This window comes from Hyperoodon ampullatus (assembly GCF_949752795.1).
Source record: "Hyperoodon ampullatus genome assembly, chromosome: 11".
Lineage (NCBI taxonomy): Eukaryota > Metazoa > Chordata > Mammalia > Artiodactyla > Ziphiidae > Hyperoodon > Hyperoodon ampullatus.
The window spans coordinates 58252420-58321570 of NC_136924.1; the positions used below are offsets into that span (position 1 = coordinate 58252420).

A 69151-nucleotide genomic window follows, 5' to 3' on the forward strand; every position below is an offset into this window, starting at 1 on the left:
CCCCTTCTCTCCCTAGGTCTTCCGGGGGCCGGCCATGCTGGTGACTGCCTACCTTGCCTTTGCGGTCCTCCTGGCCTCCTGCCTGGGGTTGGAGCTGTCAAGATGCCGGGCTAAGCCCTCTGGAAGAGCCTGCAGCAATCCCTCCTTCCTTCGGTTTCAACTGGATTTCTATCAGGTCTACTTCCTGGCCCTGGCAGCTGACTGGCTCCAGGCCCCCTACCTCTATAAACTCTATCAACATTACCACTTCCTGGAGGGACAAATTGCCATCCTCTATGTCTGCGGCCTTGCCTCCACAGTCCTCTTTGGACTGGTGGCCTCCTCCCTTGTGGATTGGCTGGGTCGCAAGAAGTCTTGTGTCCTCTTCTCCCTCACTTACTCTCTCTGCTGCTTAACCAAACTCTCTCGGGACTACTTTGTGCTGCTGGTGGGCCGAGCACTTGGTGGGCTGTCCACAGCCCTGCTCTTCTCGGCCTTTGAGGCCTGGTACATCCACGAGCATGTGGAACGGCATGACTTCCCCGCAGAGTGGATCCCGGCTACCTTTGCCCGAGCTGCCTTCTGGAATCATGTGCTGGCTGTAGTGGCAGGTGTGGCAGCTGAGGCCGTGGCCTGCTGGATGGGCCTGGGGCCTGTAGCACCCTTTGTGGCTGCCATCCCTCTCTTGGCTCTGGCTGGGGCCTTGGCCCTTCATAACTGGGGAGAGAACTATGATCGGCAGCGTGCCTTCTCAAGGACCTGTGCTGGGGGCCTGCGCTGCCTCCTGTCGGACCGTCGTGTGCTGCTGCTAGGCACCATTCAGGCCCTGTTTGAGAGTGTCATCTTCATCTTTGTCTTCCTCTGGACGCCTGTGCTGGACCCACATGGGGCCCCGCTGGGCATCATCTTCTCCAGCTTCATGGCAGCCAGCCTGCTCGGCTCTTCTCTGTACCGCATCGCTACCTCCAAGAGGTACCACCTCCAGCCCATGCACCTAGTCTCCCTCGCTGTCCTCATCGTCGTCTTCTCCCTCTTCATGTTGACCTTCTCTACCAGCCCAGGCCAGGAGAGTCCGGTGGAGTCCTTTATAGCCTTCCTCCTTATTGAATTGGCCTGTGGGCTGTACTTTCCCAGCATGAGCTTCCTGCGGAGAAAAGTGATCCCCGAGACGGAGCAAGCTGGTGTCCTCAACTGGTTCCGGGTGCCCCTGCACTTACTGGCCTGCCTGGGGCTTCTGGTCCTCCATGACAGCGATCGCAGAACGGGCACTCGCAACATGTTCAGCATCTGCTCCGCCGTTATGGTGATGGCTCTGCTGGCGGTGGTGGGGCTCTTCACCGTGGTCAGGCACGATGCCGAGCTGCGGGTGTCCTCGCCCACTGGGGAGCCCTGTGCCCCTGAGCTCTAATCCTGTTCCAGGACGAGGGAGCTGGGATGGACCCCTGGATCCCACCTCTCCAGGGCTGTACAGATCTCTCTGTGACTTTGCGACTGTCTGGCCCCTCCTCCTGTCCTGGGGCCCCTCCTGCCAGTGCTTTGGGTTGGGAAGCACATGGGGGTGATGGCCTGGAAAGAAGATGCTGAAAGTTGCCTCTGTGTCACTCTCTTCCCCCTTTCTACTTAAAAATAAACACTTTGAATTGATCATCGATTTGATTTACTCATCCTCACCTGTACCCACCTCAGTAGTTCTGGTGAGAGGGCAGCTGGAGGTTGTGAGGAGAGAGGTGGGGTTACCAGCAGAAGGTTTGTACTTCTAGCCTCTCTAAGACTGCCTCCAGCTTAAACTGAGAGCTGTGGAATTGCCTGTCAACAGAAATGGGTGGGAAATGCCTGAGGCCCCTAGATCCTCCATATCTTGTTACTCTGGGGTCAGGCACCCTCCCCGGCTGCCAAGCAAAAACCTTGCTCCACATCCAGGGTGAGGTAGTCTCTGGAGCATATGGGGTGGGTGCCCATGCCACTGAGCAAAGATTCCAGGGGCTTGAGCTGCGTCTGTGACCACCCCTTGGGGCAAATCCGGAGCCTTCCTGCAGGAACAAGCTTGCAGCTCAGCACGTGTGTGCTGTCTGCCTTCTGCCTCTGTGGCTGTAGATGCACCATTTGTCCAGCATCACTGGGGTCCACCAGCTCCTGTATCCTTGCATGAAACCCAAGTGGAGGGCTGCCGAGGAGAGGGAGAGCAGTGAATGGATGAGGGACTGGGATCTTGTCCGTACCTGACTCTTCCCCACCCAGAGTGAGTGAGGGTGAGGGAGCCATCAGGGCAGGAAACAGTACCAGTAGGAACACCAGTTCTGTGAGCCCCTCCCTGCCTCACCTCCGATTGTATCTGCCTTTCCTCCTCCCAGCCAAACCTGGGCTTCTCAGGGGAAGCAGAGCCAGCAGTTAAGAAGGGTGGGGATGGAGGGAGGGTAGGCCCAAGGGTGTGTCCTGGAATGTGCTTGAGGTGGGCATGAGGGACCTACCTGTCTGGAAAAGAGGTTGATGACCTTTCCGTGGGTCCCAGACTACTTCCCAGACAGGAGGATGCAAGACTTTCCAAGAGCTGCAGGTCCAAACCTGTGTAGGGAGATAGCATCACCTGGTGTGGGAGGAATGTGGGGTGGATGTGCTCCTGCAGGGTGAGGCCAAGGGGGAGGGAAGAGTGGTGGTCTCAGGTCCCTAGTCAGACAAGGGAAAAAACACATTCCCCCACCCAGCCTGCAGGGAATAGAAGTTGAGGTTAAGTATGAAAAAACGTATCTTTTCCTTCCCCCATCTTGAGGCTAAAACAGAGTCTGTTGCAGTAACTCCACTTCCCCTTTCTGCCCTGTGGAGCTGGACCTCGATGTATTTTAGTTATTTGTAGACTTTCCATTTCTCTCTACCACAGTATGATCTCCTTGAAGACAGGAGGAAATTGTGTCCTATTTGCCCTTGTCTCCCCCATATATACACACAAGTGGGGGCTTGGCCTGTGGCTATGCTCAGTAAATGTCTGGAGAGGAGACAGGCTAGCTCACACGTGGCTTTTCAAGAGCCACCCATTTGGGAAATCTATTAGACTAGAATCCAGAGCCTAGTTAATGATTTGTTGTTTTGGATGACAGTAATTGTTTACTGATGGAAGCATGAGGGGGCCCCATATTCCTAAGTGATAAGGAAATGGGGGGGTAGAGGAGACAGACTAATGAGTTTCCCTTAGCTTTGTCCCTGCTGAGCTTTCTTCAAAGGAGCTGGTAGCAGATAGAGTGGGGAGGGTTCTTCCTGTCAAGACTCATCGGGTGTGAAGAGCTCACAGGCATCTTAAGAGATTGTCCAGTCAGCCTTAAACATATTTTCGTTGAGCACCTACTATATGCCATGCACTGTATTACTAGGTGCTGGTGAAATTTTTTACCCAAGAGGAAAATCCACTTAAAGGGCATGTAGCAAGTGGATGGCAAAGCCAAGGCTAAACCTTGCCTCCTGCTGCCTGCCCAGTACACCCTCTATATGGCATGTACTGACTCTGTCCCCTGGGCCTTCACCTACCTGCCTTTCCCCCTCTAGCCCTCTTCCCTCCTCCCGAGCCCTGTCCCTGGAGAAGGGCAAGAGAGTGGGAGCACTTAGCCGTGGCCACCTGGCCCACCTTTGGAAATTTACCCATATGGGGCAAATGAGGGATTGCTTCACCAGGTGCATGCTGCCTGCAAAACGCTGCTTGTGATGCCTTGCTGAGAGGCAGCAGAGGGAACTGGTGAAGAGCATGGAGTCAGAGCCTGACTGCCTGGGTTCAAATTTGTGCCTCAGTTTCCTCATCTATAAAATGGGGATGATGGTGTAGTTTCTACTCCTAGGGCTCGTGTGAGGATTAAATTAAGCACTTAGAGCAGCAGTTGGCTCCCAGTGTAAGTACTACATAAGTGTTTGCTTTCATATTTTATTGTTTAACTTTTTCAATCCAGCTGAGCCTAGCCAGATTGGGGTGTGAGAATGAGTGGATGGGACTGTAATGGGGTGTAGAACTTTCCAACCCATTCCAGTGGTTGGGTGATTCCCAGCAGTGTTTATCCTTGGTCCTGGCCCAGAGAGCAGGATCAAGATATCCGAGAAGCCTTCTACTCTGGGGTATGTGAGCAGCTGAGGAGGGTGTCAGTGTGTTCCACTTGAACTCATTTCCTCTTCCTCAAGTGGGAAGGTCAGCTTGGTGTCAGACTTGATACACACCACCATCTTTCACTAAGAGAGGCTCCTGATTTTCTGACTTTCCATCCAGCTGGATATATAATTATTTTGTTTGGAGCATTTAAGTGATCCTGAGGAGAACAGAAACAGCCCAAGGAACCAGGAGCCAATGGACAAGAAGGCAGGAGGACTGGGTCATGAGGACAGTACTGCGTTCTGAGGCTGGAGAATGACCTCTTCCTGGAAATTCAGTCCCTGCTCAGGGAGGGGAATGGCTGCCCCCAGTTAATAGCCATGACCCTTTGGCTGGGTCTAGGTTCCACTCCCCAACACACTTTCCCTAACCCCAATCCTGTGGTTCTCCTTGTTGCTTTTATTATTTTTTGCCACCACTTCCTCACAGAACCACAGAATAGAATTATTAGACAAACAAAAGTTTGTCATGCTTGGGATCAGACCTAATGTTATAAAAATATGTCACATTTGCTTTAAGAATTTTTTTTAACAATAAAGTAATATGGACTCATTGTAAAAGAGTCAAATGCAAATACAGAAATATATATTTAATATAAATATGTGAATGTAAATACATGTTTATATAATGTTACATTAAAATACATATATTTATATTGATGTATAAATATATTACAAATATAAATACATATATACATATAGAAATATAAAATGTAAAAAATGATAGGCTCCCTTAAGCCTGCTCTTCATACCACTGTTAAATGTTTACAGTCTAGTGCATAGTATGTTTTTTTAATAAAAATGAATCATACCTTTCATGCGGCAACTTGTTTGTTTTTTATATAAAAGTATATCTTGTTTTTTACATAAAAGTATATCTTGGTTTTCTCTTTTTAAAACGATTGAAATCCACAGGAAGACTATAACAGTCATTCATGTATCTCTGACATCTTCATATGTCATTACATATAAAACATGCCTTTTAACAGCTGCGAAGCCTCGTTGGGCCTTTGGAAAGCATTTCATATCTGTTCTAGTTGAGGCTGGCAGAACCCCCGGCAGGGAGTGAGGCTAGATGTTACTACCCCATTTCACAGATTAATAATAAATTGAGCTGGGACTAGAACCTGGCTCCTCTGTCCAGACTCAAGTTGAAAGCTCTTTTCACTGTCCCGTACTGTCTCTTTGTAAACGTCAGGGATTCAAGTGAGGGATTGAATTATGTGACTCAAATTCACATTGGTCAGCACTTTTTTTTTTCAGTTTTATCATAGTTTTTTTTTTTTTTTGATGTGGACCATTTAATGAATTAATTAATTAATTTTGGCTGCACCGGGTCTTAGTTGTGGCACATCTTTGCTGCCGCATGCGGGATCTTTAGTTGCCTTATGCAGACTCTTAGTCGCAGCATGCATGCGGGATCTGGTTCCCCCACCAGGGATCGAACCTGGCACCCTGCATTGAGAGTGGGGAGTCTTACCCACTGGTCCACCAGGGAAGTCCCTTGTCAGCACTTTTTGATCTCTATAGAACTTCCTTCTTGTTAGAAGTAGAAGACGCATAAAAAAAGGATGTTTTAGGGCTTCCCTGGTGGCTCAGTGGTTGAGAATCTGCCTGCTAATGCAGGGGACACGGGTTCGTGCCCTGGTCTGGGAGGATCCCACATGCTGCGGAGCTACTAGGCCCGTGACACACAACTACTAAGCCTGCGAGTCTGGAGCCTGTGCTCCGCAACAAGAGAGGCTGCGATAGTGAGAGGCCCGCACACCGCGATGAAGAGTGGCCCCCGCTTGCCACAACTAGAGAAAGCTCTCGCACAGAAATGAAGACCCAACACAGCAAAAATAAATTAATTAATAAACTCCTACACCCAAGATCTTCTTTAAAAAAAAAAAAAGGATGTTTTCTGCCCTTGAGGAGAATCAAGTAGATATACATAGGGAAAAAGTCCTAGAACACTGTCAAAGCACTGACTGCTAAGGTGTAAGCAAGACGAAATGAGTATTGAGAGAACTGATGTATCATACACATTTAGCCCCTGCAGCAATATTACCATTACAACGCTGAGGTTCTTCGTCATTGTTTTTTTTTTTGGTTGTTGTTTGTTTTTAAACAGTCTTCCCTGCTAGATTCTCAGCTCCTAAAAGAAGTTGATGATGATGAAGAAAACCAATAATAGAGAAGGATGAGTTAATAGAGTTCATCAGGGAAAAGCTAACTGGAAGAGCCAAAGTTGTGAACTGAATTCTTTGGAGGAAGGGAAGAGAAGCAGAGCCAAGTGAACGTGTATGTTTGGGGAAGTAGTTAGTACTTACCGCATATAAGCCATTAAAAACTGCGAAATATCCCACTGAATGAGTTTTCCTAGTTCTTCCCGTCGTCACAGCTTCCACCCCACCCCTCTACCCTCCATTCCCCATCAAGAAGATCCTCTGTCTTCCTCAAACAATCCAACTGATGCAAGGAGCAAGGATGGAAAGCAGAGAGAGCTGGAAGTCGCCACAGTACTCATGTCAGTGGCCCCGGAAAACTATGATTTTAAAGAATTCCATGAAAGGCTATACCCTTTTTTCCTGGTAACCCAAACCGCGAGTTTCCAAGTAAGTTCTTTTTGTTATCTAACCTATTTCCCTTGTCTGCAAATTTAAACTCTTTCCGAGCTCTGAAGATAAAGGGGAGGAGAAGGAGGCAGGGGCTGACCTTCACAATAGCAGTTAAGCTACACGTAGCTGAGGAAGTCGTCCCCGACTAGAAAATGCGGGAAACCCCCTCACTCCCAAAAGGCTTTAGCCCTCAGAGAGGATAGACCCCACCGGCCGGCGTCACGTGAGGACGCAGCGCGGCGAGTAAACTACAACTCCCAGAGCGCCTCGCGGCCCGCCGGCGGTACGTAGCTCTCGCTGACTGGTCGCTGGGGATATTTGAAAGGAGGGGCTGGCGCGGAAAACGAAGGTTACATTTTGGATCCTTGCGGAGTACTCAGTCTAGTGGGCAAGTCCTGCCCCTGGGAAGAAGAACGGTCTCTGGAACCGGAAGGCCTGGAGGTACTCGTGAACGTATGTATGCGCCGAGGTGAATGGGGCCCCAGCGCTGACTGGAGGAAGAGGCCGGGCGTCTCTACGAGGGACCCGGGACGTCCTGGTGGTGCTGAAGAGCTCGGTGGAGGCCTCCGGTGTGGGGCGTTGGTTGTTGGGACGGGTAGTGAGGCTGGGGATAGGCTGGGAGGAAGGAATAGCAGAAGCGTCGGTTTATAACGGGAGCCCGGCGTCTTGGCATATGCATGTTTTTCCGATAGGATTTGTGATGGGATTTTTGGCCCCCCCGCCTTCCGCGGCCTTCAAGCCCTTCTCCCGCCCTTCATTTAGCTCCTTTACAAATCTTCTCCGCCTTCCCTAATCCGTTTTCTTTCCCCTAGTCCCGCGGCGCCATGAGGAGCTTCAAAGGAGTCAACTTTGAGACTCTACTAAGAAGTCCAAAGGAGGCTGAAGAGCTGCTGCCTGACTTGAAGGTGGGGGTGCTGTCTGGCTGTGGATACACCTGGCTTATCAAGCTGAGCTGTTTTGTTTTTTGACTTATTTGAAGAGACAGATAAGTAGGAGATCCACTCTTGAGCAATCTCATTTCTAGTTCCTTTCCCTATCTTTTTTTTCTCCTTTGGTAGCCTCATTCACATCTTCTCCTCCTAGGAGTTCCTGTCCAAGCTTCCAGCTGATTCTCCCAGCTGCCGATCTGATGCCGAGAGGAGGCAAGCTTGTGATGCCATCCTGAGGGCTTGCAACCAGCAGCTGACTGTCAAGCTGGCTTGCCCTAGGCACCTGGGGAGCCTGCTGGAGCTGGCAGAGGTGGCTTGCGATGGCTACTTGATGTCTACACCCCGGCGCCCACCCCTCTACCTGGAACGAATTCTCTTCATCTTTCTGCGGAACACTGCTGCACAGGGAATCCCAGAGGCCACACTCCGAGTCGCTCAGCCCCTCCATACCTGCTTGGTGCAGTGTTCTCGACAAGCTGCTCCCCAGGACTATGAGGCTGTGGCTCGGGGCAGCTTTTCTCTGCTTTGGAAGGGAGCAGAAGCCCTGGTGGAGCGTCAAGCTGCATTGTCAGCTCGGCTAAAGGCCTTGAGCTTTCTAGTACTCTTGGAGGATGAAAGTACCCCTTGTGAGGTTCCCCACTTTGCTTCTCCCACAGCCTGTCGAGTGGTAGCTGCCAATCAGCTATTTGAAGGCAGTGGGCATGGTCTGAATGAAGCAGATGCTGATTTCCTAGATGACCTGCTCTCCAGGCATGTGATCAGAGCTTTGGTGGGAGAGGGAGGAGGCTCTCCTGGTCCTCTTTCCCCGCAGAGGGCCCTCTGTCTCTTGGAGCTCACCCTGGAACACTGCCGTCGCCTCTGCTGGGGCCACCACCACGCCAGAGCCACCAGGGCAGTGGAGAAGGCCTACGATTACCTGAAAAACACCAGTCTGGCCCCCAGCCTCCAGCTTTGCCAGCTGGCAGTTGAATTGCTGCAGGTTGGCGAGGGAGGACCCCAGGCAGTGGCCAAGCTTCTGATCAAGGCATCAGCTGTCCTGAAAAACAGCATGGAGGCACCGTCACCCGCACTGCGGGCATTGTGTGACAGCTGCCAGTTCTTCCTTTCAGTCCTGGAGCGAGGCACCAAAGGGCACTATGGACCTGATGCCATTCTGGGACTCTTTGCTTTTCTTGGCAGCTACTGTTGCCTCATCCGGCAGCTGCAGGATGGTGTGAGTTAAGGACCTAGAGGTAGGGTGGGAATGTGGTTCTGTGGACTCTCCATCGGGCTAGGGTCTTTGGTGAGATCTGGAAGCCCTGGCTCCCGCCTTGGTAAGCTGCTCTCTGGACCATGCCTACCAGCCAGCAAGCAGCCTAGTATATGCTGAGAGGGCAGTGGCCCATCCTGATGTCCTTCTTCCTACTCCCCGGGCTGTCTCAGCTCTCCAGGGCTCTGGGCCAGTCTTCAGCTTGGAGCTCCCTGTCCCTCAAACCAAGCTTCCCCTTCCTTCCTCAGGTCTGTGGGGACTCCTCCAAGCAACTGCAGGCTTTGGTTCAGATGCACTTTCAGGGACTTCACCTCTACACTACGGTGGTTTATGACTTTGCCCAAGGCTGTCAGGTACCATCTGGAATCAAAAAACCTGGACAGGTCCTAGGGTCTGGAGTTGCTTGGCTGCCCTCAGTAGAGCTTTGGGGTTGCTTTGGCTTTGGGCATGAGGTGGGGTGGACATCACCTTAGACCTATTATGTTTCCTCTCACTTTTTTTGTCCCTTCAGGAAGGCGATTTGGCTGACCTGGCCCAGCTAGTGGAAAGTTGCAAATCTACTGTTGTCTGGATGATGGAGGCCTTACAGGGCCTGTCAGGCCGAGAGCTGACTGACTACCTGGGGAGGACTGGTTAGTGCCCTAGGGCCCAGATACAGGGTTCTTGGGAGGGTCATCGCTTGTTAGGCAGGCACGTAGCACTAGCTGGATAGTTCTGTGGGGCCTCCCTATGGCTTAGGGAGGCAGTGAGAAAGATATTTATAAGGATCTCTGTATTTAACAGCAGGAGAGAAGTGATGAGGCTCATTTATCATAGCAGATGTGAATTTTTTTCTCATTGACTTTGAAATCTGACTTGGTATTTGTTTCATGAAAATGTAGAACATTTATAACTTAAATTTTTTAAAACCAGGTAGAACATTCACATGATTCAAAATTCAAATTGCACAAAAGGGCATACAGCGAAAAATCCCTCTGCTGTGCCTAATCCTAGTCACCCAAGTCCCACTCTGCAGAGGCAGCTAATATGGTCAATTTCTTATGTATCCCTCTAGAGATATACTGTGTATATCTACTATATGTATATATACTATGTATATGTATGTATTAACCAACAGGCATATATATTTCTCCCCACCCTTTTTATTGAAATATATATACAGGAAAATACTAAGATCATAAGCAGACAGCTTGATGGATTTTTACAAAGTGTGCATGGTTTGTAACCAACGTCTAGGTCAAGTAACAGAGCATGACATAGACCCCTGAAAAAACCCCTCTTTGTGCCCCCTTCTGGTCCCCACACCCCAACAGTAACCACTAACTTTCCTAACAGCATCAATTAGTTTTTTTTTTTTTTTTTTTTTTTTGCGGTACGCAGGCCTCTCACTGCCGTGGCCTCTCCCGTTGCGGAGCACAGGCTCCGGACGCACAGGCCCAGCGGCCATCGCTCACGGGCCCAGCCGCTCCGCGGCATGTGGGATCCTCCCGGACCGGGGCACGAACCCGTGTCCCCTGCATAGGCAGGCGGACTCTCAACCACTGCGCCACCAGGGAAGCCCGCATCAATTAGTTTTACCTGTCTTGTATTTCATAATAAATTTCCCCCTCAGTTTTACAAAAAGCATAGCCCTTTAGTTTGAATTATATAAACCTAATGAATTCAGTCACTAGAAGGTTTTGGAGAGTTTTTCATATTCATATTTTCAGTTTGAACCTGGCCACAGAGGTGAAAATGTCATCAGGAGTCACAAAAATTAATAGTATGGAAATTCTTCCCACAGAGTATTGAAGACCTGCTTTATTTTCTCCCAGCCATCTACATCAATAGCCAAGAAGCTGCCTAAACTAGAATTTAGGAAAATTATATTCATTCAGTGAATATTTATTGAGTACCTACTATGTGCTAAGCACTGTTCTGAGTACTTAGATATGTCAGTAAATAAAACAAAGATCTCTGCTCTCATGGAGCCACATTCTGGTTGGGGGAGAAAGATCATAGACAGTAGAATAATTGAAGTACAACATGTTAGAAAGTGATCAGAAATATGGAGGGAAAGGAAAAGTAGAGCAGGATAAGAAAGGGAGTTAGGAGGTCAGGGTAGGTGAGGGGGTGCAAATTACCATTTAAACAGGTGGTCAGGGACTTCCCTGGCGGTCCAGTGGTTGGAACTCCACGCTTCCAATGCAGGGGGTGCGGGTTCAAATCCCTGGTTGGGGAACTAAGATCCCACATGCCACGTGGCCAAAAAAAAAAAAAAAAAGGTGGTCAGGGTAGGCCTCTTGGAGAGGGTGACATGAGCACAGCCTGGAGGGTGTGAGGGAATTGACCATGTGGAAACCTGGGAGAGGACGTCCCCTGGCAGAGGAAACAGCCAGTGTCAAGGCCCTACAGCAGGAGAGGGGCTGGCGTGTTCAAGGACTAGCAGGGAGGCTAGCATGGCTTCAGTGGAATGAGGGAAGGAGAGGGAAGTAAAGGATAGGCCAGAGTGTTTCCCCCAAAATGCTGACCTTTGGAGCAAGACGAAGACAGAGACTGGCATGTGAGGAGAGACGGGCCCTGTGTGGGAATGAGGACTTGGCTCTTGTAAAACAAGTGCAGAGAGGCTGGCTGGTGTGGGGTTGCCTTCCTGGAATGGAGGGCATGGGCTGACTTGGAGCATGAAGGGGAGAACTGTCCCGTTCTCACTCCCTAGCGATGGGGGTTCCTGGCTGATCTGGGGACTGCTGAGCTGACCACAGGTTTAGCATCTCTCTGCTGCCCCTCCAACAGCAGAGGGCAGTGGAACCATTCCTGCGGTCAGCTGTCCTCTCTCTCCCCTGCAGCCTCTTACACCAGTAACCTGGCCTACAACTTCTATAGTCACAAGCTTTATGCCGAGGCCTGTGCCATCTCCGAGCCCCTCTGTCAGCACCTGGGCTTGGCAAAGCCAGACACCTATCCTGAGGTGCCTCCTGAGAAGGTATGAGGGCAGGAGGGAGGTTATACTGAAGGGAGGAGGGGGCTCAAGTAGCATGAAAGGGCCTGGCCAGGACCCTGCCTTGGAGTAGAGAGTTAGGAGCTGCATGTTGGCAGCAGTACCTGGGGCAGTGTTTCCCAGACCTCACCTGTACTGTTATTTACTTAATTTTTTTGATTGATTCACTTTTGTAGATTTTTTTAATCTCACCACACCTTCATATTTACTTTTTTTTTTGACTCACTTTTTACATTTAGCCTTGTCCTGGGCCAGTGGTTTTCAACCTGGCTAGACATTAGAATCACCTGAGTGAACTAAAAAAAAAAAATTCTAAAGCCTGTCCTAAGCTAATTGTTTCAGAATCTCTGGCACTGGAGCCCAGGCATCTGGATATTTTTTTTAAAGTTCCTCTATGTGGTCCTTTGGGCAACCAGAGTGAGAACCACTGTTATAAAGCAAGAATACCCCTGAAATGATGGGTTGGCAAGACGGGTCATAGAGGGCCCTGGGTTTCATTTGATGAGCCTCTCGATTTAAGTGGAGGCCTGGTATCGGATTGGTATCTTGGGCTTCTCGGCATCACTGTGGTGAATAAACAGAAGGAAAGGACAACACCAGGCACCCAGGTGGCTCTAGCAGCCCAGGCAGGAAAGGGTGGGCGTCTGAACTGAGACAGCTTCCCAAGGGATGGAAAGAGGTGGGTGAGTGCAAGAAGTCAAGGATTAACCTGGAAAGTGACTGGTGTGAGGGAGGGAGAAGGAAAAGGCCAAGATGGTCTCGCCTTTCCAACTCAGGAGAAGGTGGTGATTTGCTGAGAAGGGTCAGGAAGGGCTTCCCTGGTGGCGCAGTGGTTGAGAGTCTGCCTGCTAATGCAGGGGACACGGGTTCGAGCCCCGGTCTGGGAAGATCCCACATGCCGCGGAGCAACTGGGCCCATGAGCCACAACTACTGAGCCTGCGCATCTGGAGCCTGTGCTCCGCAACAAGAGAGGCCGCGATAGTGAGAGGCCCGCGCACCGCGATGAAGAGTGGCCCCCGCTTGCTGCAACTAGAGAAAGCCCTCGCACAGAAACGAAGACCCAACACAGCAAAAATTAATTAATTAATTAATTAACTCCTACCCCCAACATCTTCTAACCAAAAAAAAAAAAAAAAAAGAAGAATGGTCAGGAGAAGGAGCAGGTTTGCAGGGGTGTGGGGGACGGATATATGCGTGGGATGGGTCGAAGCCTCAGGTTGAGAGCACCAGATATTTAGTTCTTAGGTGTCTGTGGGGCGGGGTTGGGGGCAGGAGGACCCTGAGCACACACATCCTCCCCCATGGTACAGACTCCTTGCTTCCTCTCTCCAGTTTGGTCTGTTTTCTTCCTCTGGTCAGTTGCACAGATGCTTCCGGCTGCACGTAGAGAGTTTGAAGAAACTGGGTAAACAGGCCGAGGGCTGCAAGATGGTGACTTTGTGGCTGGCAGCCCTGCAGCCCTGCGGCCCCAAACACATGACTGAGCCAGTCACCTTCTGGGTCCGGGTCAAGATGGATGCAGCCAGAGCCGGAGACAAGGAGCTACAGCTGAAGTGAGTTGGTGGGGAGGGGGACAACCATTTTTATCCCCTGGAGAGGGCTGCTTTTGGCACTCATGGTCACATTCATCCTCATGTCTGAAAAAGGCACTGTTTCCTCCATTCATCATTATTGACTGAGTGCCGACTGTGTGCGCCAGCCACTGTGCTGGGTAGTGGGGGGACAGCGGTGACAGGCAATTGTTCTTGCTTTCACCACCGGAAACTGAGCTCTCAGCAAGCTGAGGCGGGGACTCCTTGGCCTGGGGCAGAGGCGCCGTGCTTCATGGGCTCCCCGGTGCTGAGCCTGCCCTCTCTCAGGACACTGCGAGACAGCCTGAGTGGCTGGGACCCAGAGACTCTGGCCCTCCTGCTCAGGGAGGAGCTGCGGACCTACAAGGCGGTGCGGGCCAACACGGGGCAGGAACGTTTCAATGTCATCTGCGACCTGCTGGAGCTGAGCCCCGAGGAAACACCGGCCGGAGCCTGGGCCCGAGCCACCCACCTGGTGGAACTGGCTCAGGTGCTCTGCTATCACGACTTTGCCCGGCAGACCGACTGGTGAGGAGGAAGGCCTGGGAAGGCCACTCTTGCTTCTTGCCCTGGCTCCTCTCACCCTTCCTGGAGCCCGTTTCCCTCTCCACGGCCCTGAGCACTCCCTTTAGTTTGTGGTCATGGGAACTCAATTCAAAGGATGAGGCCAGCTGTGCTGCAGAAGGCCCTTCCCAGGACAGCGTGGCAGGTACTCACAGTAGCCTGGCTTAAGTGCGTCTTCTCCCTATAGCTCTGCCTTGGATGCCATCCGGGAAGCCCTGCAGCTTCTGGAGTCTGTGAGGCCCGAGGCCCAGGCCAAGGATCGGCTTCTGGATGATAAAGCACAGGCCCTGCTGTGGCTCTACATCTGTACCCTGGAGGCCAAAATGCAGGAGGTGAGCATGGTTGCTGTGGGGTTGAGCAGGACTGGATACAGGGTTTATTTTCCCTGGACCCCAGTAAACTCGTGACAACCCTGTTTTCACCCTGATCGCCCCATCCAGGGTACTGAGCGGGATCGGAGGGCCCAGGCCCCGAGTAACCTGGAGGAGTTTGAAGTCAATGACCTGAACTATGAAGATAAACTCCAGGAAGATCGTTTCCTATACAGTAACATTGCCTTCAACCTGGCTGCAGATGCTGGTGAGGGCCATGAACGTAGTGTGGTGGGATAGGGCCTCCTCTGTGGCTTCCTACGGGTACCCCAGGTGTGAGGGAGGCTGCCCTGTGGAGTGGAAGGTGGGCACAAGGGCAGAGGCTGTTATGGGGAAGAGGACCACATTTCCCCAGATGCCCACACTGAGAGAATGGCTGGTTCCTTTCTTCTGACTTACAGCTCAGTCCACATGCCTGGACCAAGCCCTGGCCCTGTGGAAGGAGGTGCTTACAAAGGGGCAGGCCCCCGCTGTGCGGTGTCTGCAGCAGACAGCAGCCTCCCTGCAGATCCTAGCGGCCCTCTATCAGCTGGTGGCAAAGGTAACGGGGCAGGGCATTGACACGGGCCAGAAACCCAGCTCCTTCACCTTCTTTGGCCTGTGTCCCTGCTGAGAAGTCATGTCATCCAGTGTGGGCTCTGTCACCAATCTCCCTGAGTTAAATCCAGGCTCCAGCGTTTACTAGTACATGGCCTTAAGCAAGCTGCTTAACCTTCCAAGCCCATTTCCTTATTTCTAAAATGAGGGTAATAATAATACTAACTCATAGCCTTGTTAGCATTCAGTGAGATAATGCATGAAAGATGGTATGGGTAAACGGAATACTCAAACGTTAGCCATAATTATTAGTAATTATCAGATAATTTGAGACCTGTATACTCAGAAAAAATACATAAATGCCTACAGATACAATTTTACATTTTTACATGCAATGTCAGGTTTCAAGGACTCCCTGAAGCTCTTCCCTGGACCCCATATTAGGAGCCTCTGAAAAAGGACGTTGCACATAGAGTATCTTTGTTACTGTGGGCATTGGGTCATATTCCTAGCAGGAGGAGCCTGGGAAGCTGCCTGAGCCCTAGATTTGAGTCTTGGCTCTACCACATACGTGTTATGTGAACTTAGACAAGCAGCTTAACATATGTTAACCTATTAGTTTCCTCATCTAAAATTAGGATTAGAGTTGCTATGAAAATAAAGTGAGCTGGCACAGTGCCTGGCACATAGCAAACGCTCAGGAAATCCCGGCTATTGAAGACAACTGGCGTGTGGGCTTTAAAACAAGTGAGGGGGTAGGAGGGTTTGCAGACGCCCTCGCTGCTCTCCTCTCCAGCTCCCTGAGGATGGCCAGTGGTTGCTCTGTCTGGGTGGCCACATTCCAGCCAGGCCCTCAGGTCAGACCAAGGTCCCAAAGGGCTGGAGAGGAGGGGCTAGAAATGAAGGCTTGAGCGCGAGCTGGGTAAATGTGCTGCTCCTGGCCTCCCAGCCCCTGCAAGCTCTGGAGGTCCTCCTGCTCATACGGATCGTCTCCCAGAGACTGGAGGACCACGCAAAGGCAGCCGGATCCTCCTGCCACATCACCCAGCTCCTCCTGACACTCGGCTGTCCCAGCTACGCCCAGGTGAGTGCCCAGCCGCGCTAGCCTGGGGCTGCAGGGGGACCTGGCTTCGGTGACCCAGCTCTCCTCTGAGAAGGTAGGCTACTGAAGGAGTGGCTTCTCTGCCTTCTGCGCCACATTTGGCTGAAGGATGGTAAAGTGTGGAGTGGTTGGGACGCAGCTGGGGGAGAGGAGGCATCTTTCTCCGTCTCACTGCCAAACCAACCGTTCATTCAGTCTTACCTAGTCTGCACTGGCAATCCGCCGCTAATCCTGGGTTTCCCAGCCATTTCTGTTGTCCCAGTTGATGCTTCTTGTTCACTTAGGGCTGTTATAATGTATCCTAACTGGTCTCCTGGCCTCCAGTTCCTCCCTTTTCCACTCCGGCTACTAGCGGGATCAAGTTAGGCACAGATGTGATCTTATGTCTTTCCTGCTTAAAGGATTACATGGGCTTCCCCGCTACCTGAGGGATACTGTCCAGATCCTTTACTCTGGATTGCACACCTTCTATATTCTGGTTCACTCTTTGTCTTGCCGCTCCACACCATGAACTTTATGTTAATCTGTACCACTTACTTTATATTCCTCATACGTACCCTGCTGTCTTTGGTTGTGGTAGACCCTCCACCCTAAATGCACCCTCGCCCCAACTTTTTTTTCCTTCAGCAAACCCATACTTTCTTTTCAAGGCCTAGCTCTATTGTCTCCTCCTTCATAAAGCATTTTATATGTCCCCTTCTTCAAGGGCAAAATCAACCGCTTTCCCTGGGTCCCCAACCACTAATGGCATTGTATCATGATTACGTAGGTATGCCCACGCCCCACCCCCGCACTGCAAGCTATTGGATGGAAGGGCCTGCTTACTGTTTATCCAGCTTTGTCTCTCTAGCTTAGTGGTTAATGGAAAGGTACTAAATGAGCATTTTAGTGAGTGAGAGAATAATTCCTACATAGACTATAATATTTGAAATAAGTTAATATTTAATTGGACAAGGTCAACATTTTGCTTGCGAATGCTCTAATCCGCTTTAATTTGAAGAGTCTGGCTGCCTCTCCTCACCAGCATGCTCATGCACCCCCGATTGCTTCCTCAGTTGTACCTGGAAGAGGCAGAATCAAGTCTGAAGCTTCTGGATCACACCACAGATACCTGCCTGCTCCTCTCCCTGACCTGTGACCTCCTGCGAAGTCGACTCCACTGTGCTTGCCAGAAGGTGCTTCTCACTTTCTTGATCCCCGAAGGTCTTGGGTATGGGAAGGATTTTAGGATTCTCCAGATAATCTGTCTGGCTCCTGAGGCTTCCCTGGAGCTGGGGAGAATATCGTGGCCCCGAGGAGCAGAACCATCTCGCCTTGCCATCTCCCGTGGATCGTCCACCTGTGCTTCTCTAGGAGCCATTCCATCCTTTTCGTTCTTTTCCAGCTCCCTCTGGGGCAAGGGGGAAAGTCTGTCCCTTGACTAGAAACTGGGATGACACTGGCGCCCTCGACTGGAAATCCAGTGGGATCCAAAAGACTGGGCTTTCTTACACACTAGCTATGTGACTTGGCTGAGTTTTAAGCCCTTTCAGGCTCTAGTTTTCTCTCCAGCTTTTATCATCTGAAAAGCAGGGGGTTGGGCTACGTGATCTATAGGGGCACCTTGAGCTCTGAATTGCTGATCCTACCTCACTCACTGCTCTCCTCCGCCCCTTCCCCCTCCCCCCAGGTGGCTGAGGGTGCCTCTCTGCTGCTGTCTGTGCTTCAGGACCCTGCCCTCCAGAGGTCATCCAAGGCCTGGTACCTGCTACGTGTCCAGGCCTTGCAGCTTGTGGCAGTTTACCTTAGCCTCTCATCAGACAGCCTCTCAGCCTCCCTGTGGGAGCAACTCTGTGCCCAAGGTGAAAGAAGAGGGTGGATGGCCCTCCTTGTGTGGTTTGTGGTGTTTGTCCACTGTCAGCTCTTCTCTGCCCTCGTCCCCTCTGCTGTCCAACTGCGTGGATGAGCCTACCTAGAAGTTGCCCAGAGCAGGCCTGGGATAGCAAATGAGTTTCAGTTTGCTTGCTGACTCTAATTGACTGCTTAGTGACTGCCCTGAACACTTCACTGACAAGGATTCTGAGACTCCATGTAGCTTCAGGGGAGAGAGTTCTGTGATTGATTAGCTCTGTCTGCCTTAAGCGTGGAGGGAGAGGGTGAGAGCATGCTTTGCACTTGCTTTCTTACTATTTGAAGGTGGTGGAAGTTCTGGCCATATCATCTCCCTTCTTGTCCCTCCCACCTTCCCCCTACACTTGCACAGGCTGGCAGACACCTGAGATAGCGCTCATCGACGCCCATAAGCTCCTCCGAAGCATCATCCTCCTGCTCATGGGCAGCGATGTGCTCTCGGTTCAAAAAACAGCTGTGGAGACACCATTTCTGGACTATGGTAAGTCCGAGGAGGAGAGCTAACATGGGAAGGAACAAGCTAGATGGGGGGGCTGACAGTTTTTTTTGTTTTTTGTTTTGTTTGTTTGTTTTTGTTTTTTGCGGTACGTGGGCCTCTCACTGTTGTGGCCTCTCCCGTTGTGGAGCACAGGCTCCGGATGCGCAGGCTCAGCGGCCATGGCTCACGGGCCCAGCCGCTCCGCGGCATGTGGGATCTTCCCGGACCGGGGAATGAACCCGTGTCCCCTGCATCGGCAGGCGGACTCTCAACCACTGCGCCACCAGGGGAGCCCGGGGCTGGCAGTTTTGTCTGCAGAGGATCCAGGCTACAGGTCCTGGTTCCACATGATGATGGTCCCGTCTCTCTCCTTTGCTACAGGTGAAAATCTGGTACAAAAATGGCAGGTTCTTACTGAGGTGCTAAGCTGCTCAGAGAAGCTGGTCTCCCACCTGGTCCACCTGGGTAGTGTGAGTGAAGCCAAAGCCTTTTGCTTGGAGGCCCTGAAACTTACAACAAAGCTGCAGATACCGCGCCAGTGAGTACAGGGCCCAAGAGGATGCCGATTCCCCAACCTGAGCGCCTATGACCTTGACCGTGGGTTCCCAAACTATTCCACAGATTAACATGTTACATTTGGACGGGTTGGTGGAAGAATGCATTCCATGGCAAACAAGTGGGAAATGCTGAGTTAATCAAGATTAGATGTTTTCATTTCCTATAGGACTTATCATGTCCTCCAGTACATGTGTTAACACATTATCAATCTCCATGTGTAACAATGTGTTAATGTGTTAACACATTATCAATCTCCAGAGGGAGATCTAGTATACAGTGTTTCCCTAAATCTCTTTGCCCGGAAGATCCTTTTGGTGAGGAGTGCGGTCTGGGAAATCCTGTCCTCAGGCACAAGGGTGAGTTGGTTTGAGAGATGAGTATAGAGGGTTTTCGTCAGGGAGTGCCTGAAGTCAGCCTTAGGAATTAAAGGCCTTCTGGATGCTGGAAAAGACTGTGGTGGCTCTGCCTGGGAAAGGGGCAGGAAGAAAGACTCTCTAGGAGGGCTTCCTTGGTGGCGCAGTGGTTAAGAATCTGCCTGCCACTGCAAGGGACATGGGTTTGAGCCCTGGTCCAGGAAGATCCCACATGCCACGGAGCAACTAAGCCCGTGCTCCACAACCACTGAGCCTGTGCTCTAGAGCCTGCAAGCCACAGCTACTGAGCCCACATGCCACAACTACTGCAGCCCACGTGCCTAGAGCCCGTGCTCCGCAACAAGAGAAGCCATGACAATGAGAAGCCCGGGCACTGCAACGAAGAGTAGCCCCCACTCGCCACAACTAGAGAAAGCTGGTGCACAGCAACAAAGACCCAACACAGCCAAAAATACAAACAAACAAATAAATAAATAAATTTATTTTTTTTAAAAATTACTCTCCAGGAAAACAAAGTATTCCATTAATGGGTCGTCATCTTCTCTCCCAACCAGGTGTGCCCTGTTCCTGGTGCTGAAGGGGGAGCTGGAGCTGACGCGCAATGACATTGACCTCTGTCAGTCGGACCTGCAGCAGGTTCTGTTCTTGCTCGAGTCTTGCACAGGTGAGCAGCCAAGCCCCTATGCCCGTGGGCGGCGGTGAGAGTGATGCACGCACTGCAACACAGCTTTACATGTCAAGGTTAGGTTCTCTTCTAAATCAGACTTACTTCTGTCCCAGGGCAAAGCTCCCTTCACTTCAGTCAGACCACTGGTGTCCCTCCTTCAGATGGGCTGCCCAGGACTAACCTTACCTGCTTCTAGTTTTCAGTGCTAATATATATATATATATATATGTGTGTGTGTATATATATGTATATATACACACACATGTATAGACACATACATATATATATATATATATATATATATATATATATATATATGTTTTTTTGTTTTTCTGTTTTTGTTTTTGCCTGTGCCGTGCAGCTTGCGGGATCTTAGTTCCTGGAGCAGGGATTGAACCCGGGCCTGTGCAGTGAAAGCACTGAGTCCTAACCACTGGACTGCCAGGGAATTCCCAGCACTAATATATTTTAATTTAAATAAAATTGAATATTCAGTGCCTTAGGTACTCACCACACTTCCTGTGTTCAGTAGCCACACGTGTGGCTACTGTATGGGGCAGCACAAATGTAGCATCCTCAGAAGGGTTTAAGCTAATAATAAAATATTGTACTTATGGTGCTTTTTTTTTTTCCTTATCAACCACTTTTACCTGTAGTATTTCATTGGACCCACACAAAACCCTGGAAAGTTGAGTGGGAACGTAGAGTTTTTTCATTTGTAAACTCAGAAAATTGAGAAATTCAATGTTTGAAGCCAGGATCATGGGCCTAGTCAGGGGCCAGAGACAGGATTAAGACTTGGGCCTCTGGGTGCCGGCCTTCTGGCCTGAGCCATGCAGCCTTCTGAGCTGCAGATATGGGGGCTCTGTGGGCTGTGCTGATGCATTGTTAGAAGGGGAGAAAATGTTAGGATTTTATCGAAAAAATAGTAAGGATGCTAATATTTAGTATGTTAGTACAGTAATATATATGAACAGTTAGTAAGTAAATAACATAAGTCATTGGCCGCTGAGGTAGCTCAGGACACACTGGTATCATTTCTCCCAGTTTTGTAATTCTTTTTCCACTCTTTCCTCAGAGTTTGTTGGACTAGCGCAACACCCAGACTCTGTGAAGAAGGTCCACTTGCAGAAGGGGAAGCAGCGGGCCTGGGTGCCCCATCCTCCAGAGCTTCCAGAGGAAGAGCTTGTTCTAAGAGGCCCTGCCCTGGAGCTGGTGGCCACCGTGGCCAAGGAGCCTGGCCCTGTAGCACCTTCTACTAACTCCTCCCCAATCCTGAAGACAAAGCCCCAGCCCAGCCCTGGCTTCCTGACCCATTTGCCCACTTGTGACTGCTCGCTCTGTGCCAGCCCTGTCCTCTCAGCAGTCTGTCTGCGCTGGGTGTTGATCACAGCGGGGGCGAGGCTGGCCATGGGCCATAAGGCCCAGGGCCTGGATCTGCTGCAGGTTGTGCTGAAGTGTTGCCCCGCAGCCAGTGAGCGCCTCACCCAAGCTCTACAAGCTTCCCTGAATCACAAAGCACCCCCCTCTCCTGTCCTGGGCCTCTTCGATGAGATCTCGGCTCAGGCATACGCACAGCTGGCACTGGAGGGGCTGAGCCAGCCGTCAAACAAGAGCCTGGGGAAGATCCTGGAGTCGGGGCTAAAGTTTGTGGCGTCTCGGATACCCCACCTGGAGCCCTGGCAAGCCAACCTGCTCTTGGTTCAGGCCCTTGCAAAGCTGGCTAGCCTCAGCTGCTGCACTCCCCGACTTTTTGCGAGCTCCTGGGGCTGGCAGCCACCATCAGTAAAGACCCCTGCAGGCTCAGAACACTCTAAGCCTTGGAGCCACAAACACTGTGGACGAAGACGCCAGCAAGAGGTCTCTGCTACCCTGCCGCTCTCAAATACCTCTCTGAAAGGTCTGGAAGGTGGAGGACCACCCTGTACACCTAAGCCCCCAGGCCGGGTCAGGCAGGGGGGCCCTCGTGTCCCCTTCACCGTGTTTGAGGAAGCCCTCCTTACAAAGAGCAAGCCTGAGGTTCCCAAGGCCCCCAGGGTACAACAGAGGGTCCAGACACGCCTCAAGGTGAGATGGGACTGTGGCTAGGTGGTACTGGTGTTGAGTGGGGGTGATCCTGGAGAAGAGTTCTGCAGAGCAGGTGTCTCTGGAATAGCTTCCTAGGGCTGGGGGCCGGGGGGGAACCTTAAGCTCTCCTGTTACTGCAGGACCCCTACATCTTCCACAGCAAGACCTAGTTCAAGTCCATCTTTGTTTCAGACAGAAGGGACTTTTCTTCACTCTATACGGTTCCTTTCCCTTTTCATCCTTCCTCCCTATCTTCTGTTTCTTCCTCCTCTCCCTCTTTCCACACCCCAGAGTTACTGCCCCTGATTGGGTGTGGCCTAATACCTGGGAGGTTGATTCTTAAATCTTCCCCAAGGGCCTCTGTGATGGCGCCTCCACAGCGCCACCTGCTGGCGAACAATGTCTTGTCATTTGGCCCTTCTCCCTTTCCCACCATCCTAGGTGAACTTCAGTGATGACAGTGACCTGGAAGACCCTGTCTCAGTTGGGGCACAGCTTGCAGAGGGACCCAAGGGACGGGGCACTGCTTCCCGGGGCTGGGGCCGGGGCCGGGGCCGGGCCAGGAAGGGCCCGAGCGTGAAGACAAACACGGTGGCTGCCCCAGGCAGTGCCCCTGGGCACCCTGGCCTCAGTGGCAGAAGCCGGAGAGTCAAGAAGCTGGCATCAGGACACTGTGAGGAGCTGGGCCCCGAGATGATGAGGACGATCCTTGAGGAGGAACTGACTGACAAGCGGATGGAAATGAGCTTTGAGATCCTCAGGGGCTCTGATGGGGAAGACTCAGCCTCAGGTGTGATGGCAAGGGTGGAAGATAGAGGTCCATGTTTTTTCAGGGTTGCCCTGGGGCCAAAACATGAGAAATAACTGGTGCCAAAGATGGAACAGGAAGAAAGTTCTTTTGCTGGCTCTGGGACCAGACCCTAGAAGGGAGAGCAAAGGGGATGGCAGGAAGAGGGAACTCTACAGGAGAGTCGTGTTGTCTGCCCAGGTGGGAAGACCCCAGCTCCAGGGCTCGATTCAGCCATAGGAGAATGTGAGGTGTTGAGACGGGATGCCAGCAAAGAGGAGCTGCCTGTCCGGGGCCCAGACAAGGATCTTGGTCCTCGGCTCCGACTCCCCTCGGCCCCCGTAGCCGTCAGTAAGTACGCTGACCACAAAGGTGTGATCACTTGATCCCAGTGCCTTTCCATGCTGTCCTTGGTTCTGGTTTTGGACCATCTGGATCTGGTAGCCTTTGAACCTGGGTTTGTATCCCAGCACTCTTTGTCTACTAGCTGAACTCTAGTCACTCCACCTCTCTGAGCTTCAGTTTACTTAACTGTAAGGTGGAATTTGGGGAGGATGGAGAGAGTTGATGCGTGTAAACTGCGTAGCTCCCCACTTGGCACACTGCCCTTCATAAATGGTAGCTGCTGTTTTCCACGTGGGAGAGTAGATAGACACTCATTCTTGGAAAGTTCCTATCAGTTAGGAAGTCGGGGATTCATCGGTGTCTTGACCTTCCTCTAGGTCTCTCTATCCTGGATTCCATCTGTGACTCACTAAGCATTGCTTTCCGTGGGGTCAGTCACTGCCCTCCTAGTGGGCTCTATGCTCACCTCTGCCGCCTCCTGGCCTTGTGCCTGGGCCACCGGCATCCCTACGCCACTGCCTGCCTTGTCACCGAGTCTGTCTCCATCACCTGTCGCCACCAGCTGCTCATCCACCTCCACAGGCAGCTCAGGTGAGTGCCCACCATCCCTAAGGCTTGTGCTGGGACAGACTGGGAGGAGTGGTCCAGACTTTGAAGGAGGCAGAACTCACCCCCTCTTGTGTTGCCTGCAGCAAGGCCCAGAAGTGCCGAGGATCGCTTGAAATAGCAGACCAGTTGCAGGGGCTGAACCTCCAGGAGAGGCCTGGAGACATACCCCTGGCCCGCATCCAGCGCCTCTTTTCCTTCAGAGCGTCGGGATCTGGCCACTTCCCCCAGCCTGAGGAGGAGAGTTTCCAGGAGCGCCTGGCTCTGATCCCCAGTGGTATGGCGGCAGGCATCAGTGCCTCTGCTGTTCTTTTATTCATCTTCTTAGGGAAGAGTTGGGTGAAGGAGTTTAAGGCATTAGTTAGTTCACACACAGACTTATGATCCTTATGGAAGGCCGTGTCATACTTTTCCATTGATTAGACATTTTGTAACTCTCACCAAACAGACATACCTTAAATCTAGAAGTCTTTCTTTTTTTTAATTTAAATTTATTTATCTATTTATTTATCTATTTATCTATTTATTTATTTATGGCTGTGTTGGGTCTTCGTTTCTGTGCGGGGGCTTTCTCCAGTTGCGGCGAGTGGGGGCCCCTCTTCATCGCGGTGCGCGGGCCTCTCACTGTCGCGGCCTCTCCCGTTGTGGAGCACAGGCTCCAGACGCGCAGGCTCAGTAGTTGTGGCTCACAGGCTTAGTTGCTCCGCGGCATGTGGGATCTTCCCAGACCAGGGCTCGAACCCGTGTCCTCTGCATTGGCAGGCAGATTCCTAACCACTGCGCCACGGGGAAGCCCCTCTTTTTTTTTTTTTAATCTCAATTTGAGTTACCAGCAAATTCAGTGTCTTTCTTACTTTAGGGGTCAGTAGTTTCCGGTGTCCAGGGTCTTCCTATGCTAACACGAAACATGTTCACGGATGATTTGAGTGCCTCACTGTATGTGGGGAGTGGTGGGGGGCAGCGGTTGTTAGTTTCTGTAGGGACACAAATAAATACAAAACATGGTCTCTGTCTACAGTGAGCTGTTAGGGTAGGGAGAGCACCTTTGAACTCCAGTGGCCAGGGAGGTCTTCTAGGAGTTGTCTTGAGTGATGGACAGGGATTGCATGCAGAAGACAGGGAAAGGAATTCTTTGTAACAGCTGAAATAACTCTGAGCATGTCCTGTGTGTCAGGGGTGACCGTGTGTGTGTTGGCCCTGGCCACCCTCCAGCCTGGAACCATGGGTGACACCCTCCTGCTGACCCGGCTGGAAAAAGACAATCCCCCAGTCACTGTGCAGATCCCCACTGCCCAGAACAAGGTAGGTTTTCTGGGCCGGGGAGCAAAGTTGGGCTGGGGCAGGCTTCTGGTCAGGCTGTGGCTGGGGGATGGAGAGATGGTGGTCACGTGGACAAGCAGAACTCTTACAACCCCATCTCCCTCAGCTTTCTGTGAGTTCAGCCCTGAAAGAGTTTGATGCCATCCAGAAGGAACAGAAAGAGAACAGCAGCTGTACTGACAAGCGGGAATGGTGGACGGGGCGGCTGGAACTGGACCGTAGGATGGAGGTGTGTGTCCCCAGCGTGGGGTGGGATCCGGCCTGCCCTAGGAATATCTTCTCTCTCAGGGGTCCCAGGTTCTTGCTGAGCCACCTCAAGTCCTTTCTGGAAGTGTAGGCCTAAATAAAAAATTATGTCACTTGGGAAGCACTTTAAACAAGAGTCTGAGACTGGAAGGGGTTATGGCAATAGAATGTTTAAAGATAAGTACAAAAAAAGAAGTTAAGCCCAAGTATCAGCCTCCCGACCACAGCTTTCATTTCATTTCCTGGCTTTAGCTTTTGCCCGCCTGTTCATATTTGTCAAAACGTAGTGATTTATTACAAATCATCTTTTTTTTAAAAGATAGATATATATATATTATTATTATTATTATTTTTTTTTTTTTGGCTGTGTTGGGTCTTCATTGCTGCATGCGGGCTTTCTCTAGTTGCTGCGAGCAGGGGCTACTCTTTGTTGTGCTGCGTGGGCTTCTCGTTGCAGTGGCTTCTCTTGTTGCGGAGCACGGGCTCTAGGCGCGCAGGCTTCAGTAGTTGTGGCTCATGGGCACTCTTAGAGCACAGGCTCAGTAGTTGTGGCACACGGGCTTAGTTGCTCCGCAGCATGTGGGATCTTCCTGGACCAGGGCTCGAACCCGTGTCCCCTGCATTGGCAGGCAGGTTCTTAACCACTGCGCCACCAGGGAAGTCCCCCTACAAATCGTCTTATCTATACTCCCCCAGAGTCTCAACAAATGAAAAATGTTTCTTGCTTCTTGCCTTTTATGACTGGCAGTAGGATAAGTAAGGCACATCCACTTATTGGAAGACCCATTTCCTTGTCTCCAAAATGTCGGTGCCTGTGGGGAAAGAAACTCAGCTTCCTCTCTGACTGACAGATCTGTTCTGCATTCAGGTTCTCACCACTTCCCTAGAGAAATATGTGCTGGGCTGCTGGCGGGGACTGTTGCTGCCATCCAGTGAGGACCCCGGCCCTGCCCAGGAGGCCTCCCGTCTACAAGAATTGCTGCAGGAATGTGGCTGGAAGTATCCCGACCCCACTCTGCTGAAAGTGAGTTGAGCAATCAGGGAAGGGGAAGAAGGTAGCCTTAACTTTCCCACCTGCCACTGAGGGTGGAGATGGGAGCTATGATACTCCATGACCACTGTTCCCCCGCAGATCATGCTCAGCGGTGCCAGTACCCTCACCCCACAGGACGTTCAAGCCCTGTCTTATGGGCTGTGCCCAGCTCTGCCAGAACGAGCCCAAGAGCTCCTGAGTGAGGCAGTAGAGCGTCTACAGGGTCAGACGGTACCAAGCAGTAGGCATCTTGTCTTGGTGCTGGACAAGGTAAGGAGCCAGGGGCCGGAGGGGCAGCGCCTGGTGGGCAGTGGATAGCTACTCGCCGCCATGCCCCTTCTGACTCCTGTGTACCCCTGGCTCAGGACAGTAACCTCTGAGTACTCTTTGCCCAGGACCTACAGAAGCTCCCGTGGGAGAGCATGCCCAGCCTCCGGGCCCTGCCTGTCACTCGGCTGCCCTCCTTCCGATTCCTACTCAGCTACTCCATCATCAAAGAGGTGCGGGGCTCAGGGAGTGGGGACTGGGGGTGATGGGTGATTGGGCAAGAAAAGGTAGAGAAACCTGGGAAGAGAAGGAGGAGGTCTTAGGAATGGATCAGCTGTGGAAAGGGGCTTGGGGTTTGTGGGAGCTTGGGCCTTGGGGCCCGACCAGGATCCTGATCCCCACTGTCTCCCCCTCAGTCCGGGGCCTCGTCGGTGCTGAGCCAAGGGGTGGATCCTCGCAGTACCTTCTATGTCCTGAATCCCCACAAGAACCTGTCAAGCACAGAGGAGCAATTCCGAGCCCATTTTAGCAGGTCAGCGGGAGGAGAGTAAGAAGGGGGGTGGGGAAGGGTAGCACAACACAGGGGCAAATGTCCTTTTCTCCAGAATCAAATGTCGCAGCCCACGTCCTCCCTAGTGTTCCTTCTGCCCTCTTTGCCCCATAACCCTTCTTACGCCTACCTTTTCCCTGTAGTGAAGCTGGCTGGAAAGGAGTGGTCGGGGAGGTGCCGAGCCCGGAACAGGTGCAGGCGGCCCTGGCGGAGCATGACTTGTACATGTGAGTGCTCAGGGCAGGGAGGTGGGGAGAGGGACAGTCCCACAGGGTGGGTATCACCACGGTTTGCTCTGGGGCTTTGGAGCCCCTGACTGGCTCAGGACACCTCTGGAGACACAGCAGAGGCCTGGCCCTGCTAGGTCAGGCTCATCTCGCCTCCTTCTGCCTCAGCTATGCAGGGCATGGGGCCGGTGCCCGCTTCCTGGATGGGCAGGCTGTCCTGCGGCTGAACTGCCGGGCGGTGGCCCTGCTGTTTGGCTGCAGCAGTGCAGCCCTGGCTGTGCACGGAAACCTGGAGGGGGCTGGCATCGTGCTCAAGTATATCATGGCTGGCTGGTGAGTCTCGGGGGGCAAAGTCCATCCTAGGTCCCCATCCCAAGTGCTTTCCCAGGTCCGAACCCTAAATCCTTCCTCTTTTGTGCCCCACCTCCTTCCTCCCACCCTACTTCCCTGGCATACCTGGGCCCTTGACCCTTTGCCATCCTCTATCCTCCTCCTGGAACTCTGGGTCAAGGGACTTCCTCATTGGCTTAATCCTCCTCAACTTACTCACCACCACCACCACCACCAGTCATGTTTTCCTAGGTGTTCTGTTTTAGACCCTTACTTTGTATTTCTTCCTTCTCTTTTCCCAGCCCCCTGTTTCTAGGCAACCTCTGGGATGTAACTGACCGTGACATTGACCGCTACACAGAGGCTTTGCTGCAGGGCTGGCTTGGAGCAGGCCCAGGAGCCCCACTTCTGTACTATGTCAGCCAGGCCCGCCAGGCTCCCCGACTCAAGTATCTTATTGGGGCTGCACCTGTAGCCTATGGCTTGCCTGTCTCCCTGCAGTGACCCCTTGGAGCTCTCCTGTTGCTGATAGAAGGCATGTGACTGTTCTACCTCCAAACTTAGATTTGGCCCTTACGATAAATATTTTAAATGATTTTCCCCAGTGTTTTATGTGAAACATTTCCTTTTAATTTTTAATATAATAAAGATACATCACTTAAACCCTGTTTTGTGTAGTTCCTCTGAGAACATTTGAAGATAAGACTATTGCCGGCTTCCTACTGTGTGGTACTATAAATAGATTAGAATAGCTTGCAGGAGTTCAAGTCTGAGAGTGTTGGGAAGAAAGGCAAAACCAACAGACAAAGCTGGGCCTGTCTTGGCCTCAGCAGACAAAGCTGAAGAAGAGAGGGGCGTCAAAATGCTCTAAGTGGGGACAAAGGCCCAAGGAAAGGTAGAGATAGATCCGTTGAGAGTGTCTTGGCCAGGTACCCTCATGTCTATCCTGTCTTCCTGCCCTCAGGTATCTTGGGAGTGACACAAGTTTAATGCCTCAGTTGCTTTGCCCCCCTCCTAAGTGGATATTATAGGCTGCTGTCCTTTCCCCACAAACAGCTGTTACACTTGTTAGTGCCATGCACTTTAGCAGCAGATTCTGGGGGGTTCTGATGCTGATGTACGGTTTTTCTCTCTCCAACTAGATTAAGTTCAGAAGTACGTATCTTAACACTCTTATGTATCCCTCACTTCTAGCACATGGTAAGACACTGCACTGATTAATAAACCCACTGCTGTACTTTTTCGTTGATAACGGGCCTCCTTTGTGTTCTCTCCACCGCCGGACTCCCGCTTCATCTGCCCAAAGCATTCCTTTCACAGTGCTACTCCCCCCCGCCCAACTCGGAGAACTTCACAGGCTTCCTCCTTGCCTGTCGTCACTAGGTTTATATCACCTACGTGGAGTAGCATACGTTGCTTTACAACGCTGTGGTTATGGCCTGAGTATTTTTAAGATTAAGTTCCTTGAGCGTAGGAATCCTGTTTGCTACAACTTGACTACGCTAGGCTTGGGACGTTGTGAGAAAATAAAGTGCCTTTACCCTTTCTCTTCCAACGGGAGTCAGAGACTAGTGTGTTAGTACCAGCCTTTCCTTCCCTTCCGGGACGGAGGACCATAGAGACGTCTGGCGCAGCGAGGCCTCCCGACGCAGCCATCGAGATGCACAGAGGATGGCTAGAGCGTTGCTCGCCCAGCCGGCTTCTGCTTCGTAAGTCGTCCTTGCCAGCATGGCGCAGTCGGTTAATATCACCGAGCTGAATCTGCCGCAGCTAGAAATGCTCAAGAACCAGCTGGACCAGGTGGGGATGGGCCCCAGAGACACCCCTTTGCCGCGTCACATCCCTCCCCACCACGCGTACTCCCTCGCCCCACTCCATTCCTCCCCAGCTGGGGAGGCTTCCCTTTCCAGGCGAAACCGCCACGCGGTCCCAGGACCCGCCCCTTCTCCGGCTGTGCCCCCTTCTCCCGCCAGCCCTCACACTGACCCTCATTCCCATCCTCTGTAGGAAGTGGAGTTCTTGTCCACGTCCATTGCCCAGCTCAAGGTGGTACAGACCAAGTACGTGGAAGCCAAGGACTGTCTGAACGTGCTGAACAAAAGCAACGAGGGTACGGGGTAGGCGTGTGAAGGCAACCTGGGGGATGTGGCGAGCCGGCTTCTCCTCTCTTCCCGCTTCCTAATTCACTTTTCCTTACCTGAGACGAGAGAACAGTCCATTATGTATTGTATACTGCTACAGGTGCCCTTTGCATGTTGCTTACCTAGAATTGAAATGTCCAGGACATTCTTCTGCTCCTGTTGTCCCTATTTCCGTCCTTTTCGTACAGTCTCTAGGTGCTGTACCGTGTTGAAACTCCCTTTAATGTCTAAACGTTGGAGCTGCCAACCTCCCCCGCTTGTTTGTCTTAATTGCTTTCACAGGGAAAGAATTACTGGTCCCACTGACGAGTTCTGTATCCTTTCTGCAGGAACTGCTACCCTGCCCTCTCCTTTTCTCCTCACACCTAACCTGCAAAGAAGGACGGGAGGTTTTAATTACTCCAGAGTGCTCGGATGGTTCTGAGAGTACTATTATACACGCTTCCTAGCTCTGCTCTCTAACCCGGGGCCAACATCCAGCTAATGCTTTGTGAGCACCCAGGTGTATATAGAATTGAGATGTGATTATTTCCCTTTGCTGTTTGAGGATATAACCTAATAGGGGGGTAAAACTGGTGGTTTACAGTTCTACTAATAACTTAGAAAACATAAACAATAGAAGAATAGAGGATACAGAAACAAGGGGGTTGGTTCTGTTTATTAATCCTCAATTTAAGTTCAACTGTGGCTCTTATTCCTAAACTGTTGTTACTAAGAAACCTGGATTGTGTCTACCTGTTGAATGTTTTACTTGAGTGAGCAAGTTATGACAATAAGGCACCTGTAAACTGTACCAGAGAACTGACAGGCTGAAAGGGAAGCACAGGAATAGCAGCGTAGTAGGGATTGCTTAAATAATGAACATTAAATTAATCAGGAATTAGCTAATTCATGTTTGGGAGTGTTAAAGGGAAAGTGAGGCTGCCTTTTCACTCAGCTACTCAACAGCAACAGGAAAAAAATCACTCTAGTCTTTCTGGAAGGGCTAATGGGAAGAACTGTAAGAACTGCTTGGAAGGTGGCAGATGGGATGAGGGCAAGATCAGCATATGTGATTTTCTCCATAAGGAACCAACTTCCCTGTCTCTCTGCATTTGGAGTTCGTAGGCCTCCAGATTATTTGGTCCTTGGGCCTTATAGCTTTTTATTTTTTAATTTTTGTGGCTGCACCCCGATGCTTGCTGGATCTTAGTTCCCCAACCAGGAATCAGACCCGGGCCCCGGCAGTGAAAGTGCCAAGTCCTAACCACTGGACCGCCAGGGAATTCCCACCTTATAGCTTTTTAGAAAGAAGGGTCTTAGGAGGTCAAGCACACTAGCTGACAGGGAATCATGACTTATGCTGGGCTAGTTTTCCCTTAATCCTTGCTTCTCAGATGTATGTCCCTGGGAAGCTGCATGATGTGGAACATGTGCTCATCGATGTGGGAACTGGCTACTATGTAGAGAAGGTGAGTGGAAGGAAGCATATGGATGCCCCTCTGAGGGGGAGTTCTAGAGTGCAGAATGGGGTCTCCTCTTAACCCCTTATTCACCTCTGACCTTGCAGACGGCTGAGGATGCTAAGGACTTCTTCAAGAGGAAGATAGACTTCCTCACCAAGCAAATGGAGAAAATCCAGCCAGCTCTGCAGGAGAAGCATGCCATGAAACAGGGTAAGCTTGGCCTTGGCCACCTCTTTGAACCCTTTCTACAGCCATTATAAACAGGGATTGCACTGTGATCCATGGGGATGTCCCCTTTGCTGGATTAAAACCATGGTTTTCTCTTTGGTGTCTTGATGTGTTATTCTTTAGATTCTGTGCATTACATACCCACTATTTATAGATTCCTGGGTTCGGTGCTTGAGAAATTTAGAGAAAGGGAATCATGTCTTTGTTTTTGTGTTTGAGTTCCTATTTAGTGTGGATGGAATGAGGGAGAAGATGCATGTAAATGAACACCCGGCAAAGAAATATAGCCCTAACTAGCTAACTGCTAGCAATTACAGCCCTGGCTGCACATTAAGAATCACCCAGAGAGTTTAAAAAGAGAACCTGGGCCCACTCCAAACCAACTGCAGTTGACCCTTGAACAGTGTGCGGGTTAGGGGTGCCAACCCTTGGTGAAGTAGAAGAAAATCTGCATATAACTTTACAGTCTGCCCTCCATATTCTCCGTTCCGCATTGCACATTCAACCAGTCATGGATCATGTAGTACTGTAGAATTTACCATTGAAAAAAAAAACCCCGAATAAGTGGACCTGCACAGTTCAAACCCCTGTTGTTCAAGGATCAACCGTAAGTCAGTGGGGGGTGGCAGGGATTCCAGGGAACAATGTTTTTTTTAAAGCTCCCCAGGTGATTGTGTTATACAGTCAGGATTGAGAACCACTGTTCTAAAGGCAAACATCTTTTCCACGTTATTTTCTGGTTATATCTGACTCATTTGAATACTGTATTTTGTTCGTTTTTATATCCCAGTGGTTCTCATATTTACTGACACATTTTAGACTCTAAATTTGTGTTGTGTATGCCCTCCACAGTGGATCACTGTGTTAAAAGTTTTATTAACTGTAGTTGGTTGTCTCCCTGTCACTTTTCCTTAACTCTGGGTTCCCGCCTTTAGCTTCTGACCAGGGTCTGACTCTTCTTTTTTCCCACAGCTGTCATGGAGATGATGAGCCAGAAAATTCAGCAGCTCACAGCCCTGGGAGCACCTCAGGCTACCGCCAAGGCCTGAGAGCTTGTTTCAGAAATCGGACATAGGGCGCCTGCTTCAGGGGCCTGGGACTTTGTGGGCGTGTTTTCCTGCAGTGCGGGAAGTGGAGGGTCTTATGCTTAATGCTAATAAATGCGCCAGCTGGGCAGAGTGTTGGTCTTTTCTTGCATTAGGCGAGGGACTGGTGATGAATGGGAGGGCGGTGGTGAGAGGGTGTGCCCCTCCCGGAGCCTGATAAGCAGGGGTGATATAGTGCTCATCTTGGAGGCTCCACCCAGGGCCCTTCGAGGAGCGGGGGTCGAAATTCTGTGCCGGGCGGCGCGCCCTCCCTGCGCGGCCGGTTGTCGTGGAAACGGCCGGCAAGAGGAAGTGGGGGCTGCCCGGGCGCTTCCTCTTCCGGGTCGGCGCCCTGCCTCCCTACAGGGGAAGCTGCATGGGCCACCGCTTCCTGCGCGGTTCTCTACCTCTGCTGCTGCTGCTGCCGCCACCCCGCCGAAGCCCGCATCTCAAGCGCAGCCTGGAGTCCGTCCCACTCTCCAAAAGACCGCGCAGCCACCTCATGGCCCCGCCCCGAATCGGGACGCACAACGGCACTTTCCACTGCGATGAGGCGCTGGCGTGCGCTTTGCTGCGCCTCCTGCCCGAGTACCGGGTACGGGCAGCGCAAACTGACCCGGGGGCTGCCGGCGAGTCTCCGGGGCAAATCGCGGCCCCCTAACGGGGTCTCGCCCGAGAAACCCTCCTCCCCTCCCCGGCTCCCTGGAAGCCCAACATTAATCCCCTACCCGTGCGACCCCGGCAGCCTCTTCACCTCCTGTGTCCCCTGCAGGATGCAGAGATTGTGCGGACCCGGGACCCCGAGAAACTGGCTTCTTGTGACATCGTGGTAGACGTGGGTGGCGAGTACGACCCTCAGAGACACCGATATGACCATCACCAGAGGTGGGTTCCCACTACCATTTCTTTAACTTTCCTTGACTTCAACTCTTCTCAGTGCTCCAGTCTACTGCGTCAGCGAAGGGAACCGCCTCATCCTGGAAAGCAAACTCTTGAGCCCCATGGGACTAGCGTCTTCCGTGCGTCCAGCTCTCCACCTGCTCTGCACCCATCTAGCTGGCCTTGGGCCTCCCTTGGCCCGGGTCAGTCCCTGGGCCCCTTCCAACTCACCTCCTTCGTTGGCTCAGTCAGGCCTTTCTCCCACCAGCCCCACCGTCACCCCAGTGAATACCCCAGCTGGGATTAATCCAGTCATGTGCCCTTGCTCCCCCACCTCAGACTGCTGGGCCCACACGATTCTGGTGGGTGGTGAGAGTTCAGGTGTGTGTTGTCTTCCTTTGTCGTTGGCACTCTTCCACTGGGAAATCAATCGTATCCGAGGGTAGCCCATTATCCACAGTACCATTCCAGTCCTTTTCCCCTCTCCTCAAGCCCCTGCCTCATCAAACTACCTTAGTGAGTGATCCTGTCTCTTCCCTTTAAAGGAAGTTGAGCTTTTCCTGCATGGACAGCCTCAGTTTCTCACTCCTGAACAGCTCCCTTCTCCCAACTCAGGAGACATTGTTTCCTTCTGCTTGCCCCTTTTCCAGTGTATCATTTTATGCTCTGGGACTTGACATGGCAGGGTTTCTAGTTCTTGCCTACAGCAAGGAACTCTGCTTAAGCATCTCCCATCTTGAAAACAAAGGAGTGGAAAAACCCCCAAACCCTCCCTCATGTACACCACACTGTATAAACTGGTTATCTCCGAGGGGTCATGAGGAGGTTTTATTTTGTTTTAAGTCTGTTTCTCTCCCTCTCTCTCTCTCCTTCCCTCGCTACTTCTCTCCCTTTTTTTCTAAATACACGTATTACTTTCATAAATGATGTCGGGAGGGAATGCTCCCAGTATTTACAGCCTAATCTCTCACCCTCACTTCTCAGCCACTCTTCAAAAGAAGAGCTGACCCTGGCTGCACATTCTATTCATCCATCCTTTCATTTATTCATTCATTCAGCCAGTTCTCTCCCAATCTCTCTACTGGAAATGCTTGTGGAAAGGGCACCAGTGACCTCAACACCAAGCTCGGGTTGCTGGTTGAGGGTCTCACCTTTACTGACCTCTTTGTGGTACTTGACATTATTTAGTTATTATTATTATTTTTTTTTTTGGCTGCATTGGGTCTTCGTTGCTGCACGCGGGCTTTCTCTAGTTGTGGTGAGCGGGGGCTACTCTTCGTTGCGATGTGTGGGCTTCTCATTGCGGTGGCTTCTCTTGTTACAGAGCACAGGCTCTAGGAGTGCAGGCTTCGTTAGCTGTGGCTCGCGGGCCCTAGAGCGCAGGCTCAGTAGTTGTGGCGCATGGGCTTAGTTGCTCTGTGGCATGTGGGATCTTCCCGGACCAGGGCTCGAACCCATGTCTCCTGCATTGGCAGGCGGATTCTTAACCACTGTGCCACCAGGGAAGCCCGGCACTTGACATTATTGACTACTTTCTTTTTCCTAATGTTTTTATATGTTTATGTATGTATGTATGTATTTGGCTGCACTGGGTCTTAGTTGCAGCATTGGGGATCTTTTTTAGTTGCAGCATGTGGGATCTAGTTCCCTGACGAGGGATTGAACCCGGGCCTCCAGCACTGGGAGTGTGGAGTCTTAGCCAGTGGACCACCAAGGAAGTCCCGATTTTATATACATTTTTAAAAAAATTATGCAGTGTTTGACACATAAAAGAATATATTTAACACTTCTGGAACATAAAACATAAAATGAACACCCATGGGGCTTTCCTCGTGGTGCAGTGGTTGAGAATCCACCTGCCAGTGCAGGGGACACGGGTTCGAGCCCTGGTCCGGGAAGATCCCACATGCCGCGGAGCAACTAAGCCCATGTGCCACAACTACTGAGCCTGCGCTCTAGAGCCCGCGAGCCACAGTTACTGAGCCCGAGTGCCACAACTACTGAAGCCCGTGCTCCTAGAGCCCGTGCTCTGCAACAAGAGAAGCCACCACAATGAGAAGCCCGCGCACCGCAACAAACGGTAGCCCCCGCTCGCTGCAACTAGAGAAAGCATGCGCACAGCAACAAAGACCCAATGCAGCCAAAAATAAAAATAAATTAAAATTTAATAAAAAGAAAATGAACACCCATGAACTGATCTCCCTAAGCAATAGAACATTAATCATTAGAACCAAAAAATGAGCTCCCTAGGTGATTCTGATGGACTGGTATTTAGAAATTACAGCTGTAGTGTCTACTGCCCGAACAACTTTCATACCTTTTTTGTGTCCTCTCTTGAACTGCTATTCAAAACCCTGCCTTCCTTACTCACCCAGACCACTGCAGGTACTCTCCTTGCATCGTTTCTCCATGCTGGCTGGCACAGTACTCTTTCTGACATGCACTGCCCTGCTTACACTCTCTCAGTGGCTCTGCGTTACCTACAGAAGAAGTCCAAACTCTGAAGTGTAGCATACAAGGCCTGCCCTGGTCCGGCCCCTGCCTTATCTCTTGCCACTCATTCCTCAAGCCAAGCTGCTTTCTTGCAGTTCCATGGAGAAATCTTTCTCTTAGCTGTTGTATATGTTGTTCCCTCCACCTGCAGTGCCTTTTCTCCTTCACCCTTTGTCTGTCTGGCAAACACCCACTAATTCATCTTTCAGAAATGACCTGAATGCTCTCTTCCTGAACCCTTTCCTCCCTCTTGCCTTTTCCTTGTTTATAACTAGCTAGAGCATTCCCTTGGTTGTTTGTGCGTGTGTGTCCACCTTAGGCGGATGAACTTGAAGGCAGGGACAGGTCTTAGTTTTTTCATCTCTAATGTCTACAACACAAAGCCTGGCATGTGGGGAAGCACTTAGTTAACCATTGTCGAATGAATGCATGAATGGAGACTCCAAACTCAAGTCCATCTTGACCCCTGAGGACAAGCCAAAGCCTCCCCAGCTGGGCTTTCTCCCAACTCCCATAGCACTCCCCAGCCGCCCCACCCCACTGTGCCTGCACATGCACACGACACTGTGGGTGAACCGGGGCAGCTCTGCCTCAGCCCCACCTCCCTGTGCTCCTCAGGTCTTTCACGGAGACCATGAGCTCCCTGTCCCCTGGGAAGCCGTGGCAGACCAAGCTGAGCAGTGCGGGACTCATCTATCTACACTTCGGGCACAAGCTGCTGGCCCAGTTGCTGGTTACTAGCGAAGAGGACAGCATGGTGGGCACCCTCTATGACAAGGTGGGGACTCGAGGACAGAGATGCCCCCCACATGCATCTCCACCAGGCGGGCCGGAGTGGCACTCAGGATTGGGCTCAGGTCGGGGTTCCTGACCTGTGCTGGCCCACTGCTCTCTCCCTCAGTCAGGCCCATCTTCTCACAGGGGAATGGCTAGTCTCTTCCTGCCTCCATCCTGGGGTGCTTGTGAGAAGTGGATGAGGTAATGTATGGGGAAGGGCTTTGAAAACTATAAAGCATGACCTGACATACGTAAGTTGTTCAACAACTTGGTAATAGAGGAGGCTGCTTATGTTTGGAAGCGTATGGCTGAGGTTCTGGCTGCCCCGAAGGTGGAGGGCAGCATATCTCGGGCACCACTGTATTCACTGGAGGCACACTGAGTTGGGAAACTGGGAAGGGCTTGATTATGAAAACCTCTTCAGGTTCCACCAGCGCCCCCTGCAGGCAGCTCAGCAGGTGCCTGTGGTTGGGGAAGGAACAGGGCTAGCGTCCCTGGTGTGCATGTTGGATCGATGATTCTGAGGACACCTACTTGACCCCACTAATGTGAAGTTCACAGCAAGTCAAACTGCAGGTGCGGTCAACTGTTTTTTGCAGATAGGCTGTTGAGTTCAGTTCTCTGATCCAAAACTGAAGAAATATGAACGGTAAATTGGAGCTTCTGGAATACTAAGGTTTTAGACTGCCCGGGTCAATTTTCCCTTCTACTGCCAAGGGGTTTCTAAGCAATTGAACTAAATTATGCCCAAGGTTTTTTAATTTTATTTATTTTTATTGAGGATAGTTGATGTACAATATTGTTTCAGGTATAACTATAGTGATTCACAATTTTTAAAGATTGTACTCCATTTATAGTTATTATAAAATATTGGCTGTATTCCTTGTGCCATACAGTATATCCTTGTAGCTTTTTTTTTTTTTTTTTTTTTTTTTGCGGTACGCGGGCCTCTCACCGGTGTGCCCTCTCCCGTTGTGGAGCAACAGGCTCCGGACGTGCAGGCTCAGCGGCCATGGCTCACGGGCCTAGCCACTCCGTGGCATGTAGGATCTTCCCGGACCAGGGCACGAACCCGTGTCCCCTGCATCGGCAGGCGGACTCTCAACCACTGTGCCACCAGGGAAGCCCCATCCTACCATTTCTTTAGGCTCAGGAGATGCAGCAACTGCTGATGCCACGTGGCACATCATGGGCTTCCCTGGGACCACATTCCCAGCCCTGATGTCTAGTCCAGTACTCATCTTCTCCCACCTGATTGGTGTGCTTGGCCAGACCCTCCTGTACCTCTTTTTTCTTTTACTTTGGCTGCGTTGGGTCTTTGTTGCTGTGCGCAGGCTTTCTCTAGTTGCGGCGAGCAGGGGCTACTCTTTGTTGCGGTGCGCAGGCTTCTCATTGCGGTGCCTTCTGTTGTTGTGGAGCACGGGCTGTAGGCACGCAGGCTCTAGAGCACAGGCTCAGTAGTTGTGGATCGTGGGCTTAGTTGCTCTACGGCATGTGGGATCTTCCTGGACCAGGGCTTGAACCTTGTCTCCTGCACTGGCAGGTGGATTCTTAACCACTGCACCACTAGGGGAGCCCTCCTCCTGTACCTCTTAACTGGATCAGTGAATAGCCTGCTCAGCTCACCTGGAACTTTATGCCCCCAGGCCATGAGGATCCACTCCCACAGAACCCCTCATGGAACTCTAGACTTTTCCTTGTTCAGAAGGCAGCAGCCCCTTCCCCACACAGGCTGGCCTTGGCTCAGGCTTTGAGCGGTACTAGAGTGAGCACTGGATTAGAAACCAGGTGATCTGAATTCCAGCCCCAGCACTGTATGCTCTCTGACCTTTAGCCAGCTGCTGAACTCCCCAATTCCCCCCTTCCTCATCCAGTTAATGTTGGGCGATCCTTGCAGGGCTGTAGTAAAGATTAAAGACTGTGTATGCACAAACTTTGAGACCTATAAAGCTTTATGCAAATGGTAGGCACCCTCCAGAGCATTTCTCCTATGCTGCCTTAGATGTACGAGAACTTCGTGGAGGAGGTGGATGCGGTGGACAACGGGATCTCTCAGTGGGAGGAGGGAGAGCCTCGGTACGCGGTGACCACTACGCTGAGCGCCCGGGTTGCTCGGCTTAATCCCACCTGGAACCAGCCCAACCAAGACACTGAGGTGAGGACGACCGTGGGGAAGAGACCGTGAGGCACGTGAGAACCTCAGGGGAAAATGAGAGGCTGCCCCGTCAAGCCCTAGCAGAGTTAGCAGTTTGGGCCAGCACTGTGGTTCTAATTTCCGTGTGATTCCCAGGCCGGGTTCAAGCGTGCAGTGGACCTGGTTCAAGAGGAGTTTCTGCAGAGACTAGACTTCTACCAGCACAGCTGGCTGCCAGCCCGCGCCCTGGTGGAAGAGGCCCTGGCCCAGCGGTTCCAGGTACTGGCCTGGGAGGAGGCACTGTGGCTCAGGTTGGTGATTCCTGGCGGGCTGCTGGCCAACAGGGGCTCCCACTCCTACCCTAAACCTTCTATCCCTGCTCCGCTTCCTTTTCAGGTGGACCCAAGTGGGGAGATAATAGAACTGGCGAAGGGTGGATGCCCCTGGAAGGAGCACCTCTACCACCTGGAATCGGGGCTGTCCTCCCCGGGGACCATCACCTTTGTTATCTACATGGACCAGGCTGGACAGTGGCGGGTACAGTGTGTGCCTAAGGAGCCCCATTCATTCCGGAGCAGGTGAGGCCCTAGGGGACCGCCCTGCAGCCCTTCAGGCCTGTTTCAACCCTATCAGAGGAGGAGGCCACTAACCGAGGCTTCTGCTCCCCCTCTCCCAGTTCCTCAAGGCCTCCATTTGCTCCCACCAACTCCCTCTTTCTGCTTACTCATAGGCTGCCCCTGCCAGAGTCATGGCGGGGTCTTCGGGATGAGGCCCTGGACCAGGTCAGTGGGATTCCTGGCTGTGTCTTTGTCCACGCCAGTGGCTTCATCGGTGGGCACTGTACCCGAGAGGGTGCCCTGAGCATGGCCCGTGCCACCTTGGCCCAGCGCCCAGCACCTATGCCTCCCACGAATTCCCTAGTCCAATAAAATCTCTTCTGTCTCATACTGACGAAGTATTGCTCCATTACTGCCCTGTATCATTCTGGGAACTTGCTGAAATTTGGGAAAAGTGCAACATCTATTATGTGCCAGAGCCTGTGCTAGGTATTTTCTCAGCTTTGCTTTCCATATCATTTGAAAACTGTCCAGTTTCTAAGGGTAAGTAACTTGACCAAATTCACAAGAAATGACTAAAAAGTGAAAGAGCCAAGATCTTAACCCAAAGTCCATGCCTTTTTCTTCTTCAGTATACCCCAATGTTGGGTAAAGGTAAGAGTCTCATAATTGAATGGAAAACAAAAAAAAGGACACTTTATTATTATTATTTTTTTTTTTATTTTTTATTTTTTCAGTATGTGGGCCTCTCATTGTTGTGGCCTCTCCCGTTGCGAAGCACAGGCTCCGGACGCGCAGGCTCAGCAGCCATGGCTCACAGGCCCAGCCACTCCGCGGCATGTGGGATCTTCCCAGACCGGGGCACGAACCCGCATCCCCTGCATCGGCAGGCGGACTCTCAACCACTGCGCCACCAGGGAAGCCCGACACTTTATTATTGAATGCAGGAGTGAGGGGAGTGGGGCCGACCAAGGGGTGGCCCTGGGAGAGGGTCCCAAGGGGCGGAGGTTGGGGACGTCTCAGTAAAGAGGGGCAGATCATGAATAGAGCCTCCGCCCCCAGCTGGTGGCTCTTGAGTTCGGCCAAGCACTGGGCTAAAACGTGGAAACTGGGCATTGACAAAGTACAGAGGGATGTGGGTGATCCGGCCTGTGGACCAGCACTGCAGAGAGAGGGGAAAGCAAAGTCTGACCAGTCTGAGCCCAAAGAAGGCCATACAGCAGAGCCACACGGCAGCTGCAGCCCTCAGCTCCTCAGCCCACTCCTGCAACCGCAGCAGCTGGCCTACTCACCACACTGAGCAGAGCTCCTTTGTTGAAGGAAGGATGGAAAGTGATGAGCTGGGCCTGGGCTCCTGGCTCCCCCTGGACAGCGCCACTAGGGGCAGAAGGAAAGGTGAGCAGGCTGCTGGAGGCAGAAGGCAGGTGTAGAGGGTATGGGTTTGGTATGGGAGGCCGGGGGGAACCACACCTGCCCAGCACCTACCAAGGAAGTAGCTCGAACACAGGGCTGTTTCGAGTGCGAAAAAGGAGGATGACTGGTTTACCATTCTGGACCCGTGGATTTCCTGTAAGAAGTGGAGACAGGGATAGGAAGGAACTCTGGAGGCAGAATCCCAGGGCAGAGGCAGAGAAGAACTGCAGCCAGGGCCTGGAAACAGTCAATTAATGGGAAGATGGTGCGGCCTGAGCAAAGCCTCCCTCCCCTCCTCTTACCTTTCATGAGCACAGCCAGCCGCTCCCCACTTGGGTCCCAGACCATGGAGTGAGCCTCTCCCCCAAGCCTATGGGTCAGAACAGCAGGTTGGGAGGGCTCAGCGTGGTCCCTCCCAGCTTCGTCTCACTGCCCCTCCCTCACCCACCCAGCTCACCTTTCCTCTCCATCCGGTGTCTGTATTGTCGTCTCAGACAGATCTGCCACAATCGTAGCTGACTTCGCGCCTCCAACGCACCCCTTTCGCTCACCTGTGGATCAGGGCAGAGGCTCCTAAGGACAAGAAAGGGGCCTCCCACTGGCCCCTGCCTCCTCTCCATCACAGGCGTCAACACCACTCAAGGCTCCTAAGCTTATTCCTTTTTTTTTTCCCCCCAAGCTTCTTTACTTCCCTTTATCCTTCAGAGCAGCATATTCCAGATGGTTCCTGTCTCCCTCCGACTACCCCAGATGTTGTGCATCCAGAAGTGTTTCCCTGGACTCACCACAACGTTCTGGGAACGACAAGGAGTAAATCAGCGGTTCCCCCAACACAGCGAACAGCAGGCGGTTTCCATCAGGACTCCAGCAGCCAGTCTGGGGTCAGGGAGCAAAAGGCAGGGAAAGAGTGGTCTATGGGAATACAGGAGGGAAGCACACGAGGAAGAGAAGTAGGGGAGGTGGGGGGACACACCTGGGGGAGCAGGGCCCACCTCCGCCCCCGCTCCTGAGACGCACAGTCCCTCCTACCTGACATCGCCCTGATAGGGTAGGCCACCGCTCACAAGTCCACATCTGGGCCTCCCAGACTCTGTGCCAAAGAGAGGCAGGTCACAGCTTAGGAACTCTAGGTGTCACAGCCTGGACTTCCCTTCCTGTCAGTCCCACGTTCAGGTGAATGGGAACGCGGACAGAAGGTTGTGGCACTTGCAGTTCCAGGAGCCTAGTGCCTTTCTCTAGGTCATTCCTGGCCCCCTCCCCGCCCTCCCCCTACTCACCGAAAGAGAGCTGAAGGAGTGGTAGCCAGGACTTTGCTGCCATCTGGGGACCAGAGCAGGTTGGTAACCCCACCTCCCCGAAACCAGGGAAGGGGAACACAGGTCTCTGTTGAGACATCCCATACCTAGGAGAAAGGGGAAGAGAGTGAGACGGGAGACTCAAGCATCCCTACCATCCCACGGTGGGCCGCCCTTCCTTAAGGTACAAAGAACCAGAGGGGAGGACGTGGGAAAGGGACAGTTAAAACAGGAGGAAATAGGGTTATGTTTATACTGACAGCAGGCAGAAATCTACATCTGAGGAGGCAGGCTGGTGCAGCGCCTTCCCCTGGATATGTTTAAGATTGAATGGACAGCTATTCCTCTCCTTCCCCCAGGGTATTTCCCACCACCAGGCAAAGAAAGCTCTCTCCTCAAGTCTGAGGGGTGGCTGAAATGGCTGCAAGAGGCGTGGGGACCAACTCACCAGGATGGCAGCATCCACAGGTGAAGCTGAGAGTAGCCGACTCCCACTGGGGGCCCAGGCCAAGCTGGTGACAGGTGTGTGCCCGGGGTGAGAGAGCACTTGGGCACAGCCAGAAGAGGGTCTGCCGAGGGGAAACGGGGTGTGGAGTCAGAAGACAACAGGAAGAAAGCCCCATGATTCTCTTCCCTTGCCTCCTCCTGCTAAAACTTCCCAATCCCAATGGCCCCTCTGAGTTCAAATCCAGGTTGGGAAAAATGAATAAGGATCATGGAAGTTAAAGAAAAATAAAAAGAAGGAAGGAAGGGCAGTCACTATCAGGAGGTCCAGAAAGAAAAATGGGTGAAAGGGACAAAAGAGCCTGAAAGAGACCAAAACTTGTGACCAGTAAAGCTAGAAGGTACTGGGCTGGGGAGATGCATGTTCTGCTCTAGATGAGAGCCCTCTCCCCACAGGACCATCCTGCCTGGAGCATGGGATAATCCATGCCATCACTTCAAGGTTCCAATCTCTTCTCTTCCTACAGTTATCGGCCACTCTCCAGAATTCATCCTGTGCTCCTAAATCTGTCTTTCTGCCTTTCCTTGTCAGGATTAGCTTCCCTCCTCGGTGCTCCCACATCATTTTCTCCTCATCAAAGATGGCACACATGGCAACCTCCCCCACTAGACTGGGAACTAGTTGAGGGCCCCGGCTGTGTCCGTCAGCTCTGTATCTCCAGAGCCACATACTTGGCCTGACAGGTACAGGCTACTAGCCAAATTAATGCCACCTTGTCCTTTTTCCTCCCAACTATACCCACCTTAAGCTCTAATGAGGTCTTAGGTCACCAGTCTACAACTAACTCTCTTAACTTGACAATACATCAGTTTACAGAGATCCATCTCATTCTTTTCAGTGGCCCCACTGTATTCCACTGAATAGATGAACTATAATTTATTCAGTCATGCCACCACAAATGGATATTTCAGTTGTTTGTAATTTTTTATTACAAACGGTACTGCAAAAAATATTCCCTAGGGGCTTCCCTGATTGGCACAGTGGTTGAGAGTCCGCCTGCCGATGCAGGGGACACGGGTTCGTGCCCCAGTCCAGGAAGATCCCACGTGCCGCAGAGCGGCTGGGCCCGTGAGCCATGGCCGCTGAGCCTGCGTGTCCGGAGCCTGTGCTCTGCAACGGGAGAGGCCACAACAGAGAGAGTCCTGCGTACCGCCAAAAAAAAAAAAAAAAAAAAAAAAAAAAACCCTATATCTTTATGTACTCTTGTCATTATTTGTGTAGAATAGAGTATTAAAATGGAATTGCAGGTAAAAAAAAGGCTTGAACCTTTCAAAAGATAAATATGCCAACAAATATTTTCTGAAAAGTTCATACCACAATATACTCTACTAGCAGTTTTCCTAGTCTTGCTAGTATTGGATATTATTGAACATTTCAACTTTAATAATACTAGCATACTGGGAACTCCCTGGCGGTCCAGTGGTTAGGACTCCACGCTCTCACTGCTGAGGGCCAGGGTTCAATCCCCAGTCAGGGAACTAAGACCCCACAAGCCTCATGGTGCAGCCAAAAAATTATTATTATTATTATAATACTATAATTCTGAATGGGCCAAAAAGCATTCTATACATTCTTCTAGTCCTTTTATTTATTTATTTTTACATTTAGTTCTTTTGTCTGATTGGAATTTATTTGTATATAAAGTGTAAAGCAAGGACAAACTGTATTATTTTCTAAATGGATAGCCAATTATGCCAAAACCACTAAAAAAAAAAAAAAAAAAACCGAACTTTTCTATTGCAATGCAAATCCAAATTCATCATATATTAAACTTCCATAAATTCCTACATCTGTTCCTGAATGTTTTTCTGTTACACTGATCTGTTTGATCTTATGCCAATAACTTTCTATTACTATAACTTCATAAAATATTTCAATACCTGGTAGGGCAAATCTCCTCTCAATATGCTTCCTTTTCAAACTTTTCTTGGCAATCCTTCCACATTTATTCTTTCATAAAAACTCTATTTTTATCCAGTTCACAAAAACAAACAAAAACCAGCAGAATTCTGATGGGAAATACACTTAATTTGACATCTTCATGATTAAATTTTCCTACCCAGGAATATAACACGTCCCTCCATTAATTCAGCTCTTGTTTAATATTCTTCAACCACTTTCTTCAGATGTCTAACAGATGAAATAAATTTAACAATTTATTCCTAGTAATCTATAGTAATTGTTGTACCTATTGTAAATAGAACATATTTTCCATTGCAATTTCTTAACTGATTATTGTTGGTACAAAGGGAAGCTATTACATTTTCAGTTTCTTGGATCCAGTTACCTTACTACTTAAATTTCTTATTAGATTAAATAGGTTTTTTTGGTTGAATCTCTTGTCTTATCTAGGTTTAAAATCATATCATCAAATAAAAATAATTTTCTCTTCTTTCACAAGACTTTACCATGTTTCCTTTTCTTGTCGTAACTGCCCTCAAAAGAACCTCCACAAATAATGTTGGTTAATAATGGTGATAATGACATCTCTGTCTTTATCTTGACATTATTGGAAATACCTTTAGTATTTTCTATTTCACTGTTCAATATGGTAGCCACTGGTTTTGCATATATACTCTTTAGGTTGTCTCTTTATATTCCTATTTACTTTATGTATTCAGCTGAATGTCTGCTTATTGAGAAGGGCATTTATTTATATAAACACTTTTCTCCTTTAATTTGCTAATGTAACAAATCATTTTAATAGATTTCCTAATGGTGAATAGTTTTTAATTTCTGGAATATTCCACTTGGTTAAGATTTTTTTTAATATGCTTTTGGACTCTATTTGCTAATATTTTATTAAGCATTTTTTAAAATCTACGCTCAGGGGAATTCCCTGACAGTCCAGTGGTTAGGACTCCATGCTTTCACTGCCAAGGGAGCAGGTTCAATCCCTGGTCAGTATATCAAATACATAACTAAGGATCTACTGTATAGCACAGGGAACTCTACTCAATACTCTGTAATGGCCTATATGGGAAAAGAATCTTAAAAAAGAGTGGATATATGTGTACGTATAACTGATTCACTTTGCTGTACAGCAGAAACTAACACAACATTGTAAATTGACTATACTGCAATAAAAATTTAAAACAAACAAAAAAAACCCCTGGTCGGGGAACTAAGATCCCGCAAGCCACGAGGCATGGTAAGGAAGTAAAGTAAGGAAGGAGGGAAGGAGGGAAGTAAGTAAGTAAATAAATAAAATCTATGCTCAAATATTTTCTTTCTTATACCACCTATTGTCAGGTTTAGGTTACGTTAGCTTTATGGAAATAGATCAGGATGGGGACTTCCCTGATGGTCCAGTGGTTAAGAATACACCTTCCAACTCAGGGGATGTGGGTTCAAGCCCTGGTCGGGGAACTAAGATCCCACATGCCGCGGGGCAACCAAGCCCGTGTGCTCTAGAGCCTGTGTGCCACAACTAGAGAGCCCATGCGCCGCAATGAAAGATCCCGCATGCCACAACAAAGATTCTGAGTGCCACAACTAAAGACCCGTGCAGCCAAATAAATAAATAAATAAATAATTTTTTTAAGATTTGTATAAAAAGAAATAAATCAGGATTGATCCTGGGACAGGACATTAATGAGAAAACTGGTGAAATCAGAACAAAGTTTGGAGTTTAGTTAATAACAACATACAAATGTCAGTTTCTTAGTCTTGACAAATCTAACATGGTTATATCAGACATTAACGATGGTGTGAAGGGTATACCAAAACTCTACTATCTTTGCAGCTTTTCTAAAAATCTAAAATTATGCACAAAGTTTATTAAAAGGAAAATAAAACAAATCAGGAGGCTTTCCAAATTTTTCTATGATCTGGATTAGTTCAGGTAACATGGAGATTATCTTTTCTTTGACAATTAGATAGAACTCTCATAAAACCATCTCAGCCTGGCATCTTTTTAGGGGTAGAGCTCATCCGTTTTAATTGCTTCTACAGTCCACTTTGACAACGTATATTTTGCTAGACAAACATTTCCTTTAGGTTTTCAAATCTATTAGTCTAAACATATATAATATGCTCTAATAATTCTTCTATTTTCTTCCATATTTGTGGTTCTCTCTCCCATTTTGAAAATAGTGTACTTTGATTTTCTATTTTACCTTAATAAGGCTGGCCAAAAGGTTTTCTTCTTTATTCATAATTTAAAGAACCAGTTTCTGGTTTTATATTTAGTTAGTCCTCATGGGGATTTTTTCCAATTTCATCGGTTTCAGCTTTTATCCATATTAATTCCCTTCCCCCTTTCCTTTAAACCTACATCTGGCAGTCCTCTGAAAGAGACAGTCTTTCCAATCCATGATCCATAGGTACAAACTCCCCACAATCTCAGAAGCCCTCAGTTCTGTCCCTTTCTCTAGATTAGATCTTCTCAGCACCTCCACCTTGGCCTTAGGTCTGCTTCTCCCGTAGCCCTGGGAAGTGCTGTGAGGAAAAAGAACTTCTCCTTCCAGACCTCCTCACCACCCCAGCATGGCCACGACCCTTAGGCCAAGGTAAGAGAGAGACTGCTGGGACTCACCGGGTAGACAAGGACATGGGGTCCAGGGTCCAGATGAGAATGCAGCTCTGGCAGGCCACAGCCAAGACGGAGGCACTGAGGGGCTTCCAGGCCAGGGCCGCCACATTTCGCTGCAGCCGGTGCTTCAGGGAGGGGACTATAGTGCTGGGGTGAAAGGGGAGGGGATGGGGTCAAAGCAGGGACACTAAGGCGCAGGGGAGCTGAGTTGTGGTTGAGGAGGGAAATCCAGAGAGAAAGCTGATCATCCAGGGCCTGTGGGTATTGTGGGACAGAGGACAGGATAAAGACTGGATCTGCAAAGAGGACGCATCCACTTGTGGGGCCTCCCTGACCCCAGTTCTGGAAGGAGCCATGGGCCAGGCCCAGGAACTGCAGGACTCCCTGGTCACCAAGGCTGGAGAAGGAAGTGGGGACTGACCGATGGAGACTGAAGACTCCGAGTCCACCCAGCGTGCCCCCCACATACCTGTTAGCATTATACACACGGATGGAGTCATCTAGCAGGGCCACCGCAAACTTGTTGGTGTGTGGGTGCCACGCAAAGACCCTCAAGCAGCAGCTGGACCTGGGGCAGGAGTGAGGGTGAGGAGTCCCGACCTGCACCTCGCCTTTCCCGGCCCAGAGCTCAGGTTCCCTTCCGTGTGAGGACACTGTTATTTTTCACTGCTTCTTTTCTTTCTTTTTGGGGGATGTAGTCAGAAAAGGGGTGTGAGGAGTCTCTGCCTTGATTTCCCTCTCCCCAGAAGAAGTTCCAAGGTTCAGGACTTGCTTCCCACAAAAGCTCCAGAGCTTGTACACTCACCAGTTTGTGACTTGAGCGAATTCAGCAATCAGATCTTCACTCTTGAGCTGTAATAACAAAGCGGATAGAGGTTGCACTGGGAAAAAGGAGCTTATCCCCTCAATGCCCCCACAGGGGAGCTGGACCATTCATACCCTCTGCAGTCTTCTCATCACACCCTGACCCTAAGACATAGGAAGTGGAGAGTGGGTGGGAGTGGGGGAGCAGCAGCCAGGGAGGGCCGGGGGGGAAGCCAAACTTACAGACAGATGGGGAAACAGAGACCCATGGAGGGAGGAGGCCCATCGACAGAGTGCCAGGGCCCAGCTGGACGCCGTCTTCACCCACTCAAACACTGTGGGGTTGAGAAAGCAGCTGTGATTAAACCATTCACAGGGTTCTCACTGGGCACCCTCCTAGGTGAGGGACGAGCAAGGGCAAGCACTCCCCAGATCCTTCTACCCAACAAGTGCTCTGGGCACCCACTCTGTGGTATGGGGGTACGTAGAGGGGAAGAGAAGATGGCACCAGCAGAGTCAAATGGGCCGGGAAATACAGGGCTAAAGGGAAAGGCGCTGGGCCTAAAGGTATTGGGATGAATTAGGGAGAATACGGACGGGAGATGGCAACCATAAAACTAGAGAAGGCTGGAGGTAAACACACTTACCCTCCTCCTCTGAGTCTGCAATTTCATTCAGCACACCAAAAAGTCCCACATCACGCCTGAAGAGGAGAGGGAGCTGTGAGTCAGTTACTCTGATCCCTTCAGTCTCCTAAGTTCATCTATTCATTCACTCAATAAACATGGATTAAAAATAACACTCACATGTAATGAGTGACAACTATGTGACATGTACTTTATATAGTCCTTTCATTGTACCCATGAAAGGACAATATATAAATTGTCCACCAGTGAGGCAACTAAGGCTCAGAGGTCTTTCAGGGCTTTGTGCACCGATCAAGGAGTCAAGACTTGCCCTAAGGGACTTCCCTGGTGGCAAAGTGGTTAAGAATCCATCTGCCAATGCAGGGGACATGGGTTCAAGCCCTGGTCCGGGAAGATCCCACATGCCGTGGAGCAACTAAGCCCGTGCGCCACAACTACTGAGCCTGTGCTCTAGAGCCTGCGAGCCACAACTACTGAGCCCGAGTGCCTAGAGCCTGTGCTCCACAAGAGAAGCCAGAGCAATGAGAAGCCCACGCACTGCAACGAAGAGTTGCCCCCGCTCACTGCAACTAGAGAAAGCTCACATGCAGCAAAGACCCAACGCAGCCAAAAATAAATTTTATAGATTTAGAAAAAATAGATCGATTGATAAACAATAGATTTATAAATAGGTAGATTTATAAAAAATAATAATAAAATAAATTTAAGAAACAACTTATTTTTTAAAAAACGACTTGCTCTAAGATAGTGAATGGAAAGCCACAGAGGGAGTTTAAGCTGAGGAATAAACTGATCACATTGGCATTTTAGAAAGATCAGTCTGGCTGCAGATTAGAGGGGAAAAAGAATGGAAAGAAAGAAATGGGTTAAGAGGCTACTTCAGGAATCTAGAAGAAAGGCCAAAGTGGCCTGAACCACTGGGGATGAAGAAAAGAAGACAGATTTGAGTGCTCCAGGAAGTAGAATGGACAGGATTTGAGGACTAATTAGACATTAGTAAGGGAAAGAGCAATATCAAGGGAAACACCCAGGTGATAATTATAGCATCTAATACTGCTTACACTGTGCCAGGGCTGGGCTAGATGCGTCACATGCATCATCTAATTCAGCCTTTATCACAACCCTAGAAAATAGGTATTGTTATCATCAGCATTTTTAGGTGAGAGAACAGAGAGTGTGAGGAGGTTAATTATCAAAGGTGAACTAAGCAGGAAATAGCAGAGTCAGGATTCAACCTGTCTGCCTGCCCCAGAGCCTACATTCAAAGCACTTGCTTCTATATGACTAGGAAGGCCATTCCTTGAGATGAAAAACACAAGGAAGAAGCCGGCTTAGAGAGGAAAATGAAGAGATTGATTTTGAACATGCTGAGTGTATGAAGCCTGTGGAATATCTGACTGAGGGTGTTGGGCAGACAAGTGAACACCCAGGTGTGGAGCATCAATCACAAGTCCAGCCTAGGGACACCAAAATTTAAGAGAGAACAGGAAGAGAAGCAGCAGCTAGAGAGGCAGAAAGTGAGAACGCACCCAGGACTGAATGGCTTTTCAGACCATGACTTGATGTTTAGCTTCACTCAAGGAGACATGCAAATTAAACTGTAATGCGATATCAAATAGCAAAGCTTCGTAGCACATGTGTTAGGAAACAGGCACTCTCATACACTGTTTGTCTTGTTGTTTTGTTTTTTAATTTTTATTGGAGTATAGCTGTCTTATACACTGTTGGTACGTCTGTAAATATGTACAACTTAAACAGAGGACTATATGGCAATAGCTCATGAAATTACAAATGAACATACCCTTTGAACCCAGCTACTTCATTTGTAGGAATTCATCCTACATATGATGATGATGATGATGATAATAATAATAATAATAGCTAACTCTTGATGGGATTAATATGGGCCAGGCACTGTTCTAAGTGTTTTACTCATTTAATCATCACTACAACCTTGTAAGATAGGCTCCCTTTTACAGATGAAATTGAGGGACAGAGTGATTAAGTAACTTGACCAAGGTCACACAGCTAAAAAGTGGCACAGCCAGGAATTCAATCCAGGCTTCACTCCTACATGTGCAAAATGAATGACCTATGTATGAGATTATTCCCTGCAACCTTATACCTAACCTTGCTGAGCTTCAGGTAAAGGCTCAGAAAGTAATAATGACATAAGGAGGGAACAGGTTCACAGAATTAAACCAAAAAGGAAAGCAAGTCACTGGAGATGAAATGGAACTACTGTTTCACAGCCTTGAGTTCCACAAAAAGGCCTGATAATTTGATATGTTGAATGATACACAGCTCTGAGCTAGAGAGGGCTGGGAAGCCCAAGGCAGAGGGGTGGTGACCTCATTGCCTCCAGGATCTGCAGACCACTGGCCCAGGAGACCCTTTGCCATCTCTCACCAAACGTTGATGCATCTCTTCCACACTTGTTCCCGGTGGTGGATGAAGGCCGTTCTTGTGCCATGGTCCAACCTGCCAGGGGTCTTCAGGGGATCCTTAGTAAGGTTTAGGACAGGAAGATTGATCCACTAGAGCCAGAAAGGAGGTATGACAGTGAATCAGTCTCTTCCCTAGATCTCTACTGAACTTCCTCCCATCTCCAACCCTCGGCAGGGCTGAGGGTAAGAGGCTCCAGAGACCTGTTTCCCGTTTCCACAAATATAACACTTGTGGAAAGGGGCGGAGTCAAGATGGCATACTAGAAGGACGTGGAATTCGTGTCTCTTCACAACTAGGGCACCTACCAGGCACCAGTGAGGAACCATGGGCACCTAAGGGGATGGGAGGAACCCCCAGCAACCAGTTGCTTCAACTATAGTTTTATTTTTCCTAATATATTTTTTATCTTTTTAATCTTATTTTGTTTCTTATTCTTTGATATTATACTGCTCCTTTTTCTCTTTCTTTCTTTTCTTTTTCTTTTTTTTTTTACCACGCCACGAAGCTTGCGAGACCCTGGTTCCCAGGCCAGAGGTCGGGCCCAAGCTCCTGTGGTGGGAGCTCTGAGTCCAAACCGCTGGACTAACAGAGAACCTCAGACCCCAGGGAATATTAATCAGAGTGAGGCCTCCCGGAGGTCCTCATCTCAGCACCAAGACCCGGCTCTATCCAACTGCCTGCAAACTCCAGTGCTGGACGTCTCAGGCCAAACAACCAGTAAGAAAGGAATACAGCACCACCATCAAAAAGAGAAAAAAAAAGAAACGACAAAAAAAAAAATGTTACAGACAAAGTGGCAAGGTAAAAACCTACAAGGCCAAATAAATGAAGATGAAATAGGCAACCTACCTGAAAAAGAATTCAGAGTAATGATAGTAAAGATGATCCAAAATCTCGGAAACGGAGAAAATACAAGAAACATTTAACAAGGATCTAGAAGAACTAAAGAGCAAACAAACAGTGATGAATAACACAATTACTGAAATTAAAAATACTCTAGGGGCTGGACTTCCCTGGTGGCGCAGTGGTTAAGAATCCGCCTGCCAATGCAGGGGACACGGGTTCTAGCCTTGGCCTGGGAAGATCCCACATGCTGCGGAGCAACTAAGCCCGTGTGCCACAACTGCTTAGCCTGCGCTCTAGAGCCCACGAGCCACAGCTACTGAAGCCCGTGTGCCACAACTACTGAAGCCCGTGCACCTAGAGCCTGTGCTCCACAACGAGAAGCCACTGCAATAAGAAGACTGTGCACCGCAATGAACAGTAGCGCCCGCTCACTGCAACTAGAGAAAGCCCGCACGCAGTAACGAAGATGCAACGCAGCCAAAAATAAATAAATAAATAAATTTAAAAAAATACTCTAGGGGCTTCCCTGGTGGCAGAGTGGTCGAGAATCCACCTGCCAATGCAGGGGACACGGGTTCGATCCCTGGTCTGGGAAGATCCCACATGCCGCGGAGCAAATAAGCCCGTGTGCCACAACTACTGAGCTTGTGCTCTAGAGCCCGTGAGCCACAACTACTGAGCCTGTGTGCCGCTAACTACTGAAGCCCATGTGCCTAGAGCCCATGCTCCACAACGAGAGAAGCCACTGCAATGAGAAGCTTGTGCACTGCAACAAAGAGGAGCCCCTGCTCACTGCAACTAGAGAAAGCCTGCGTACAGCAATGAAGACCCAACACAGCCAAAAGTAAATAAATAAAATAAATAAATTTATTTTAAAAAATACTCTAGAAGGAATCAATAACAGAATAACTGAGGCAGAAGAATGGATAAGTGAGCTGGAAGATAAAATGGTGGAAATAACTGCCAGAGAGTACAATAAAGAGAAAAAAGAATGAAAAGAATTGAGGACAGTCTCAGAGACCTCTGGGACAACATAAACGCACCAACATTCGAATTATAGGGGTGCCAGAAGAAAAAGAGAAAAAGAAAGAGGCTGAGAAAATATTTGAAGAGATTATACTTGAAAACTTCCCTAACATGGGAAAGGAAATAGTCAATTAAGTCTGGGAAGCACAGAGAGTACCATACAGGATAAACCCAAAGAGAAACACAACGAGACAAATATTAATTAAACTATCAAAAATTAAATACAAGAAAAAATATTAAAAGCAGCAAGGGAAAAGCAACAAATAACATACAAGGGAATCCCCATAAGGTTAACAGCTGATTTTTCAGCAGAAACTGTGCAAGCCAGAAGTGGGTGGCAGGACATATTTAAAGTGATGAAAGGGAAAAACCTACAAACAAGATTACTCAGCTCAGCAAGGATCTCATTCAGATTCAACGGAGAAATTAAAACCTTTACAGATAAGCAAAAGTTAAGAGAATTCAGCACCACCAAACCATCACAAATGCTAAAGAAACTTCTCTAGTCAGGAAGCACAAGAGAAGGAAAAGACCTACAAAAACAAACCCAAAACAATTAGGAACATACATATCGATAATTACCTTAAACGTAAATGGATTAAATGTTCCAACCAAAAGACATAGACTGGCTGAATGGATACAAAAACAAGACCCATACATACGCTGTCTACAAAAGACCCACTTCAGGGCTTCCCTGGTGGCACAGTGGTTGGGAGTCTGCCTGCCGATGTGGGGGACACGGGTTCGTGCCCCGGTCTGGGAGGATCCCGCATGCTGTGGAGCGGCTGGGCCCGTGGGCCATGGCCACTGGGCCTGCGCGTCCAGAGCCTGTGCTCTGCATCGGTAGAGGCCACAGCAGTGAGAGGCCCGCATACCACACACACAAAAAAAAGACCCACTTCAGACCTAGGGACACATACAGACTGAAAGTGAGGGGATGGAAAAAGATATTCCATGCAAATATAAATCAAAAGAAAGCTAGAGTAGCAATCCTCATATCAGACAAAATAGACTTTAAAACAAAGACTAGGGGCTTCCCTGGCAGTGCAGTGGTTAAGAACCCGCCTGCCAATGCAGGGGACACGGGTTTGAGCCCTGGTCCAGGAAGATCCCACATGCCGTGAAGCAACAAGGCCCATGCACCACAACTATTGAACCTGCGCTCTAGAGCCCGCAAACCACAACTACTGAAGCCCGCGCGCCGCAACTACTGAAGACCACGTGCCTAGAGCCCGTGCTCTGCAACAAAAGAAGCCGCTGCAATGAGAAGCCCGCATACCACAACGAAGAGTAGCCCCCGCTCGCCACAACTAGAGAAAGCCCACGTGCAGCAATGAAGACCCAATGCAGCCAAAAATAAATTAAAAAAAAAAAAAAAAACAAAGACTATTACAAGAGACAAAGAAGGACACTACATAATGATCAATGGATCAATCCAAGAAGAAGATATAACAATTGTAAATATTTATGCACCCAAGATAGGAGCACCTCAATACATAAGGCAAATGCTAACAGCCATAAAAGGGGAAATAGTAACACAATAATAGTAGGGAACTTTAACACCTGACTTTCACCAATGGACAGATCATCCAAAATGAAAATAAATAAGTAAACACAAGCTTTAAATGATACATTAAACAAGATGGACTTAATTGATATTTATAGGACACTGCATCCAAAAACAACAGAATACACTTTCTTCTCAAGTGCTCATGGAACATTCTCCAGGATAGACCATATTCTGGGTCACAAATCAAGCCTTGATAAATTTAAGAAAACTGAAATCGTATCAAGTATCTTTTCCGACCACAACGCTATGAGACTAGATATCAATTACAGGAAAAATTTAAAAATACAAACACATGGAGGCTAAATAATATGCTACTAAATAACCGAGAGACCACAGAAGAAATCAAAGAGGAAATCAAAAAACACCTAGAAACAAATGACAATGAAAACACAACAACCCAAAACATATGGGATGCAGCAAAAGCAGTTCTAAGAGGGAAGTTTACAGCAATACAACCTTACCTCAAGAAACAAGAAAAATCTCAAATAAAGAACCTAACCTTACACCTAAAGCAATTAGAGGAAGAAGAACCAAAAAAACCCCAAAGTTAGCAGAAGGAAAGAAATCATAAAGATCAGATCAGAAATAAATGAAAAAGAAATGAAGGAAACAATAGCAAAGATCAAGAAAACTAAAAACTTGTTCTTTGAGAAGATAAACAAAATTGATAAACCATTAGCCAGACTCATCAGGAAAAAAGAGAGATGACTCAAATCAACAGAATTAGAATGAAAAAGGAGAAGTAACAACGGACACTGCAGAAATACAAAGGATCATGAGAGATTACTACAAGCAACTATATGCCAATAAAATGGACAACCTGGAAGAGATGGACAAATTCTTAGAAAAGCACAACCTTCCGAGACTGAACCAGGAAGAAATAGAAAATATAAACAGACCAATCACAAGCACTGAAATTGAAACTGCAATTAAAAAACTTCCAATAAACAAAAGCCCAGGACCAGATGGCTTCACAGGAGAATTCTATCAAACATTTAGAGAAGAGCTAACACCCATCCTTCTCAAACTCTTCCAAAATATAGCAGAGGGAGGAACACTCCCAAACTCATTCTATGAGGCCACCATCACCCTGATACCAAACCAGACAAAGATGTCACAAAATAAGAAAACTACAGGCCAATATCTCTGATGAACACAGATGCAAAAATCCTCAACAAAATACTAGTAAACAGAATCCAACAGCACATTAAAAGGTTCATACACCATGATCAAGTGGGGTTTATCCCAGGAATGCAAGGATTCTTCAATATACACAAATCAGTCAATGTGATACATCACATTAACAAAATGAAGGATAAAAACCACATGATAATCTCAATAAATGCAGAAAAAGCTTCTGACAAAATTCAACACCCATTTACAATAAAAACACTCCAGAAAGTAGGCATAGAGGGAACCTACCTCAACATAATAAAGGCCATATATGACAAACCCACAGCCAACACTGTTCTCAATGGTGAAAAATTGAAACCATTTCCTCTCAGATCAGAAACACGACAAGGCTGCCCACTCTCACCACCATTATTCAACATAGTTTTGGAAGTTTTAGCCACAGCAATCAGAGAAGAAAAAGAAATAAAAGGAATCCAAATCAGAAAAGAAGAAGTAAAACTGTCACTGTTTTCAGATGACATGATACTATATAGAGAGAATCCTAAAGATGCTACCAGAAAACTACTAGAGCTAATCAATGAATGTGGTAGAGTAGCAGGATACAAAATTAATGCACAGAAATCTCTTGCATTCCTATACACTAATGATGAAAAATCTGAAAGAGAAATTAAGGAAACACTCCCATTTACCATTGCAACAAAAAGAATAAAATACCTAGGAATAAACCTACCTAAGGAGACAAATAACCTGTATGCAGAAATCTCTAAGACACTGAAGAAAAAAATTAAAGATGATACAAACAGATGAAGAGATATACCATGTTCTTGGATTGGAAGAATCAACATTGTGAAAATGACTATACTACCCAAAGCAATCTACAGATTCAATGCAATCCCTATCAAATTACCAATGGCATTTTTCACACAACTAGAACAGAAAATTGCACAGTTTGTAGGGAAACACAAAAGACTCTGAATAGCCAAAGCAATCTTGAGAAAGAAAAACGGAGCTGGGGTTTCCCTGGTGGCGCAGTGGTTGAGAGTCCGCCTGTCGATGCAGGGGACACGGATTCATGCCCCGGTCCAGGAGGATCCCACATGCCGCGGAGCGGCTGGGCCCATGAGCCATGGCCGCTGAGCCCGCGCGTCCAGAGCCTGTGCTCCGCAACAGGAGAGGCCACAACAGTGAGAGGCCCACGTACAGCAAAAAGAAAAAAAAAGAAAAAAAAGAAAAACGGAGCTGGACGAATCAGGCTTCCGGACTTCAGACTATAGTACAAAGCTACAGTAATCAAGACAGTTTGGTACTGGCACAAAAACAGAAATACAGATCAATGGAACAGGACAGAAAGCCCAGAGATAAACCCATGCACATATGGTCACCTTATCTTTGAGAAAGGAGGCAAAAATATACAGTGGAGAAAAGACAGCCTCTTCAATAAGTGGTGCTGGGAAAACTGGACAGCTACATGTAAAGGAATGAAATTAGAACACTTCCTAACACCATACACAAAACTAAACTCAAAATGGATTAAAGACCTAAATGTAAGGCCAGACACTATAAAACTCTTAGAGGAAAACACAGGCAGAACACTCTATGACATAAATCACAGCAAGATCCTTTTTGACCCACCTCCTAAAGAAATGGAAATATAAACAAATGGAACCTAATGAAACTTAAAAGCTTTTGCACAGCAAAGGAAACCATAAACAAGACGAAAAGACAACCCTCAGAATGGGAGAAAATATTTGCAAACTAAGCAACTTACAAAGGATTAATCTCCAAAATATACAAGCAGTTCATGCAGCTCAATATCAAAAAAACAAACAACCCAATCCAAAAATGGGCAGAAGACCTAAATAGACATTTCTCCAAAGAAGATATACAGATTGCCAACGAACACATGAAAAGATGCTCAACATCACTAATCATTAGAGAAATGCAAATCAAAACTACAATGAGGTATCACCTCACACCTGTCAGAATGGCCATCATCAAAAAAATCTACAAACAATAAATGCTGGAGAGGGTGTGGAGAAAAGGGAACCCTCGTGCACTGTTGGTGGGAATGTAAATTGATACAGCCAGTATGGAGAACAGTATGGCGGTTCCTTAAAAAACTACAAATATAACTACCAGCAATCCCACTACTGGGCATACACCCTGAGAAAACCATAATTCAGAAAGAGTCATGTAACACAATGTTCATTGCAGCACTATTTACAATAGCCAGGACCTGGAAGCAACCTAAGTGTCCACTGACAGATGAATAGATAAAGAAGATGTGGGCTTCCCTGGTGGCGCAGTGGTTAAGAATCTGCCTGCCAATGCAGGAGACACGGGTTCGAGCCCTGGTCCGGGAAGATCCCACATGCCAAGGAGCAACTAAGTCCGTAAGCCACAACTTCTGAGCCTGCGCTCTAGAGCTTGCGTGCCACAACTACTGAAGCCCGCACGCCACAACTACTGAAGCCCATGCACCTATAGCCCATGCTCTGCAACAAGAGAAGCTACCGCAATGAGAAGCCCACGCACCGCAACGAAGAGTAGCTCCCGCTCGCCACAACTAGAGAGAGCCCGTGCGCAGCAAGGAAGACCCAATGCAGCCAAAAATAAAATAATAAATTAAATAAAATAAATTAAAAAAATAATAAAGATGTGGCATATATACATATATATAATGGAATATTACTCAGCCATAAAAAGAAACGAAATTGAGTTATTTGTAGTGAGGTGGATGGACCCAGAGTCTGTCATACAGAGTGAAGTAAGTCAGAAAGAGAAAAACAAATACCGTATGCAAACACATATATATAGAATCTAAAAAAAAAAAAAAAAAGATTCTGATGAACCTAGGGGCAGGACAGGAATAAAGACACAGATGTAGAGAATGGACTTGAGGACACAGGGAGGGGGAAGGGTAAGCTGGGACGAAGTGAGAGAGCAACATTGACATATATACACTACCAAATGTAAAATAGATAGCTAGTGGGAAGCAGCTGCATAGCACAGGGTGATCAGCTTGGTGCTTTGCGACCACCTAGAGGGGTGGGATAAGGAGGGTGGGAGGGAGACGCAAGAGGGAAGGGATATGGGGATATATGTATGCATATAGCTGATTCACATCGTTATACAGCAGAAACTAACACAACATTGTAAAGCAATTATACTCCAATAAGGATGTTAAAGGAAAAAGAAAAAATACATATACATATATATATGTAACACTTGTGGGACAGGGAAACAGGTCTTAGCTCCCTTATCTGTAAAACTAGAATAATATTTCATAGGGTTGCTGTGATTATTAAATCACATTATTAAAACATATGTGGAGAACACCTGACTCAGCGTCTTTCTTCCAAGCAAACGCTCAATAAACGCAAGTTTCTCTTCCTTTTCTTTCCCAGAAACACCACAGGAAAAAACTCCCCAGGCTGTGCCTTCCCGGTTCTCCCAGATACTGTACCAACTTTTCAGAAGTCCTCCTGACCCTCACATGCCCTAGATTCGCCCTCACTCTCCGTTCCCACTAGGCCCGCACCACAGCCCCTCAGCATCCCTCATCCTCCAATCCCAGCTCTTAAATACATCCCAGCCCTTCTATTCTTCTCCAGCCTGGGCCAGGCTGTTTCCAATACTCCAGTCTGGGGACCTCGACCCCGCCCCTATCACGTTGCCTCTGCTCCCCCAGTCTCTCCGACTCTGCCCCCCATGCCTGTAGGTCTCCTCCCTCCTCGCCCTGACCACCTGGCCCCGGAAGTCGGGAGGCGGACTCTCATAGCTACTGCCCGTCACCAGCTCGTTATTGTGCTCGTATAGGGTGACTTGTCCCCTAGGCGGCGGCGGAGGGAACAACCCCAGGGAGCACATCCTGCCGGTCCCGAAGACGTCCGGACTGAGCAAACGCCCGGATCCCGCTCCGCCGACTCTGAGTTCCCGGGTTAGATTAGGATGCGTACGGGAAGTCGCCTGGGACAAACGGCTATGCAAAGCTCAACGGAAGTGAATGGAAGAGTAACGGAGAAGAAGGACGCATGCGCAGTCCCGGGACAGACTTCCGGCGTCCTCGCGCGCCTCCTGGCGACCGGAGGGAGCCTGTATAGACACGTCCGTAGGGCAGACCACTATTGAAGGGTCGGAGCGTTTTTTTGTTTTCTTTTGTTTTGTTTCCTGTGAGACTGCTGTTTTTCCCAGTTCCGAATTCCCCAACACACTCTCCCACTCACTCTCAGCACTCGAAAAGTCCAAAATAAGCCACGTTCAGGGCAGTACCTAATTAAACTCTCCCAGGATTGTGTCAGGGGCAGCTGGCTGGAAAGTTGAGGGAAAGCCTCCGGGAGGCGGAAAGTCAGGCGGGAGGCCTTGGGAGGGAGAGTGCAGCGCCCGCCGGAACCTAGAGCCCACAGGGTTAGGCCTCCTGGAAGGAAAAGTGGGAACAGTTGGGAAATTAACATTTCCTGAGCACTTATTATGATAAGTGCTTGTATAATCTTTACAACAACTCCATGAGGTGGGTACTGTTATATCACCATAAGGAAAGTGAGGCACAGGGAGATCGGACCTAAAAATACCAAAACCTGTATAAGGCATTCTGACTGCAGAATGAAAGTGAGATTGAGAGGAGAGGGGCAGAAATAGGTGAAGAGGATTAAGAGGTGCAAACTACAAGGTATGAAATAAATAAATTACAACGATGTAATGTACAACACGGGAATATTGCCAATATTTTATTATAACTTTGTATGGAGTATAATCTATAAAAATATCAAATCACTGTGTTGTACACCTGAAACTAATATAATATTGTAAATCAATTTTTTTAAAACAAGTGAGATTGATCTTATCCTAACTCCAAAGGATGGAACTAGAACTGGAATCTAATGCAGAATGGGGGCTCCTCTTCTTACAGCTGTGTGGCTTTGGGAAAATCGTTGAATTCTTTGAGACTCAGCTCCCTCACTTGCAGTGTCCTAACTATTATACATGGCTGCTTCCCATACAAAATAATGGAAACAAAGCCATTTAATAAACTGTAAAGTGCTAAGCAGATATTGGAGATGAATAGCCCTAACTCTGCCATGAACTAGGTGACCTTGGGCATTGGTTCATTCATTTAACAGATGTTAATGAGCAATTCCAAGGACCAAGCTCTGGGGACCCAGAACTGTATAAGGCATACAGTTTCCCATTCCCAAGAGCAGCCAGTCTCATTGGATACTATAGGAGGCATTCTGGTTTAACATTCTTGGATTCTATATCTGCCCCTCCTTTCTACAGGAAAAGTTCCCCCCCAAGAGTTATTCCCGGGTCAGAAAACCAGGGTCTCCAAAATGTTAATGGACATAGGACTCATCTGAGGATCTTGTTAAAATGCAAATTCTGGGGTGGAGCTCTGAAGTTGTAGTTCCAAAAAACCCAGCAGGTGATACTGCACAGACAACGCTTTGAGTAGCCCCTCCCCCCATTTAATTAGTTCACTGTCACTTGGGAAGTCACAGAAAACTTAAAGAGCAGATTATTAAAACTGGGGGTAGTTTGGAGAAATTGGCTGGGAACGCTCTCCTTGAGACGGGGAAGCAGGACAGGTTTGAAGGAAAAGTGGGAGTCCGTGACCCTGACAGACTGGTGGAGAGCAGTGAGAAGCCACCCACAAATTTTTTGTTTGTATCATCCAACCCCAGATACCCCAAGAACTCACTACAGCCTGAGACTATGACTTCCACCCTCCCTTGAATGAAGCCTGATTTTCACCAACAGACTGTGTTATAATTATCAGTTAGGTGCCTGCCTCTTACCCTGTAACGTGACCTGGAGAGAAGGAACAGTGCTCTGTGTCTTCATACTCCACAACCGCCTCCCCCATACAGCTTATTTAAGGTTTGCTGAATGGTTTTTCACAATTTGCAGATTCTTGGGAGGCTGAAGTCCAGGCCTAGCGCACTCCCCACTAACTTCACCAGGGGGCGCGGCGGCCCTGGCGACACAGTGACTGTGACCCACCGCCCCACGGGCTCAGAGCGCTCGGCGGGCAGTCTCCACCGGGGCCCCTCCCTACGACCTGGGCGGGAAACCGAGGCAGCGTTCTGGCCACTGCCCGAAACTTCTAAAATAGGACCCCCACTTTGGGAGGCGGGAGGCATCGCGGGAGCCTGGGTGCCTGGACCTCAGCCCGCCGCCCCTTCCTGGGCGCGCCGAAGCCCGGCGCCCCGGCCCGGGGCCGGTAACCAGGCGCACATGGCCCGCCCGGCCCTGTTTGTCCTGGCAGCGCGCCGCCGCTATTTGAGGCGGTTTTTATCTCCCAGAAACCAGCAAAACCCCAAGCGGAGTCTAAGGAAGATGAAAGGGGCCGAGGGACCGGGGAGGGGAGGACTGCGAGGCTGCGGCGGGCGGGAGCTGGCACCGGACAGGCGGAGACCGGGAGGCGAGAGGGCCAGGCCCTGGGGGGTCCCGAGGAGCCGGCCCCTCGGGGTGGGCGCCGAGCCCGGGGGTCCACTTCGGGCCGCCCACTCTCGCGGCCCCGCGCCCAGGCGTCCCCCGCCCCTCTCAGCCGCTCTTCCGCCGCGGCCCCCGGCCGGCCGGAGGGTCCTCGGAACTGGGATCCTTCTTCAAAGCGCCTTTGAAGCCCGGAGCCCCGCCCGAGGGCAGGAGATTTCGCACCTGGACGGGGGCGGGGTGGGGAGGGGACCGGCAGCCCGAGCACCGACTGGGACCCGCTGACCCCTCCCCCGCTCTAGTGCGGAGCGCCTCTCCCGAGTCCGCAAGGGGCACTGGCGGACGGGGGCGCCGCCCGCAGTCGGGCCCAGGCTGGGGGAGCGGCTCGTGCGCCCCTCCGCCCGGCGGGGGAGCCGTAGGGGGCGGAGGCCGCACAAAGCCCTATTGTGGCTGGGGTCTGGCCGCGACAGAGTGGCTTTTGTTCCTCCTCTGAGTCCGTGGCGGGCACGACTGATTGCAGGCCCGGGGCCGGGGGCGGGTTACGTGCCAGGCGGGTCCACCCGCGGTAGCCGCACCTCTCCCGGCCCGGGCCGCGCCGTAGTCCGCACGGCGACCGCGGGGCCGGCGCGCGGCCCGGCTGCTGTCCAGGCCGTGTCCGCTGGTGCCGAGCCCGAGAAAGAGCCGAGTGAAGAAAACCTCTCCGCCTTCCCAACTCCGCAGAGAGCTCTGGGCGGTCAAAAACTGACCTCCGCCGCAGGGCCGGGCCGCCGAAGTATTCTACCCCGGGCGTAACGTGCAAACAGGCACGACAATGCCCGCGGGGACTCCCCAGTTTGCCAAAGAGAAATCCTGTGGCTCACTCTTCTCCCCTCCTCTTCCTCTTTTCTCACCAGGACAAAATTTTAAATCGAACTTTTATTTATTAAATTAAAAAAAAAAAAGACTCCATGAGGGCATGATCCCTTCCCTTCCACAATATTACCCTCTCCCCAAGCTCCGGCGGCTTTAAACCTTTAACTTGGGGCCTTGAGGGAGCAAGAGATAGAAAAGGAGGATCCAAAGTCACAGGAAAGGCATTCAAAGGCACGAAGCGGCTTTAAAAGTCACTGGAGGTGGAGCTGGGAGCATCGGAAGTCCCAGGTTGGGGGCCTGTGGACGCATCCCCAAGTCAGCTTGGGGACCTCTGTCCTCCTAGCTCTATAAATTCTTCTTTCTCATGGCTTCTAGGCACCAGCCTAGCACAGTGCCTTGCACAGAGTAGGCACTCAATAAATACTTGATTTTCTTGATCTGATCCCAGAGAAAGCCTTCCCCACCTATTCTTCTAGAGAGACACCTCCAAACAAGTGTCCTCCTCCGGTTAGGTGGGCTTCCCCAAAGAGCATGTCTAAGATGGCAGCTGCAAGCTCTCTGTTACCATGGCAACAAGGGATTAGCCTGATGGGGTCATGGTGTCAGGGGAGGGGCAGTGGAAGAACCTGCTCTGGGGTCAAGGGAGCTGGGGTACATTCCAGTCCTCCCCTCCATAGGACTTGAGGTTTCACAGCTTCTGGCCGGGGCTGGAAATCTTAGGGATCCCCTAATTGTGAGATACCCCATTAACTCTTTTAACAGAGATCTAGCTAATCAACCCTATTAGCAGAGATTCCATTACGAGAAACACCATTAACTGAGACCCTGATGATAGAAATTCTATTTACAAGATCTCACTATCACTTTTTCTAGACAGAGATGCATTTGGCTAAAATTTCCATAGCAGAAATGGACCCGCTTCCCTCCCCAGCTCACTCTACCTGACCTGTCATCATAACTTAGATAAATAGAATTATTATTATTACTATTCATTTCTCTTGGAACATAGGGGTTAAATATACAGGCCTGGGGGCAGCCTCCCTGACCCTGGGGTCACCCCATCTTTGGGATCAGATCCCCACTGGTCTGCCCCCCTCTTGGTACCCTGCTCCCTGCCAGGTCACTTACCCCAATCCCCCAACTCTGGTCCCTAATGAAGAGGCCACCAGGGGGCAATAAATTATCATCATCATCATCATCATCATTGTGTTTGTAAAAAGGAAGAATGCTCTGGAGCATGGAAGGCAATGGACTACAAAGTCCACTGAGGAGACTGGAGCCTGGAAGCTAAGGGATAGTGGTAAATAAGCTTGGGAAGCAGAAAAGATGCATGTCAAGGAGTCAGTGAGATGGAGAAATAAAGTGTTGGGAGCCCAAATGGAGAGAAAGTGAGTTGGTGTGGTAAGAACAGAGGAGAGAGAAACTGAGCAGTGGCGAGGAAAGAGCTTCAGAGGCCCGAGAGCAGAAATCAGGCAAGAGGTGAGGGCCTAAGATGAGAATTTGCCGAAGGGGCCCATGGCAAGGGGGAGGAAGTGAGATGAGGAGGCATGCAAGGAGATACCCAGGCCCAGAATGATGGGGGGAGAGATGGAGCGAGTCCCAAAGGGCAGCATGCATGGGGCAAAGGGAGTGAGGGGCAAGCAGTGGTCCACAGAGCCAGGAGAGACTGGCAAGGCAGCCCAGGGGCTGGAAACCTCCACTCGGCTCAGATCTCCAGCAGGTTGCTCTGCTCTGGGCTGCCTTCAGGGACTTTTTCTGCGGGTGCCGGTGAGGCTGGAGGTCGGGGCGTCTGACTGGCCTCTTCTTCCCCGGCGCTGCGGCCCTCCCCCAGCTCCTTGGGGCCGCTGGGTGGGGGTCCTGGGCCTGGCTCGCCGTGGGTGCGTTGGTGTTTGCTCAGGTGGTCGCTTCGGGTAAAGCGCTTGGAGCAGAGCAGGCAGGTGAACTTCTTCTCCCGGGTGTGAGTGCGCACGTGGCGCTCCAGCTCGTCCGAACGGGTGAACCGCTTGCCGCAGAAGAGCCAGTTGCAGACGAAGGGCCTCTCACCCGTGTGCCAGCGCAAGTGGGCCTTCAGATGGGAGGCCTTGCCATACACTTTGCCGCAGCCCGGAATGTGGCAGCTGTGGATCGGCTTCTTGCGCAGCCCGGCCGCTGCGGCGCCCAGGCGCTCTAGCTCCTGGCAGTTGGGGCAGTCGCAGGAGGAGCGCCCTGCTCCACTGCCCCCGTAGCCAGCACTGCCCCCTGTGCCTGCACCACGAGGGGGTTTGGCTCCACCACTCCCCTCCAGCTGCCCGCTGTTGCCCACCGCCTTGGGTTTATAGACATCTTGGGGCAAGACATGCTGGGGCCCTGGCTGCAGGAGGTGGGGAGCTGGGTAGGGGGCAGGATTAAGGGGGGCAAAGTCGGACGGGTAGGTGGGCAGCTGGGGGTTCAGTGGAGGCTGAGCAGGGCCTGTGGGTAGTGTCCCTTGCAACCCATCACCCTGGCCCTGCCCGCCACCTAGCCAGTTGCCCCCAGGGTGCATGTCCCACCAAGGAGTAGGAGCATTGCCAGGGCCTGGTGAGATGCCTGCGTGGATGCCTGCCTTGTACCAGGAGCCATAGGGGTGTGCCATGTCCAGAGAGGTGTAGACACTGGGCAGGCAGTCAGAAGAGCTGTGCCCCTTGGGCACTAGTAGCCCAGGGTCCTGGGTGCCCGTGGGCCCAGGGAATGAGTGGGAAAAGGGAGGGTAGTCATTGGCATAGCCCGAGGTGGGTGCTGGAGGACTGCCTGCAGGTGAGAGGAGCCCATTGGTGCTTGAAAAGGGGGCTGGGTAGGCATCGCCCATGGTTTTGGGGGCCGAAAGGTCACTGCCCAGAGAGTATGGCTTCTTTGTGCCTGCTTTGCCCAGTGTCGCTGAGTCCCGCAGAGGGCTGGAGCCACCAAATTTGCTGCACGCTGCTGTCAGCATGGCCAGGGGACTGGAGCCATAGTGAGCTTCCTCCTGTGGAGAGAGGGAAGCACTGTTTAGGGGCAGAGGAGGACACGCGCAGAAGGACTGTGCACCCCAGAGACTTGGACAACAGAAGAAAGGGGTTGAGGAAGAGTTGAAGAGGATGAGGGATCAGAGGTGGTGGGGGCGGCACTGAGGACTGGGACCCAGGGCAGAGCTCAGATGGAGTCTGGAAAAAGAGCAAAGGACCAGGACAGCGGCCTAACACCCAACCCAGCAGGCAGGAAGCAGAGCTCCCTGTGTTGCTGGGGGTGTGTGCGAGGGCCTCTGAGGAATGGGAGACACTTCTTAAATAGCCGTGAGAAGAGCTGGGGATAGAGGCAGCACTTGGGTGTGGTGAGAATTAGGGATCCTGACCCCTGGAAATGGGTTGGGAGCAGAGGCCGTGGTCGGGGACTTGGAGAGGAAACATGAGGCTGAAAGGGCAGCCTGGGAAGAAGGTGAAGTCGTAGGGGACTGTAGCTCCTCGCGTTCCAGATTTTCCCAGCTTGACCCCTTATTCACTTCCTGTCTCTGCTTCATCTCCTGACTAAGGCAGTGGCCTGGTCTCCTCGAAGCGGCGTCCTCATGTCCTTGGTAAGGAATCTCTTTCTCTTGGCAGGGACCCTGGGGCTGGGGAGCAAGAGGAAGCGAGGGCAGAGACACTGGGACATTGAGAGGGAACAGGGCTGCCGCCAAGCCAGGACTGTGGCTGAGGCAAGAATGTCTTTCAAGCGGGCATTGGGCACCTCCTGCTTTGTGGAGCCAGCTGGTACCCCTTTGGGAGGGCTGGGAGAGCTGAAGTCCTCACTCCTCTGCAGGGCAGGGAACTGGGGTGGCTAAGATACTGGCTCACAGCCACACACCCCCACACCTCAGTGTACCCTAACACACAGAGGCCACAGAGCTCGTCTCTCTTCACCCCTCCAGCGCAGGGAGTGAAGGAAGATGCATGTAGATACGGGGCGTGGGAGTCTTTTAGAAACACACACAATGCCCTTCGTGCCCATCGTGCTGCTGCTACCAGGCCAAACCACTCTGAGATCACCATCTCTCAGGAGCTCATGGTACCCCTCCCTGAGTCAGACTTGGGATGCCCTCCTGGGTAATGGATGCCCTTCTGAATCCCAGGCTGGCATAGATAGGCATCCATTACTGAGAATCCCACCAAAAAAAAAGATGCCCTCAAAAGCTGACCCCATACATTTCCTTGACTGGGGCCCTCAAAAACTGAAAAAGAACCCAAGAATCCAGGGTTCCCAGACCTGCCTGCTAGCTCCTAGCACGTGGTATGTGCTGTATGTGCCCGTGACACCGATCCTAGAGGTAGATCTGGGGTCTAAAGGTTGCAGTGAGGAGTGTGTGCAGTCGCCAGTCTTGCACTGTTCCGCAAATGCAAACCCACTGCTCCCCCTGTCCAGTTACCTCTCTCTGAGGTCCTGTTGACCCCATGGACTCCCAAATTTGAGCCACTGAAAGCGTCCTCAAATCTGGCAAAAGCCCTGCATCCTGCCCAGCCAGGATTTCCCTGGAGCCTCTCATCTCCCAGGCAGAGGGTAGGTAAGGCAGGGTAGCTGATGGGGCAGGAGGCAAAGCCTAGCAGAAAGGAGAGGTAAAAATGTGGAGTTCAAAGGAGAGAGGCAGAAACACAGAGACACCAGAGCAGAGGACCCTGCAGGGTGAAGAGCTGATGTAAAAGCCCCCGGGGGGGAAAGTGAAAACAGAGGGGCAGCTGGCCCTCAGGGGCAGAAATGGGCAGGGACCCAAAAGAGAAGAAAGCAAAAAAATGACAAAAAGGACGGAGAGAGAAGAAAGCAAAATAAACAAAGACAGAGAGGTGATGGAAAGAGACTGGGCAAGGAAGGCACAGGAAAACAGAGGAAAAGAAAGGAGGGAGAAAAAAGAAAAGGGGGAGGGGGAGGAGGAAGGCAGATTTCCTACCTAAGAGAAAATCCCCACGGTGCTGGGCCCCAGAAAACCCCCAGACCAGGCCACTCCTCCCTCCTTCTCCCCCTGACCACCCCCTCCCCCTCTGCCTGCCCGGCCCGGCTCCGTTGGTTTCCCTGCGGTCGGTTTATTTTTAAAAACGCCGACGCCATCCCCCCCGCCCGGCCCTCACACTGTGGCCACAGGGGCCTCAGCCAAGCCCAGGGACCCCACCCAGCCGTGGGGAGGGAAGGAGGGGTGAAAGAAGGCCAGCAGCCCCAGGCCAACAGGAGACCCCAGGACTGGGGAGCGGAGGCCCACAGGGCCCCTGAGGGCAGGGAAAGGGGAACAAGGCACCAGACCACTCAGACGGTTCTGGAGCTCCTGGAGGCCAAGAGCTAGGCACCTGGCTAAGTTTCACCACAGCCTCGGTTTCCTTCTCTTGCTGCTTGGGCTCTTCTGAGAACTGAGGAGAGGGTCCTGGTTAAAGATTCTAAATACTTGTCCACGACCTCACACCAGGAGTCCAGGAGCCCACCTTTCAGTTGCTTTTCCTCTCACTTCCACCCACCATCCATTGAAAACAATGACAACCACAACAAAACAGCCTTCAAGTACTGAAAGGAGAGTCTGTAGAGAAGGGACAAGATAAGGAGCTGTCCCAGCTCTCTCACTCACACAGGGAGGAGAGCCCCCTCTCTCCGCTGACCTCCCACGGGAATGTTCACTGGACATCTGAGCGTTGACTGGCCATAGGTTCTAGGCATCCAAGGTCGCAGTCTCCACTTCTCCACTCTCCGCCTCCTCCCAAGTTGTTTAGTTTTCCAACCTTCCAAGCGTCCATCCCCACCTAGCCCCCACCCCCGTTTCTCCCTCCACCCTGTTCCTCTGCATCTCACTCAGCCCAGGTGAGCCTTCCATCAAGCTCCCCTCTCTGAAACCCCAAGTTCTTCCCACTGCCAAAGAGGACTTCCGGATAGGGGCGGGAGAAGAAGGTTGAGGGCCCAGGCGCCCCCCCAGAATAGGTGAAAGAGACAGAGGCTAGAAGCCTTGGTGTTGGGGGCATCTCCAGCTCACGGGGAGTGAGGGACACAAAAGCCCAGTTTCCATGACACACTCTTCTTGCCAAGTGCTACCCCAATCCCATGTCTTTCCAACAGGCCTTTGGCCCAGCCGCTCCTGCAGGCACCAGTGCCACGCTGGCAACTCTGACATGAAGCCCACGCCCACTGACACTGCCCCTGCCTTGGATGGACCCAGGA

At 50.2% G+C, this 69151-nt stretch overlaps 6 protein-coding genes across 7 annotated transcripts; 4 read left to right on the plus strand and 2 right to left on the minus strand.

Moving 5' to 3' along the window:
• Nucleotides 1-275: 275 nt before the first annotated feature.
• Nucleotides 276-1387, plus strand: MFSD5 (major facilitator superfamily domain containing 5; the record flags this gene model as incomplete). Its single annotated transcript, XM_079714941.1, has 2 exons — nt 276-351; nt 459-1387. The coding sequence occupies 2 exons, from the start codon at nt 276-278 to the stop codon at nt 1385-1387; spliced, it is 1005 nt and encodes a 334-aa protein (XP_079571067.1).
• Nucleotides 1388-7528: 6141 nt separating this feature from the next.
• On the plus strand, nt 7529-28254 carry ESPL1 (extra spindle pole bodies like 1, separase; the record flags this gene model as incomplete). Its single annotated transcript, XM_079714610.1, has 30 exons — nt 7529-7609; nt 7788-8846; nt 9131-9235; nt 9394-9514; nt 11708-11844; nt 13220-13413; nt 13720-13959; nt 14183-14327; nt 14436-14574; nt 14768-14907; nt 15853-15987; nt 17061-17180; nt 17675-17846; nt 18248-18376; nt 18755-18911; nt 19860-19969; nt 21051-22039; nt 22481-22829; nt 23028-23177; nt 23549-23762; nt 23864-24054; nt 24952-25079; nt 25204-25326; nt 26212-26367; nt 26476-26646; nt 26772-26876; nt 27060-27175; nt 27337-27420; nt 27589-27753; nt 28053-28254. 30 exons carry the CDS (start codon nt 7529-7531, stop codon nt 28252-28254), a joined length of 6327 nt encoding a protein of 2108 aa, XP_079570736.1.
• Nucleotides 28255-29447: 1193 nt separating this feature from the next.
• On the plus strand, nt 29448-32738 carry PFDN5 (prefoldin subunit 5). The gene is made up of 6 exons (XM_079715061.1): nt 29448-29550; nt 29758-29860; nt 30174-30205; nt 31268-31342; nt 31441-31546; nt 32537-32738. Exons 1-6 carry the CDS (start codon nt 29479-29481, stop codon nt 32611-32613), a joined length of 465 nt encoding a protein of 154 aa, XP_079571187.1. The 5' UTR covers nt 29448-29478; the 3' UTR covers nt 32614-32738.
• A 287-nt stretch (nt 32739-33025) lies between these two features.
• On the plus strand, nt 33026-39869 carry MYG1 (MYG1 exonuclease; the record flags this gene model as incomplete). Its single annotated transcript, XM_079715515.1, has 7 exons — nt 33026-33244; nt 33422-33534; nt 36640-36799; nt 38801-38953; nt 39089-39211; nt 39329-39510; nt 39663-39869. 7 exons carry the CDS (start codon nt 33026-33028, stop codon nt 39859-39861), a joined length of 1149 nt encoding a protein of 382 aa, XP_079571641.1. The 3' UTR covers nt 39862-39869.
• Nucleotides 39870-40158: 289 nt separating this feature from the next.
• AAAS (aladin WD repeat nucleoporin) lies at nt 40159-59581 on the minus strand (the record flags this gene model as incomplete). Of its 2 annotated transcripts, XM_079714570.1 has the most annotated exons (16): nt 40159-40651; nt 40782-40866; nt 40975-41056; nt 41205-41272; nt 41360-41453; nt 41688-41778; nt 41932-41992; nt 42180-42304; nt 42646-42766; nt 47240-47383; nt 47706-47804; nt 48042-48088; nt 48284-48375; nt 48688-48743; nt 51097-51224; nt 59459-59581. In XM_079714570.1, the coding sequence occupies 16 exons, from the start codon at nt 59579-59581 to the stop codon at nt 40424-40426; spliced, it is 1644 nt and encodes a 547-aa protein (XP_079570696.1). In that variant the 3' UTR covers nt 40159-40423. The 2 variants fall into 2 exon arrangements, with proteins under 2 accessions (XP_079570696.1, XP_079570697.1); XM_079714571.1 differs by lacking the exon at nt 47706-47804.
• Nucleotides 59582-64700: 5119 nt separating this feature from the next.
• On the minus strand, nt 64701-65978 carry SP7 (Sp7 transcription factor; the record flags this gene model as incomplete). The annotated part of the gene is made up of 1 exon (XM_079714376.1): nt 64701-65978. Exon 1 carries the CDS (start codon nt 65940-65942, stop codon nt 64701-64703), a length of 1242 nt encoding a protein of 413 aa, XP_079570502.1. The 5' UTR covers nt 65943-65978.
• Between the last annotated feature and the right edge of the window lie 3173 nt (nt 65979-69151).

What these genes read in the sequence shown, in the direction of transcription:
- PFDN5 (XM_079715061.1), top strand. Translation starts at nt 29,479, where the DNA reads ATGGCGCAGTCGGTTAATATCACCGAGCTGAATCTGCCGCAGCTAGAA. An exon ending in TCAAGAACCAGCTGGACCAG is followed by an intron (nt 29,551 to 29,757) that starts GTGGGGATGGGC and finishes CATCCTCTGTAG; the next exon opens with GAAGTGGAGTTCTTGTCCAC. An exon ending in CTGGCTACTATGTAGAGAAG is followed by an intron (nt 31,343 to 31,440) that starts GTGAGTGGAAGG and finishes CTGACCTTGCAG; the next exon opens with ACGGCTGAGGATGCTAAGGA.